The following is a 64,265-nucleotide window of genomic DNA, read 5'->3' as shown; positions in this document are numbered from 1 at the left end:
TATATGATAGTAAGTAGAAGGAATAGTAGTAGCTGTTGTTGTAGAAGTGGCAACAACAACAACAACAACAATCCAGCAGGAGCGGCAGTTGTTTTAGGGGTATCATCATCATCATCATCATCATCGATGGTGGTGGTGGTGGTTATGGTGGTGGTGACGGTGGTGTTGTGACGGTGGTGTTGACAGTGGCAATAGCAGAAGCAGTAGTGGTAGTATCAACAACAATAGCTGCAGCATTACCACCTGTATTACTAAGACTTAAGAGCACACGTATTAAATGACCACAAAGTCGGTTCTGTTCGGTGGGGTTAAATACCTATTTACAGTAACGATCGTTAGGAGTCATGTTATTATTTGGGGTGTGTGTGGGGGGGGGGGGGGCAATATTTTACAGAAAAGGAGTCACTCAAGGACAGCGACCATCGTCGTGATTTTATGTGGGTCAAAATATGTTCTTCACCGGTCACGGTATGAAGACAATGCCAGATGAACACAAAACTAAGCAATTTTCTAGATTGAAACATTGCAAAAACAAATCGCAATCAGATATACGAAAATGCATTTTAAACGCCCAGAATGTTTCATGATGATATGAACAAAATTGAAGTAAATTTAATATTCGGAGATTCAGTTTCGCCAATAAGATGTATTTTTCAAGTTTCGTTTGTATTTTCCTTTGTGTATACGTATACTACGAACTAATATTTTTTTACAGTGAAAAAACAACAACAAAGCTTTAAAAATGAATAATAAGAGTGTGTGTTTTTGTTAAAAAATGCGAACCCAATAAATCTGACATTTTAAAATCAATATCCATACGCTTAGTAAAGCATACCCTTAAATAAAATTCGACCTATGAGACGGCCAGATTCATATAATTATGTAATATAGGTTACATTTTCATTCCAAATACATGTAAAACGGTTGGTTAAGCATACCATTTTCATTAACTTCTGTCATATGTCTAAAAAAATAATGTTACTCATCAAAAAACATATTTTTGTTTAAGAATAAGTAAATAATAAGTTTTAATAAATTAAGTACTCCGTAATTATGTCTAACACTTGATACTTCTTCAAGTCTTTCTGGGCAAAATTAAATACATTCTTCCAAATCTTGAAATTGACTCTCGTGTAGAAATGAAAAGTGGAAAAAATTGCTGGTGTTTCTTGGCATGCCGTGTGACAGTGCTATACACTTGTGCACGTTAAAGAACCAGGGTAGCTCTAACCAAGGTTACATTATGTCTGTGCACTATGCTCCAAAAACCTAAAATGACTAACACGCTTAACGGAGCACTCGTCGAATGGGCAAGGCCCGAGTCGCGGCGAGTATAAATAAGCTTATACACACACACCACATAATAAGCAGCTCAAATGGTAATGCCATAGTTATCTTGGTCATTTATATTGCCTTTATTTATTTTTATAAAATAGGTAAAAATAATATTTTTACTCCACACTCCAAGAATTATTCCAGAATCTAGAACAATATTAAACTGCTGACAAATTAAATATACTATACTGAGTATTCATCACTTATTTATATAAATACAATATTTCAAATATGTATAATTATTCATAATTTTATCGAATACATATCAGCTTGTATTAGTCTTAAGACTAGCTATACACGTTTTAACTTCCACGGCACACAATATGCTTAGCATAGCATCATTACAAGATACATGTAGGTATATGATATGTGCGCAATTTATTTAGTAGTCTCTGGCCTTATTCAGGAAGTAAACCCGATAACGACGATTGTAGTCGAAAGCACCGACAAAAACAACAGACGAAGACGAAGACAACATTTTCCTTCGAAATCTCAATTTGTCAGTAAAATGAATCCTCTCACGTAAGTAATGTTTTCAAACAAATGTTCAATTCATTATCAACCAACTTTTATTTCTTTTGCAAATACTAGGCAGTACTCACAGTTTTTAAATAACATTCAGTGGAGACAAATTCGGATGGGCGTTTTCGGATAAAATGGATTTTGTATACTGTTCCGCTACATTGTTTGATATTGCCATTATGGTAATTTACAGTTAAATCAAAGTTTATATTACAAATGGTATTATTCAGTCCTAATGTTGAACACCTTTCACATCAGTGTCGTACTGCATAATAAATAAACTGCCAATGTAAGCCATCTGGACCAAATTACTTTATCAATGTATTAAAGTTAAATATATATTTCTAGGCACAATGATTATTACACATTTTTTTTTATTTTTGGTCTTATGTAATAATAAATAATTGAAAGGAATTAAAACTACTGCTGAATCAAAGTTGAACAGGGATATTAAAAGATACAAGTTTCATGTGTGCTAGGCAACATATAAAAAAACATTTAAAAATCAGCCTAATTAAGAGCTCTTTATATATGTATGTCATGAAAAAAGCTTTTTTTACCAAAATATACATGTTTAAAATTATTAAATTTCTCTTCCAGAAATATTAAGAATCTAAACAAGTTGAATCAAAGAGAACTTGCCTTGGGTCTGACAGCGAAGAAGTCATGGCATGATCAGTACAAGGACAGTGCGTGGATCTTCGTAGGGGGTCTACCATATGATCTTACAGAGGGAGATGTACTCTGTGTCTTTTCACAGTGGGTGAACATTTTAATTTTTATGATAATAATGTTAAAAATAGATGGTACATATCATACATTTGTACTTGATCTGCTACACACTGACATAATTCTATTTTAACTTTATTGCACATCAAAAATGATTTATGTGGATTCAGAAATTATTGCATATTTTTGCATTTGTTGATATCATTCAGTGATAAAGCTTTAAATTGAAGATTACTTTACGCCATTCCCTAATGATGACAATACCATTTTAACATAAAGCCTAATAATCAAAAATATAATACATAAACTGTCTGTATTTGGACAAAAAGTAACCAAAACCACTCAATAGTTTGCTTGGCCTTAATGTGACTTAATGTACATTGTAGCAGACTGAACAACACTTTCGGATTATATGTTTTTTTCAATTGTTTCCAATAATGCAGTTTCATTAAATTTTAAAATCAAGAGTCAAAATGTTAAGCCTTGTTCAAGTTTTCACAGTTTTAGATTTAAACATAATTTTGCATTCTTGAATGGGCGTATACATGTTGAATTATGTATTTACTCTTGTATGTGTCATGGTTTTAGATATGGGGAGATTGTGAACATTAATCTTGTGAAAGACAAGAAGACTGGCAAATCTAAGGGTTTCTGTTTCCTGTGTTTCGAAGATCAGCGCAGCACCATCCTCACAGTTGACAATCTCAATGGAATCAAGGTAAAATCTATTCTCAGTCGGATATATATGAAATATTGTACTTTTATATTTTTTTTAATAGTCCTGTTTACATGTAAGCAAACATTGTATGGCAGTAAAAAATGCTAAACTGATCAAAATACTGATGCCATACTTCATCAAGATAACATATAGATCGGAACATATCAGGATCAACATATTAATGAAATTTCATTCTGGGTGAAAGGTAGTTTACAAAGCAAAAAAATTATTGCAATTCTGAATTAATTCACTTCAAGCTACATTTCTGTTTATGCAATCTGCAATACTGCTTTGTTTTAAGTTGTTTTGGTTCAAAAACAGGAAGTCGTGCATAACATTTCTCTAGAGGAACAAATTCTGACCAAATTGTCTTGTAATAAGATAATGCAAAAAAACAGAATATCATTCTTTTATTTCTATTGCTTTTTATAAAATGCCTATATGGCTTAAAGCATTTGTAAATATACTTTCATCATCTGGAAGATGAAGATGAAGTAAGAAATAAAATAAAATAAAAAGGAGCTTTAAGAAATCTGTATAAAAAAAGCCAATGTTACTTTTCTTAATTACTTTTAAACCATACTAACCCTTATTACAATGCATATGTTATATCTACATAGTTGCTGGGTCGCACTCTACGTGTAGATCATGTGGAAGAGTATCGTAAACCTAAGGAGACTGGAGATGAGGATGACAACACCGTTAAACTGCGGACAGAGGGCTGCGCCCCCAGGCTACCCTCGTCACCGGAGCCTGAGGAGGAACCCCTACAGATCATTGTCAAGAAAGGTGGATGGAGGATGTTACAAGCTCAGTTAATAATGACTCACTTGCCATGAAATATATTCTCTGTTTGTCCAGTGCCTATTAATTTTTGCCCTATGTTTAAATTTTTTGTTCGCAAAGCTTCACTTTGAAATTTGAAGCTTGTGAGGCCTCATAAATAAGCATCATTAGCCTTTTACTATAATAAAAGTAGTGCCAGTTGATATAAATTAAAATACAATTTAGTCTTAAAGCACAAATACATGGTGGCATATAACTGCCGTAAGATAACCTGCTGACTTTGCAAATTGTGTTAACTACTTTATTTTCGCGATAAATATCTAGCTATCTATTTAATATTTGCAAAACTTTTTCGATAATTTAAATATCATAAAACTAAAAACTGGCTTGAAAGTGCCAAGAACTGCCACCTGTTACCTTTTTAGCTGTACAATATTAACAGGTTCACTAGTTATGGTTTGTGAATTCCACTTAATAAGTAACATACTAACTGGTCAACTACATGTCGATAAGATTTGTGTTACCACTTAGCTATAAATGCATTTATTGCTTTGAGCATTAACTGGTTATCTAGTCACGAACACTGTCAGGCTATCTTCAGCAGTAATATGCCACCATACAAATACTTCATAAACTTGTTCTAAAGTTATATAAATAATCGAGGTACTAATTCAAAAATAAATTCTTTGTTTTGGGGGCAGAATACAAACTCACCTTTTAAAGTCAGGATCATGAGCCCGCCAGCCAAAAGTTCCTAAATGTTAGTTAATGAACATGACCTTATCCCGGTTTAGTTTAAACATACTGCATTTTTTATATGGAAAATGTGGATTGGATAAAAAGGAAAGAACTTGCTTAGACTATGTAGAAGTCTAGACTACAATCAATCTTAATCTTAAATCATGCAATAGTATCTAGACATATATTGCTTTTTGACTGTCTGCCTTAATTATAAAATTTTCTTTTATTTTAAATCACCATTTTTTAGTTTGATGAAGAGTAAGCATCGACTTATTTAAGAAACAATATAGGTAAATGTGTGAGCTGTTTTCAATGTCTGTTTATCTGATTTCAGAGAAGAAAACCAAGAAAGATAAGAAATCAAAGAAAAAGAAGAAAAAGAAAGTGAAGCAGTCAAGCTCAGAGTCTGGCTCAAGCTCAGAGGATGAACACTCAAAACAAATTGTGAAAGTAAAAAAAGAAAAACGTGACCCAGGATATGACCGAGCCTTGCAGGGAAATCTTGGTAGAGGACCTGACTCCTATATGCATAGTCATAGTGATTCATACAGGAGAAGTGATGGTAATGAAAGATCAGACTTTAGGAAGGACAGGTTTAAGAATGGAGCAGACGGCAGTTATAATAGGGAGGATGATTACAGGAAAAGGGAAAAGAAGGATTATGTGGAAAGTGGAAAAGAGAGACAAGGATATGAGGAAGATACCAGGAGGGAATATGATGTGGGAAGAAACGGTAAAACAGGATATCGATACGGAAAAAGAGATAGCAGCAGAGACTTATACAGGGATCAGGAATCACATAGAGATCGAGATATGGACAATAGGAAGGAGAGATACAGGGGTAATTGTGGTGATGGGAAAGATAGGAGTGACAGGGTTAGAAATGGCCAAGGGTCACGAGAGAGGGCCAGGGGTCATGGAAGGTCAAGGTCACATGATAGAGACATATATGAAAGAAGGTCAAGGTCAAGAAGCAGGGAAAGACTTCGTCACTGATTAGTGTATCAGATTTTTCATATGTTAGGAAAAATGTATGTATTGCAGGCTAAACTTAATTAATTCATTCATAGAAATTGATCATGGACAAAAAATACAAATCATTGATAGAAATATTTGTTTCCTTTACTGTTTCCTTACTGTTTTCTTTTGATTTATCCTTACTGATGATTTATAGTTTAATGGAGTTGAACAAATATTGAGGATCTCTTGCTCTTAAAATTGATGATGACTCCCAAGCAAAGCCAATCCAGTACTTCTGCATTAAAATATTATATTTGATATTTGGTATTTATGTGTTGCCTACGAAACATGGCTAAAATATATGGATCACTTTGTGGGTTCCCATACTTGAATCCACAATGGTCATGGTCTGTAGATGACACATTTGTTTTAGCGGATAAAGATTTAATATTTCTGTTCCAAATAATTTCTTTAATGAAAATTGTTATATAATATTAAATAAGATGAGAAATTATCCATAAATCAACTGAGTACCACTCATTGTTTATGAGTAATCACTTACGTACATGTTGATGCGTACATGTTGATGCGTTGTTTTAGCATCCTTTTTATGCCCAAAAGATCAGCATTTTTAAATGTCACCATCTGTCTGTCCTTCAGGTTTTCCATGTCTGGGGGGTAACCTTGTCATGCACAGGGGGATTTGAAAAAAATAAATTGGCCCATGTGCTTTGCACATAATGGTGATATGTCTCTTGCAAGACCCAAGTCCCTACATCAAAGGTTAAGCTCGCATTTATCAGTTTATTAGAATGCTGCATATAAGCAGATTATCCTGGGAGTAAATTTGTCATGCATGGGGGGACTTTCAAACAAATTGGTACAGTACATGTGTTCAGTACAAGACAAAACAACGTATTTCGTACAAGACCAACGTCCCTTCCACAAAGTTCAAGGTCCTGCTTACTGGTTTATCATTTTGGAATGATGCATATATACACTGGACTGTAACTACCATGCACTGAGGAAATATAAATAAGTTTTCACATGTGTTCCATACATTTAGCGAATGTTTCAACAACCGGGTCAATGTGTCACAGGCAAGACACAGGTTCCCAGTCTTCAAATGTCAAGGTTCCTCTATCATTATCATTAATTTTTGGAATGCTACATAGTAAACTATCCGTGTCTAGCTCTTGCATTTATTCTTGAAAAGTTTGAGCATTGATTTTTATCAACCACGATGATCATTGTATGAATGTTCTTCATAAGTTGTATCAAAGGATCATTTTGAAATCAATTGTATTGTAATTTTATGTGATAAAATGAGCTGAGATTGAAGTTTCGTGTTTTATTCTGAAATGTTGGTCAAGTTTGAATAATATGGGTCATGTTGGGTCAAAACTTAGTTGCAAATAATTATGTAGATAGACTATAGATGGTTGTGTCCGGCCCTAATTTTGTCATGCATGGATTGATTTAAATAAATTGGCACATGTGTTCAGTACGACATGTTGCAAGGAAGACCCACTGGGTTACTTCACAGTTTAGGGTCTCACAGTGTATGTTTTATGAAGGTGGTGTCACTGGTGTGTAATGTGTCATGTGCTAGACCTATGACCTTACCGCAAAGGTGAAGAAGTTTTACCATTATAGCTTTATGCAGATGAAGTATAGTTATACCCCCACAAACGAAGTTTTAGGGGGTATATAGGAGTGAGCTTGTCGGTCGGTCTGTCAGTCGGTCAGTCTGTCGGTTTTCATGGTTTCCGGACCATAACTCATGAAAGGCTAGACAGATTTGAACAATTTTTGGTACACAGGTGTAACATCAGAAGATACAGGTCAAGTTCGATATTGGAGCTGGTAGGGCCAAGGTCAAGGTCACTGTAACTAAAAATAGAAAAACGGTTTCCGGACGATAACTCATGAAAGGCTTGACAGATTTGAACAATTTTTGGTACACAGGTGTAACATCAAAAGATACAGGTCAAGTTCGATATTGGGGCCAAGGTCAAGGTCACTGTTACTAAAAATAGAAAAACGGTTTCCAGACGATAACTCATGAAAGGCTTGACAGATTTGAACAATTTTTGGTACACAGGTGTAACATCAGAAGATACAGGTCAAGTTCGATATTGGGGCTGGTGGGGTCAAGGTCACTGTTACTAAAAATAGAAAAACGGTTTCCAGACGATAACTCGTGAAAGGCTCGACAGATTTGAAAAAATTTTGGTACACAGGTGTAACATCAGAAGATACAGGTCAAGCTCGATATTGGGGCTGGTGGGGCCAAGGTCACTGTTACTAAAAATAGAAAAACTGTTTCCGGACGATAACTCATGAAAGGCTAGACAGATTTGAACAATTTTTGGTACACCGGTGTAACATCAGAAGATACAGTTTGGTACACAGGTGTAACATCAGAAGATATAGGTCAAGTTTGATATTGGGGCTGGTGGGGCCAAGGTCACTGTTACTAAAAATAGAAAACGGTTTCCGGACGACAACTCATGAAAGGCTTATCAGATTTGAACAGTTTTTGGTACACAGGTGTAACATCAGAAGATACAGGCCAAGTTCGATATAGGGGCTGGTAGGGTCAAGGTCACTGTTTCTAAAAATAGAAAAACGGTTTCCGGACGATAAATCATGAAAGGCTTGACAGATTTGAACAATTTTTGGTACACAGGTGTAACATCAGAAGATACAGGTCAAGTTCGATATTGGGGCTGGTGGGGCCAAAGTCAAGGTCACTGTTACTAAAAATAGAAAAACGGTTTCCGGACGATAACTCATGAAAGGCTAGACAGATTTGAACAATTTTTGGTACACAGGTGTAACATCAGAAGATACATGTCAAGTTCGATATTGGGGCTGGTGGGGCCAAGGTCAAGGTCACTGTTACTAAAAATAGAAAAATGGTTTGCGGATGATAACTCATGAAAGGCTAGTTTTTCTTGTCAGCAGTGTAACTTCTAAATTACTCAACAGATTTAAATAAAACAATACATGCATGATAAAAAAAGATGCAGTGTGCAGTAACCTTGGAGTTATGGCCTCTTTTCAAAGGAATGGTTTGCCATTCCTGTGTCCAGGCGGCATTTGGGGGTATTTGTCACTCCTGTGACAGCTCTAGTTTCTTGTGTCCCGGCTGAAACTTTGTCATGCACGGAGGATTCCTACTTCAAAGGCTATGATAACACTTGGAGTTAAATCATGATATGCAGCATATATGCACATAGTGCGGGCTTAAACTTTGTCATGCACGGAGGAATTTAAAATTAATTATACCCTATATTGCGATATATTGAAATCACACATTGTCACATCCATCCGTTGGTCGGTCAGGCCTGTTTTAGTCCAGTCAATATTTTTCTCATTCATAGTCAGATTTCAAAATCGTCATCATCAACATCATCATCATCATCATCATCATCATCATCATCATCATCATCACATCATTATTATTATCATCATCATCATCATCATCATCATCATCATCATCATCATCATCATCATCATCAATCATTATCATCATCATCACCATCATCATGACAAATCATCATCATCAATCATTACCAATCATCATCATCATCAATCATCATCATCATCATCATTCATAATCATCATCATCAATCATCATCATCATCATCATCATCATCATCATCATCATCATCATCATCATCATCATCATCATCATCATCACAAATCATCATCATCAATTATTACCAAATACATCTTCATCAATCATCATCATTATCATCATCATCATCAATCATCATCATTATCATCAACATCATCAATCACCGGTCATCACTCGTCATCATCTTTCTCACTTTCTCATTACCGACAACTTTCATCAATATTACACAGTGATGATAACGCCTGAAACATATTTTGACTCAACCAAGTATGGCTTCTACTGTTGACATAGACTTTCCTGTTGATGGAATTTTGCCGAAGAAAGAGACAGGGGCGGCGTCTTTCCTTGTCAAGTACCCTGATTTCGACGGCAGAAATGTACTTATCGCCATCCTCGACACAGGTGTTGATCCTGGTGCACCCGGTCTTCAGGTAAAGATTGTGAAACTAGAGCTAGGATTCCAGGATTGTGACTTGTCAAAATCACAGTGGCTCGAATTTAGGAAATAAAATGTTGTCATTGACGATAGATGTGTTGTTACCATAATAGAAGTCATTATTCATTATTGCATCCACGAATTAATCATTAGTTTTGCAATGAAAAAAATGTTTGCCTGATACTGTGAAATGCAATTATATATTATGTAATCATAAAGTAAGCTAATCAGAATTAATATAATTGTTGTGCTATTGTGAACATGACTAATTTTTAGATTGGTAAATACGGTATCATGTTTGCATACAAGCTTTTGTGTGCATAATACAGTATTCAAACAATAGAATAGAATAGTCTTAGAATAGATAGAGGCCCTCTAAATTGCGCTAATACATGTGTAACGGTCCATAGAATAACATTCTGTTATAGACAGAAGTATGTTCATAGTGTGTATGTTAACTTGGTTGGTAATATGCAAATTAGCAAAGCCCTACGTATGTTAACTTGGTTGGTAATATGCAAATTAGCAAAGCCCGGGTTCTGTGTGGATTGAGAATTAAGAGTTTATAAAGACCAGTGGACCCCTTCAGGGTCGAGCATGTTTTTCTCTGAAGGGATTCGTTTGGCTCGCACATTACACATGAAGTCATTCGAGATGTTTGCAGAATAATATCTAGCCAGTTATTGGGCATGTCCCATCCATATCGTAAATCATTGATTCCATTTGGGTAAATGTCATTGTGATTTAAGACAAATAAAACTTATTTGTCTATAAGTATTTAAAAAAAATAATGTACAGCACTGCAGTCTGCCGCCTGCATTTCTTTGCCAGTGCATAGCTAACATTGTCAACAATTTAAAGCCAATAGAATCATACAGTAATTCATCTGCAGAAAACAACAACAGGAGATGCCAAGATTGTTGACTTGATAGATGCGACTGGTTCTGGTGATGTTGAAACAACAACTGTTGTGGAGGTGAAGGAAGGGCGTGTGACGGGCCTCACTGGGAGAACCCTCATGGTAAGGCTGGTCCATGGTAAACCTTAAAGGATTAAGTAAGCCCTTCTTTAGCCTTTAGAACCACATTTACATAAGATGGACATCTTACATTTAAACAGTATTGAACTTTCAATTTCTCCATGCTAGTGTGATAAATTTTAATTATCGCTATCACCTAAGATTAAAAGAGTGTCAACTATTGCAGTGATCAAGTCCATCAGATCCATGATATCTAGGACCATTAACTATTGTCTATAGTTGGATACAAGACTAGAGACTTAACTATAGTTGGATACAAGACTAGAGACTAAACTATAGTGGGATACAAGACGAGAGACTAAAATATAGGGGGATACAAGACTAGAGACTACTTTAGTGGGATACAAGACAGAGACTATACTGCAGTGGGATTCTATACTTCTAACCAGGTTGTCTATTGTGTTTGTCTCTGCAGTACAAAACTGTTTGAAACCACATATGCTTCTTTGGGCTATTTGATGACATTTTCATTTATTGATATTAGTGTTTGTTTGGCCAAAATACTTGTGCCTTTAAACCGGGTCTTGGTTAATTTCAGCCTTCTGGGCTTGTCTCTGTTATTTTCATTGCTTTACTCATATAACATCATTTAAAAGATTCTACTTTTTACCTCTGTAGATCCCAGAAGAGTGGAATATAGATGGTGGAAAGGTTCACCTTGGTGTGAAAATTGTGTATGAACTCTACCCTCGAATCCTGCGGGACAGGATCTGTAAAGAACGCCGTGAGAAAACATGGGACCCACTCACCCGGGAGGCAATAGCACAAGCCACCAAGGCATTGGAGGAGTTTGATGCAGCTCATACAAATCCTAATCAAGTAAGTATTCATTTATAATGTGGTAAAAGTAGAAAAAATCTTAGAATTATGTATGCATAGGCTGTGAAAATTTGGAAAATTGTCGACACTTTTGCGATTTTGTTGCAAATGGCGACAATGGCAATCGCCAGCGGGGAGCTCGACAGCAAACGTCATTACTGATACAAGTAACATGTATAAAAAGAACATTCTTATTCTTATTAAATTGTATGTGTGTTGCTCTTAAAACATTTTAACTGCAGGTTTTGCGCCTATAAATAGTAAAACACAGGACAAGACAGTTTGAAGTTGTTGTCTATCTTTACAGGAAGAGAAGCAAGAAAGAGAGAACTTGCAAGCAGAGGTCGACATTCTCACAGATATGGACAAGAAATACTCCGACTGTGGACCTGTGTATGACTGTGTGGTCTTCAATGACGGAGAAACTTGGAGGTTAGTTTGGTGCCATGTAGTTCTACATAACCAATTGTGACAAGAACTACCATACTCCGTGTATGACTGTGCAGTCTTCAACAACACATATGTTCTTTATGGCGATTTTAGCTATATGTCATCTAAGGAATTCTTGTTCATGTCTGATTTTTGCTGGTGTATGATTGTGTGGAACTTGGATGTTTGTGCACAATTCCGAATACAGGGGTCTGTTTCATCCAGAACTATTGAAAATCTCACGTAAGAGCAAAAACTACACCTCTGTAGTCTGGATAAAACATTCAATGAAGTACATCCCAACCTACTGACACTTTTATTTTTGGCAGTGAAATTGGGAACCTCTTTTCTCCGCGTGGATGTTATGATGTGGAATTATGTATACATATATAATGTATGTCAAAGTTTTGCTGCTATTGAACATTTTATAATTAATCCTATTTTTTCAGGGCATGTATAGATACAAGTGAGCAAGGTGACCTTGCATCCTGTACAGTGTTAGCCAGCTATAGGGAGGAGAGGCAGTATGCCACACTCTCCAATGAAGGTATACTTAGGCTGCAACTTAGCATTTCGAAGTCCAAAGCAATGAATAGTGGCGGTGTTAACTCTGCCACAATCAGCAACTGCCTTTAAGTGTCTTGGAAAATTGAAAGACTGTAAGTAAGGATGTTAAAGTATCACGTGACAAAAAAGCTGGATTTGAACAGCCAGTCTGCGCTTTAACTTTTATCAGGCATTTGGGTGTGCCACTGATATGATTGACAGTCTGCAATATGCAGAACTGCAAATGTCAACACAACACTGTGACTTCAGATGCAACTTAAAACCTGTTTGAAATGTTGAGTGTGACTGCTCTTAATAATGCTGTACAACTTTACTTTATCATGCAAGATTGCATTGTGTACATTAACTGACTTATGAGCACTTTCAGCTAAGTTAGTTACAAAAAGTAGTATATGAATATATACTGGTAAGTTTGAGTCGTATGAATCAGTGTTATGTACGAATAAGCATGCCATCTTGATCAGAGATTTTTACAGATTACATAAAACCATGACTTATATAATATCATAATTGTGAATATAGCTTTTTTGCCTTTAAACATGATTTTATGATTGTTTATCAAATAGAAACGTTAAAACTTTATGCTTGGTTAATTTCAGATAAGCTGAACTACAGTTTCAATATATACAATGATGGAAATGTGCTGGAAATAGTCACAAATGCTGGTATGCACAACTTTTCACCATGAAATTCATAAGATTCTATAATTTACATACATATAAAACAACTTGACAAATAGTGCATTGTTTCCAAGTTGCCAAGATATTCAGTAGTCGGCTGTACTGGGTAATATAATGAGTCATAGGCTTGTATGTACATGTTTTTTCTCACCTGAAATAAATCATTATATTTAAACTCAAATGATCATTTTTTTTTGTTAAGGTTCCCATAGTACTCTCATCCCATCAACTGGTGTACATGTAAGTTCATTATCTAGAGCATCATTTAATACATGAAAAGATGTTTGCATGATTCTTCACAGTGTAATTTTGAGGTATTACAAAACTACATACATGATTGTACATGATTATGTTACATTACCAGGTTCCCATGGAACCCACGTGGCGTGTATCACTGCGGGACATTTCCCAGACAACCCAGAGAGAAATGGAGTTGCTCCAGGGGCACAGATTATCGGGGTCAAAATAGGGGACTCCCGACTGGGATCTATGGAAACGGGTACTGCTCTTGTCAGAGCTGTAAGTATAATTTAAGAAATAACTAAAACTCCCTGAAAGAAGCTGTGCAATTTGTCTGTGCAGTTTTATTGACAAGATAAACTGTCCAACTCGAGAAAGTTGACTTGTATGTACGGTACTGTGTTTGTGCCTTTACCAAACTAACTCTTTCTTTACCCGGCATGGGCACTTGTCAGTTAGCTGTACTGATATGTTTCCTCATTAGTATTTCAGTTCTCTACTACAAAATGTGTTTGTAAAAGATCAGATACTCACAAAAATACTCACAAAATAATTGCCATGCCAGTGAGTGTGACAAGGCTTATATGGGGCAACTTATTACATTTTCTGAGAACTGATCATGAATTAACATAAATATGTATATTGACCTCAAAGTACATGTATGTTCTTCACCGCTTATCTTGATGTTTCATGTTCACAGATGATCAAAGTACAGGAGTATGGCTGTGACCTCATCAACTACAGCTATGGAGAGGCATCACATTGGTCTAATTCTGGGTATGATACAATGATTTTGTTTTGTTCAACTATATATGCTTTAAAAGGTCATTTAATTCATGCTAACCCTTTTAAGCATTTTTTTCATATGGTTCAAGTAGGATTTTTATCAAAATCTTTGTAAAGAATTGTACAGACCTCTGAAAACATTGATACAAGTGACCTTTTTTCTACACTAGAGATAAAAAGTGAATTAGAAAAATACATATTGTTTTGTTGAAAAGCCAGGTTTTTCACAGAAAAATTTCAGGTAATAGATTGGTGAAAACCTGGCCATCAGTCCCGAGCTCAGTGTTGTTAACAATTTTGCATTAAAGTATTTCTCTGTGTCATAAATACAACAGATTTTTAATCGATCTTCATGAATCTTCAGAATATTTGTAAGCATGATATTGAAGATCAGTGTGAATAAGGGTCATTGCTGGTGATAAACTAGGACATTGGGTCAATTATTAAGACTAGATTATTTCTCAGCTTAACTTAATATTAGGAAACAGTGTGAATCTTGGGTCAAAAATTAGTTCAATGGGTCAAAATAGTTCAATAGGTCAAATCAAGAAAAAAATGCTTTTATAAAATCAACAGTATTTATCCAATCTTAATAAAACTCTGTCAGAACATTCGTTAACATGATATTTAAGACCACTGTGAATATGGGTCAAGTAGTAAGTCACTTGGTCAAATATTAAGACAATTTTTTTGTTTTTCTCTTTAAACATATGAACTACATACTGCTTCAAAAGTGCACAAACAAAACAAAAATCTGGCTTAAATAAGGGTTCTGTATTTATCCTTGTTATGTATTTCCATTCTCCAGGCGTGTGATAGACATCCTTAGCGAGATTGTCAACAAACACCGGGTGATATTTGTGTCATCGGCGGGAAACAATGGCCCCGCCCTGTCCACCATGGGGACTCCTGGGGGCACTGTCCCTGCACTGATCGGGGTGGGGGCTCACGTGACCCCACCCATGATGGCTGCAGAGTATTCACTGAGGGAGAAACTGCCAGCCATGCATTACACATGGTCTTCAAGAGGACCCTGGTTAGTGTTTGCATTTTGGTTAAGTTGCAATTTATATCAAACTGTCTTTTAGTGTTATATGGTTGGTTTGTGTGTAGTTTGTTATAATATGTAGAGAAAAGTACAAAAGTTGATACCATACATGGTAAGTACATACTGATACTACTGTATTTATGTATTTTCTGTTAAGTTTGAAAAAAAACACACACATGAATGCAATATCAATTTTTTTAAATAAACATGTAGATAAGTGTTATGTTTAAGCTAAGTTACAACAAAAGAGTTTGGGTTTAAATGTTAAAGCAGCAATCTCAGAGTACTCGTATTTATCGCAGTCATGATGGCGCTCTAGGTGTTGACATCAGTGCTCCGGGTGGCGCCATAGCCTCCGTTCCTAACTGGACCCTCAAGAACTGCCAGCTCATGAATGGAACCAGTATGAGCTCTCCTAATGCCTGTGGATGTATAGGTGGGTGAATTGTTATGTTGGTTCTTACAAACAGAACCTAATGTCTGTGTGTGAATAGATGAGTGAATTGTTGTGGTTATTTAGTGATTTTTAAGTGCAATTTACTGCCTTCTAAAGGCTATTTCCCCTTGCTAAAAATGTCAATTTTTCCCAAAAATTATATTTTTTCCCCATTTGATAAATGCAGACTACATCAATGAATAAAAAAGGAATGATTTTCTTAAAAAATAAACAAAATCTTGATAAGACTATCTCTTTCAGAGCATAATGTATGCATAAAGAAGTTAAAACATGTATATTTGCCATTATATAAGCTATTTTGGCCTGATTTGTATTTTTCCCAAAGTCAACTTTTTTTCCCAATTTGAAAGGCACAGGCAGTAAAAATAATTTAAAAAATCACTGTTATTATGTTCTATCCATAATGGTCTTCATGGATAACTTCAATTTGGCAGGATTATTCAAGACTATTGGATTATCCCTAACATGAATTTTAATCTTTAATTAATTGTTAATTGGAGTAAGGGATATTCCTCTCAGTACTCAGTGTCCTAATCTACTGAGATGATGTTTTTTATGCATGAGTGTTTACATTCCAGCCCTTGTACTGTCCGGCTTGAAGGCAAGGGATGTATCCTACAACCCTTATAGTGTAAAGAGAGCCCTACAGAACACAGCTAAACCTGTGGAAGGGGTTGAGGTGTTTGCCATGGGTTATGGACTGGTCCAGGTGAGATTGCTTCCTGTGACAGGAAATAACCCTTTTACCAGTGATTCAGACATTTGATTTGGATTGAGAAAAGCTAATTCCAATACATATTGTACGCTACACAATTTTAGCAGAAACAATAATGCTCTTCTTCAGTTCTTGGCTGAAATCAGTATTGGTGACTTTCATGGCTTGAGATAGTGTCTTAGTCTGAGTTAAATCCGAGCATCTTTTATAAGAGGCATACTTATACCATTTTACCAGCATTTATCTACACTGTAGCTTAACTTATTTGTTTGATTTCAATTCCAGGTAGAGAAAGCCTATGACTACCTTTGTGAGTATGAGGGAGTGGCAGAATGTAAGACCCAGTTCACTGTGAGCTGTTCCGGGTTTGGATCGGGTATCTACATAAGAGAGCCTATTGATCTGGAGAAACCATCCATCGTGGCTGTCACCATAGACCCTGTACATTATGAGGGCATAACAGGTAGGAACTTGGTAAACACTGGCTATACATACAGGCATTGTGTACCACACATCAACTGTTTTCAATGATTAAACTGCCATGGTACACCTTTTTCAATGACTTGACTCACTACCAATGTTTTTAAAACATATTTCCTTATCATAATTGTCAAATGAACCTTACACCAGAGACAATACTTTAACGTAATTACAAAAAAGACAACATCTATAAGGGAATAGGCTTGTCAATGGCAGCAAATATTGAACAGTTTTATTGCAATCACATTATGCCCCTAGTAGTACTGTCCCAGATAGAAGTAATCACAGTTACCATAAGATGCAGCAATATGCCAATTGAAACTTTATTGTAAACTGCCTCAAGAATCATGTCACAGAAGGCATGTTGAAGTTTATACTTTATGTAAAAAGAGTTCTGAAACTGAGCACTAATGTGAGGCAGGTGGTAAAATACTTCATCTCAAATTTGCTTACTAATTATGATAATGGCTCAACTTCTTGCAAGACAAAAAACACTATCTTAATTGAAACTTCTGAAATAAAGATAACTCATCAACATTTATAATGACCATCATCAACACCTGAATGGCAGACAGGAATCCAGTTTTCCATGAAACTCTAGAGTGAGGTGATCACACAACCCACTACCTTAAACGGCACAGCACAACAAAAACCCTGGAGTGAGATGAACAGGCTGCTCACAACCTTCAATATCACAGCACAAAAACCCTGGAGTGAGATGAACACACCATCCGTTACCTTAAATATCACAGCACAATAACCCTCGAGTGAGGTGAATACGCCACCCACTTCCTTTAATATCACAGCACAAAAACTCTGGAGTGAGGTGAATACGCCATCTACTGCCTTAAATATCACAACACAAAACCCTTTGCATTTGCACCAATATTCCTACCTCAAAAACCAAATGATGTGAGGACAATTCGTCAATTTTAAAAAAGAAATAATATATATGTATACATTCTATTAGCTGCGCTTTAACTTTAACACACTGTCTATTTATAATTGAAAGAGACTTGTTAGAAAACTTCTTTTTCATTTAAAATAAAATGTCAGATGACTGCAAAAGATTTGGTTACATAAAAAGCCAAATAGAGATACTTGGCATACACAGCGATTTAGTGGTATCGTTTTGAAGCAAAGGCACAGGTAACCCTCATATTTGACCACTTGAGATGGAACTGTCCAATAACTTTATGTCATGTATTGTTATTTGTTTAGATAATGAAGAGAAGATCAACTTCTGCCTGCAGTTGAGTCTGACGTGTGATGCCTCGTTTGTGCAGTGCCCCTCCCATCTGGAGCTGATGAACTGTACACGGTCTGTCTCTATTAAAGTTGATCCCAGAGGTCTGCCAGAAGGGGTACACTTTACTGAGGTGAGACCTAAACACTGAATTAACACTCCTTGTTGTGCCTTTAATTCAGCAAAAACCAAATTATGCCATTGTTAAGTCATTGTAAACACACTGCACATTTTGCAGGCTATTCTTAACCACATAATATATAACAAAAATATGATATTTCTGTCATGTCAGCTTAACATCACCTTATTATCCCCCACTGAATCAAAGGTTTTTGGAGGAGGATATTTGCTGGCACTGTCCGTCATTCTATCATAACATCCATCTGTCCATCCCTCACATTTGTGCGTCCAGAACCATATTTTGGTACAGATTGGTCAGAATGTCCCCCTTGATACAATCTCAACCACTTGTAAATGTGGGTCACATAGGATAAAAAACTAGGTCACTAGGTCATATCTTTGGGACACACTAGAGATATTATATTGGGTGCAATATTCATTAAACTTGATCAGAATGTTCTCCTTGATGAACTCTAGGATGAATTGAAATTAGGTGATGTGGTATCAAAAACTTGGTCACTAGGTCAAATCTTAGAATCATACTTAAGGAAATATGTCTGGTCCTATATTTATGAAACTTATTCAGAATGACTTTCTTTATAAAATCAATGACTAGCATTGAAAGAAGGTCACATGAGGTCAGAAACTAGGTCACTACATCAAATCTTTCCAAAATCAGATATTGGTATTGATAGGTTTAACTTGTTGAATGTGTGGTCAGAATATTGGTAGACTTTAAAAGTGGGTTACAATGGGGTCAAAAAGTAGCTCATTCGGTCAAATCATAAAAAAAGCAGACAGAGGCAAAATATATGCTCCAATCTTCATGACACTTAATCAGAACTTCCTGGGTGAAATATTTGCTCAGGTAGAAACTTATATATATATACCTAATGTATCTTGGGGTCTAAAACTTGGTCAAATCTTGGGAACACTCCAGAGGCTATATTTTTGCAAAATTTCTGGTGTTATCTGGTGTTGATGAAATATTTCATTAGTTTGAAACTGAATAACATGGGTCAAAATCTAGTTTACTTGGTCACATCTAAATGCTATACTTTACATGATAACCTTTCATATCAAACAGTTGCAAACAAACTCATATTGAAAATTTTATAAGAGTCCATCACTCTGCAGCGGTATTGCATGTTTTGATTGGAATATTTCACCAACACATGATTTCCATGTCATATACTTTACCTAATCTGGGGGGATATTAATTCAAATAATTCACTTGTTTATTATCAATATTATGATATCTAAGTAAGTTTTGTAATGCTCCTCATGACAGGTGTGTGAATTCCTGTAACCAAAGTGGGTCAGGTGTGCATGTGGCTCCTTTATATAGACATTATCAAAACTGAATGAGTTCCATACATTTGGCCATTACAGGTGTGTGGGTATGACATCCGATGTGTAGAGAGGGGACCTGTGTTCAGAATCCCTGTAACTGTGATAGTCCCTGTCAGGTGCGTTGAAAGGTTGTGCATTGCAGGAGCTCATTTTATTCACGTGTTAATATTAGGGTGGTGAATAATGTCATGCATTTATCGTGTTTCAAACTATATTGTATGTAGTTTACAACTGATAATGCTTTTGGCCATAATTGCATGAAAAGTGTTGATAACGGCCATTTTTTAAAAATTTACAAAGTGCACTGACATGTCCATGTTCATTTAAGTAAGATGCAAACTCATCTTACATACTTAATTTCCTCTCAGAATGGACATCAACACTCTTTTCTACCAGGACTCTTCTGAATCAATCTAGATTACCATAAGCTCATAGGTACCTTCAACATCAAGTATAAATGAATATTAGTTTTATCTTGTCCTTCTTAACTTAATAACATAGTTTATAACTGAATAAAGTAATATTTACCTCTGTTACAGAGTGACAGACACTTCCGACTATGTAATGAAGTATGACAATATGAGTTTCAAACCAGGCCAGATACGGAGACACTTTATCCATGTACCAGAGGGTGCTAATGTGGCAGGTAGGTATATCACATGAACATGCATGATACGGAGACACTTTATCCATGTACCAGAGGGCACTAATGTGGCAGATAGGTATATCACATGAACATGCATGATATGGAGACACTCTATCCATGTACCAGAGGGCACTAATGTGGCAGATAGGTATATCACATGAACATGCATGATATGGAGACACTCTATCCATGTACCAGAGGGCACTAATGTGGCAGGTAGGTATATCACATGAACATGCATGATATGGAGACACTCTATCCATGTACCAGAGGGCGCTAATGTGGCAGGTAGGTATATCACATGAACATACATGATACGGAGACACTCTATCCATGTACCAGAGGGCGCTAATGTGGCAGGTAGGTATATCACATGAACATGCATGATACGGAGACACTCTATCCATGTACCAGAGGGGGCTAATGTGGCAGGTAGGTATATCACATGAACATACATGATATGGAGACAATTTATCCATGTACCAGAGGGCGCTTATGTGACAGGTAGATATATCACATGAACATACATGATACGGAGACACTTTATCCATGTACCAGAGGGCACTAATGTGGCAGGTAGGTATATCACATGAACATACATGATACGGAGACACTTTATCCATGTACCAGTGGGCGCTAATGTGGCAGGTGGGTATATCACATGAACAAACATGATACGGAGACGCTTTATCCATGTACCAGAGGGTGCTTATGTTGCAGGTAGCTTTATCACATCAACATACACTTAAGGGCAAATGTCTTATTGCAGTATTGAGGGTGCAGTCTACAGACCTGGAGAAGAGTTGTCGAATGTTGCTACATGCAGTTCAGGTTTTACCACAGTTCCAGTACAAGAAATTGGAGTTCGAGAAGTTTGTGAATCTGGCAGACAAGGGGGAAACTAATCAGGCTTTCCCAGTTGTGGTCAGTGATTTCTTATTCTATAGCTTTGAATTTCGGGTTGTTTTTTAGCTCAACTACTTTTTGAAGTAAAACAGTATAGGTATAATGCTGACTTTGGTATCATCAGTGTCGTCTCTGTAGTGTAGAAACCTTTAACCTCGACCATAACTCAAACATATTTCAAGATACCGTATTCAGTTGAAACTTGGTACACTTGTTTTGATTTAACAATTGTCGCATCATGCCGCTTACTCTATTGAAAAAGTAGCAGAGTGTTAAAGTTCACTCTGAGGAACTCTTGTTAATGTTTTTAATTGACCATGTTCATGGGGACGTTAGATGTTAAATAATTGCTTTGAAAAGGCCATTTGTATCATTTTCATTCTACTTGATTTTATTTTTATTTTTTTGTTTTATTAAAAGAAAAAGGTAGATGTAGTGTTTTATTTGTGTTGTCAGTTGGCAACCTCCGCAATACCCGGATAACCATTATTAACATTGTGCCTGTTTTCACAACTTCAATATGCGAGTGTTAAGCAAGTCACATAACTTTGTCTATAATCTTCATATAGTTATGCCCCTTGATTAACTGAGGGAAATAGACAAACTCGGCATCTGCATCAGTTGTTCTTGTGATATGTATTTGTTATTATTTTTACCAAAATATGTTACAGGAGAATCGTACCCTGGAGGTGTGTGTGGCAAAGTGGTGGGCCAATCTAGGGGAGGTTACTCTCAACTACTCTGTTACCTTTCATGGGGCCCGCACATCTTCAAACCCTGTCATTGTGGTGAGTGACATTCAGTTAATATATTTTTAATGTGATTTGAACTGAACTTCTGGCCCATAATTCTCAAAATATCCTAACATTACAGGTTAGGCAACTCACTTGATATTATAAGTTATGGGGATAGAAGGTGACCTGATATGCGATAAACGGGGCAAAGGAAACCATATTCATAGTTATCTGTGCCCCATATATCCCATACCTAGTAACCTACTAAACCTGTAACGTATACATCACGTTGACATCCAGTTATTCATCAGAATATTCATAGGAATTGGAAAATAGACGCCATTTATGATATAAATTTCGTGACCCAATATGGAAAAATATGAGGTCACCCCTTGACTAGTTCTGGACCAATGGTGTTGCATCATTTTTGTTGGAGGCGTGATATAGCAAAATGACTCGCTTAAACTGGATTTCATAAAAAGTTGTTTCTGATTATCTTTTTAATAATTTAGTTTAAATAGAAAACATATCACAATTAACCAAAATAAATAATGATGTACTTGCTTGATTTTGTTATAGAAGACCGGAGATTGCTTTGAGACATTGGGCTAGAGTATTTGTGATAAGTTGCTTAATATTATTTTATTCCAACACCTTGTAGATATTTGTCGTTATAAGATGAAAAAAGAGAGTTGATTTTCATAGTCACAGTCACAGCATATCATAACCTCATGCATTTATTAATCATTTTCTGTTTCAAGTTCAATAATGTTTTAGTATTTAATGTAAGAGGGCTGTTCTCAAAGTTTGTGGACAGGAGCAAATTTATTCCACAAATTATTAATGTGAATAATTCAATATATTGTGAAGAAGTATTGAACATTTTATTCAAAAATATTGATTTAAAGCTTTTCTATGTGCAGTTTGTAACAAGCAACCCTTTCGGCATGAAACACTTCAACACATCATAGATTCGTGAAGTAAAAAAATGAATGCTATTTATTTTATAACCTGTATTCTGCCCATATTTTTGTTATGGTTATGTAATTGTTTTCTTCATAATTTTATATCATTGAACGATAAAGATCAGTTAGTTGTAGTTCAAACCTCCTATTTGGATTTTTTCCTCTATTGCTCATGTCTTATTATTTGATTTATATTGTGTTTTGCGCAACGCTCATGAAAGCCCTCTAAGGCGCTTTTAAAACAGTTTCAAGTGCAAAGACTTTTTGATTTAAGCTAGAAGTTGATTCAATTTATAACTTATTTGGAAAAAATCAAAACATTTATGCACATTCATATCAAATAAAAAAAATGATAACGTGTCAGGGATGAATGTTAGGAATAAACAGCATTTTATGGCAAAGATGTTGTATGACATTTTAAGGGATTTTAATGTTGCTATTGTTTTACCATGGCTCTCAAGCCCATAAAGTATTTTAACATTTATGGTAACATTCAAATATTGATTTGTGTTTCATGTGAAATTTGTTTCATGCAAACTTTGTTTAAAATATTTTACAAGTGCATTAGCACTCCTTGTTTCATACCCTTATGTTCCTTGGCAACATTTACTAGAATAGTATAGTGTCATATCTACACATTTTTTAATTATCCCAAATAGGTGACTCTGCATGAAAAATAAGATCAAGTCATCTCAAGATAACGTTACTATATTGATGATTAAAAGTACACAAGCCTGGCCACAAACTTTACCAAAAACCCACATATTTATCATTGAAATTGAATTTCATGTCCTCATAAAGAGCATTGGCATGCGTAAATGTAAATATCTCCATCCTCAATTTCTTTGATGTTATTGTACAGAAGAAATTTTGGTCCAGTCATGCATTGTTTGTCGAAGTAATGTGCACTACCTGGTATTGAAGATAAAGGCTGTCTTATGTTGTGTCTGTTATTAAAACCCTCTTTAATTGCAGCATGCAGGTGACAGTGTGTGTAGGTTTGATCTCCGCTCCTACCTGAAGACGGAGGATGTGAGCCCCTCCGTATCCCTGAAAACCCTCTCTGTGCCCCTCCGCCCCATTGATAACAAGATCAGGTGTCTGGCTGGGACCAGGGATACTCTACCCGAGGGTCGACAGATATACTCTCTCGAACTTACGTACAAATTCTCTGTGGTAAGTTTATGTTTTTTTATCCCTTTGTGAAATTTTAAGAATTTAAGGTTTTGTTAAAAAGCATGTTTGCATGGTTAGGATATTACAAATTTTCTATTGAAATGCAGAAATTAAACCTGAGGCTAAATTAAGCACCAAACAATCTTTAGTACTGTTGGTTTCCTGCCTCTTAATAACTACTGTCTTCATTAGAAGGATATTTTTATAATAAAATGTACCAACTTAAAAAAAAAGTTATAAAAATTAAAACTATACACTTTTCTCCTCTTTCCATTTCAGTCTAAGACCGTGGAGGTTACCCCAGACCTGTCAGTGCTCAGCGACCTACTGTACGAGTGTGAGTACGAGTCCCAGATCTGGATGCTCTTTGACTCCAACAAACAGCTGCTTGGCTCTGGAGATGCCTACCCTCACCAGGTTAAAAAACATGTAAACTTCAGCGCTTTGTTTCTGCCTCGTTTTAAGTCTGTCTGTTTTTCACAAGAAATGTCGGTGTATATAATGCATGTAGCCAGGGTGTTTTCAATCTTGTGATGAAAGAAATTTAATTGTTAAGCATCACTCAAAATAATACGGATTTCGATAAATCATGCAAGATCTTATTTCCGGCTAAAAATTGACATGCATAAATGATGAATTGTACTTGCTATTTCCTAGTGACAGCTTTGTTGGTAAAAAGTATTTTGTTCTCATTAACGGAGAAAAACAGACAAATTGTATTTGCATGCTACGCTTTTGTTTGTTGTTTCGCTTGTTATATATATAACACTCGTCTCATACTATAAGGCTAGAAATTGTTCAAAGATATTTAAAAAGAAATTTGAGTTAGCGTTTATACAGCCAATCTTGCAACATTCATTCTGTTTTGCTGTAAACTAATCTGCTGAGGACCTCATATTGTAAAATAAAATATTACTGGTAATGTTGGTGAAGTTTTTTTTGTATCCATTTAGCAACAAAAATGATAAAAAAAGGAAAAGTAAATTTATTTTATTTAGGGGAAACGTTTTATGTCAATTATATTGAAAGGTAGTGCCTTATGTAAGTATTTTCTTTTCCCATATACAGTACAATGTGAAGCTGGACAAGGGAGACTATACGGTACTGTTCCAAATCCGACATGACAAGAAAAGCACCCTGGAGCGTGTCAAGTCTGCTGTGCTCCTTATGAACTACAAGTTATCCAGCCCACTGACCTTTGACCTGTATGGCACCTGGCAGGGCGCGCTCAGTGGAGGGAAGAAGATCAACTCTCTCTCATTGAAGCGCATGGATCTTATTTCTGTCTTTACCGCAGTAATACCAGATGACAAGTGAGAGCTTACATGTTGTTATCTTAAAGTGACATTCTTATTCAAAATCAATGCATACAAATGTATAACAAACATCAATTTTGAGTGATAAACCTTTTAACTACTTACTAAATAATGCATTTATGGAAAATAGTAAGAACTGATGACAAGATTGTGACTGTGTATTTAATAGCACAAAGTGCTGAAATATTAAGTGATTGGTAAATCTTTTTTGGGAGTAAGAGTGCATCTTTAATATTTGCTAGAATTATGAGCCTATATTTTTCTTTCGTAAAATATGATTAAAGTACTTATGCATTCATAGTTTTGTTTATCATTGGTGTTGTTTTGTATGCTCTGTTTGAGAAAGAATTATTATTCATGAAAAGTTCAAAGAATAATGGATTCTTGTTTGCAGGGTACCCTTGGCGAAGACTGCGACACCGGGCTCTTATCTCTCAGGCACACTCACTCTACTGAAGGAGGAACCGGCTAAAAAGGCTGTATGTAGGATTTGTAATTTGTAAAGAAATACTTAGCCCTGCTTGCCATCTTGAACTTTGATGATGTTTAACAAGTAGAAGAACATAACATATTGGCAAAACATGAAGTATCACTCATCAAGCTTTGTGAAGCATTTGATCAGACTAGGTCAAAATCCTCAGATTAGTGTTGTTCACTTAGGTTCTTTGAGCCCTTGCTAAATCATGGTGATTCCTCTGTTGATACATTCGTTCAATTAATTTTAATTTAAAAAAGACTGCATGTTTGACTTTGTATGTTTCAGAGTGCAATACCGTTCAAATATGTGATAACTGAAGCTGGCAAGAAGGCGAGCAAGTCTGCAAATGGCAAGGACAAAGACAAGGGGGAGAACTCTGAGGAGAAATCTAAATCCATGGAGGAGAAGTTCATGGAAGCTCAACGTGATCTCAAAATTTCCTGGCTATCTAAGTAGGTTCATGTTGTTAGCCATCAGAGAACTATTGAAGCAGGCCTTACTGCTGTTTAATACACTCCTGCTTTTAGGAAGAAAATCATATGTTATTTTCATACTCCTGTTGTTGTAGTTATCATCAGTATTTAAAGGCAGTTATGCAGAACATTCAGTTGTAGTTATCTGGACAGCATGCTGTTGTAGTTATCCTCAGTAAGGGAGTTGTGGGCAGGATGTTGTTGTTATTATCATCAGCACTGGAGTTGTGTGCAACATGCTGTTGTAGTAATCATCAGTAAGGGAATTGTGGACAGGATGTTGTTGTAGTTATCATCTGCACCAGAGTTGTGGGCAGGATGCTGTTGTTATTATCATCAGCACCGTAGTTGTGGAGGAGATACTGTTGTAGTTATCACCAGCAAGGGAGTTGTGGACAGGATGCTGTTGCTTGATTTATTCAATACCAAAATAAACATTTGAAATAAACAAATTGGATTTTAAAAAAATTACCTATATAACTAAACTAATTTCCGTTTCCCCTCCAGACTGGATATAGGCCACACATTGTATCGAGAATTGAAGGCAGAATTTGAGGACCATATACCACTGTACATAGCCAGGCTTAATGCTATAGATAGTGAAAAGGTATCCTGATGAAATATACTAAATTATACATGTGATTTTATTACAATCAATGCAGTCTTAACATTGATATGTCAGTAAAAAGTTGGCCTCATGGTACAATTTCAATACCAAAAAAACTCCTTTTATAAACCAAATATGAAGCATATTCTTTAAGACAGCTGTGAATATTAAAAGGAATTTGTATTAAGCTTTTATTAAACAAAAAAAGTTTTATATTTCTTAACAAAGCAACTAACTAGAAGAAAAAAGTCTGCTTAAAGTCTCTAAAAATGTGTACTTGTTATCTTTGGTGAACAGGACAGGGAGAAGTGTATACCAGAGATCATAGAAACAGCAAGACTTGTGTTGTCCAAGATAGACCAGCAGTCGGTTCTCGCTTACTTCGGCATGAAGTCTGACAACAGTGCTGAGGCTGCAAGTATCAAAACGTTAGTTTTGCATCAGCTTTCTAGATATGTTGTTTATGGCTTTTCTTAGTCCAAAGTTTACCATTTTATTTATTGCAAATTAAGTTTTTGGGATGGTCAAATTGAAGGCAGTTTTTACACTGTGGTTTTACCTGAAATGAACTTGTTTTAATTTAGATGTGTTGGCATCTTCAGGTTTTAAATTTTTTTGTTTGCAATTACCCTTCATATAATGTCTTATTTATCACAACGCAGTAAGAAAGAGGAGAAGAAGGTTGAGATAATGACATCGCTGTTGAAGCTCGGGCTGGCCCAGGCAGACGTTCTTCTCAATGGCTGGAGTGTAGAGGGTGTCACCGCGGGGGAACTCGACACCACTGTCACGGAGCTGGCCAAGTGGGTAGAACCTACAGACAGCAAGGTTGGTTGACATCTCGTATATTGTGATCTCCAGTCAATGTCTATTGGAGATGAGTATGAGCCATAGTGACGTGCTACTAGGCTGTTGACTGTTAACTAGCAACTGAACTAGCACCAGCATATAACAAGAAAACAGTCTGTATACTCAGAATAAAAAACAGTTACTGTATAAAAGTTATGTTTTGATGGTTTTTGTAGATATTGCAAAAAAAGCTCAAGTTTGTTAGATTTTTTATATTTGTGTTAACTGAGATGGTACATCCTTTTGCTCAACATCAACAGACAGATGGATGGGCTATACTGATAACTGATCTGTGTAAATAACCACAGATGACATGCTGATTTAGAATGTACTTGACCTGCCATAACTATAGAATATTGTGGCTTATTGAGAAATCAAATAGTAAAACAAGAAATGGCACATGCTTTCTTGTAAAATTAATATTTGGTGCTCATTTACAATGGTCAATAATGTGAACCATTACAGGTTTTGCTGTTGTCCATCAAGCATGCCATGGTTCACCAGCAATACGGACGGGCCCTCAAACTCACCCTTAAAGAATGGGACGACAAACCTAGCAAGGATGCTGGGATCAAAGTACTCGAGGTACATCTTGGGTCTATGTTGTTTCAAGTATTAGAATTAGAGTACATTCAAGTCGGAGGAATGTAAAGAATTTCTATATGGCAGCCTGTTAATCACATGCACAAAAAATCTTCTTACATAATTGTAAATCTTCTTACATCTTTAAGGTTGGTGCAGTTTTTTAGTAATTCCAATAACAGACTAATTACATTTTATCTTTGTAATCTTCTAACATCTTTAAGGTTGGTGCAGTTTTTCAGTAATTCGAATAAAAGACTAGTTACATTTTATCTTTGTAATCTTCTAACATCTTTAAGGTTGGTGCAGTTTTTTAGTAATTCGAATAAAAGACTAGTTACATTTTATCTTTGTAATCTTCTAACATCTTTAAGGTTGTTGCAGTTTTTCAGTAATTCCAATAAAAGACTAGTTACATTTTATCTTTGTAATCTTCTAACATCTTTAGGTTGGTGCAGTTTTTTAGTAATTCGAATAAAAGACTAGTTACATTTTATCTTTGTAATCTTCTAACATCTTTAAGGTTGGTGCAGTTTTTTAGTAATTCCAATAACAGACTAATTACATTTTATCTTTGTAATCTTCTAACATCTTTAAGGTTGGTGCAGTTTTTTAGTAATTCCAATAACAGACTAATTACATTTTATCTTTGTAATCTTCTAACATCTTTAAGGTTGGTGCAGTTTTTTAGTAATTCCAATAAAAGACTAGTTACATTTTATCTTTGTAATCTTCTAACATCTTTAAGGTTGGTGCAGTTTTTCAGTAATTCCAATAAAAGACTAGTTACATTTTATCTTTGTAATCTTCTAACATCTTTAAGGTTGGTGCAGTTTTTTAGTAATTCCAATAAAAGACTAGTTACATTTTATCTTTGTAATCTTCTAACATCTTTAAGGTTGGTGCAGTTTTATAGTAATTCCAATAAAAGACTAGTTACATTTTATCTTTGTAATCTTCTAACATCTTTAAGGTTGGTGCAGTTTTTCAGTAATTCCAATAAAAGACTAGTTACAGTTTATCTTTGTAATCTTCTAACATCTTTAAGGTTGGTGCAGTTTTTTAGTAATTCCAATAACAGACTAATTACATTTTATCTTTTCTTTATTTTAGTTGTATGAGAAGCTAGGCTGGGATCACTGTCATCATTACTTCTCCAACTGGCTGCTGGTGAAATTCCCGCCTGCATATCGACCATTCTAGACTCCTAACTGCAGGTGCTCAAATGTGGACCATCAATCTTTGCTATAATTTGTTTTATTTTCATGTAATGTTCATGTAATAAAGACAGGCAGTTTGAGGAAACATCTAGCAAACTTAGATAGAAATAGCAGAAACAATTCACTTCCAAATTCTATGCAGTATTGGGAAAATAATTTGATATTTCTTTTGAAAGAAAGTATGTAATTTTAAAAATAACAGTATAACAACATGTTGGAAATAATAAATGCACATGTTGGTGTAAATTTTTTCAATAAAAGAGAATCGGGAGTTTTCATCGGATTAAAGGAGTGTATTTGAACTGTGTGGTCTGGTTATGTTGTACCAGTCATAGACATGTGCACACACCCTCAATGGAATCACCTTATAGGTTGTTATACATTCTTTATTATTCTGAGCCCATGCTAATAAATGGCCTTATCAGTCTTGCCTAACAGCAGGTCGGTGTTACCTGTGATGACGTCTGTATGTCTTATATGAACAATGTTGTTTTTTTATGTTGGAAATCTTGGCAGTCTTCTCTTTATTCACTGACTCTTCCATTTCTTGATAGGTGTTTTATGAGTGTGTCTGTTATTATTCTATTTACATATTGGTCTATTTAGGATGTTGGATTGGTATAGTAAACATTATTCCATTGTCATAAAACATGACAAGTTCTTCCTTGAAGTGTTCAGGGGCATTTAATATTTCCTAGTTTTACTTACAGGGATTTTATGTGCACAATGTTTCGTCTATATGACACTCTTGTTTAATTGAGTTATGTAAAGCACCATATTACATGTAATGAACTTATGATTGTATGGAACATTAATGTAATTTTATGATTAAGGACTTCAAAGCTATTGGCTGTAATTATTTGATATTCAGAACTAATATTTGGAGTCCATCATTTCTTACTGTAACACACATTGGCAGTGTCAACAAATATGGATTCTTTTAATGCAGTTGCATAATATTTCCCTCAGCTTTCTAATTTGATATTGTTATTCAAACTAATGAATTTTAGCTGCTGTTTGATGTGGCTATAGTCTTAATTCCAGTTTTGATCGGAAATATTTTATTTGGGAGAACAAAGTCATGATCAATGTATAGATAGTTTTCAAATCAGGGTGTCTTTTAAATCAATTATATAATTGAAATACATGTAACATGTAATGAATTCAAGTGTGTACATTTTACAGAAAAGAAATGTTTACTATTATAAATATAGAGACAAAAGGAGCTGTTACCTTAAATGTATGTTCAAGTGTTCAGTGTATCTCATGCTCTTCTGTTTTCTGATTGATTGTGGAATCTACTTATGTATTCAAGGAAATCTATTTATTTGATTTCAAATTTTGATATTTTATAAAACTAATAAAAGTGTCAACACCATTTCTTGCTTCTTCATAAATAGTTCTATATATATATATATAATAGTAAAGTGCCGGTTCAAGAATCTTTATAATCAAATAAAAAAGTAACATCACATGGGTATTCTTTTCTTTAATAAGCCAACCAGTTTCGCTTGTAGTTCATCAGAGCTTATTTATGTTAAATGTGTATCTGCTACGCAGGTGTACACATATTTGCATTATATATATGTGTTGGCTTTATTTCTGCAATACTGAATATTGTTTAGTTTTATTGATGGAGAAAATGATACCATGGTCATAGTATTCATGTGGTCATTATCGATGATTTTTTATTGCTTATGATTGTTAACTGATTCGGAATATACTATTGAAACTTGGTCATCATTTAATAACAATACAGACCGCGTAGTATATCAACTGTTGTCATGTTGACATATTTTCGCATTAATTTAAATTGGCTCGTCTGTTTTTCGACGACAAAGTTGAGATATTGTGATAGCCTTTTTGCCGTTGTCATCGCCGCCGGGACACGTGGCAAGCAAACTGTACGCAAACCCCGTGTAAGTTATTCAAAGGAACTTGGTATAACAGTCAACATTGACAATATGCACGTGCATAGCAAGGCCCATAACTCTGACTTCGGTCAAGGGCAACAGATGAGCGTTGGTGTTCGCTCCGTAGCGCTCTTGTTTTCGTTCCACAAATACTGAGTAATTATTTTTCTAGAGATTTGCCGGACTCTGATCACGGACGTGCTCTGGTTAATATCGACATGGTGATATTTTCATACAATTATTTACCGTAGAATATAGTGTTACTTAAATACTCTGGTGAATATCGAGATGAAGATATTTCCATACAATTATTTACCGTAGAATATAGTGTTTCTTATATACCCTGGTGAATATCGTGATGAAGATATTTCCATACAGTTATTTACCGTAGAATATAGTGTTACTTATATACCCTGGTGAATATTGTGATGAAGATATTTCCATACAGTTATTTTACCGTAGAATATAGTGTTACTTATATACCCTGGTGAATATCGTGATGAAGATATTTCCATACAGTTATTTTACCATAGAATATAGTGTTGCTTATATACCCTGGTGAATATCATGATGAAGATATTTCCATACAGTTATTTTACCGTAGAATATAGTGTTGCTTATATACCCTGGTGAATATCGAGTTGAAGATATTTCCATACAATTATTTACCGTAGAATATAGTGTTACTTATATACCCTGGTGAATATCGTGATGAAGATATTTCCATACAGTTATTTTAACGTAGAATATAGTGTTACTTATATACCCTGGTGAATATCGTGATGAAGATATTTCCATACAGTTATTTTAACGTAGAATATAGTGCTACTTATATACCCTGGTGAATATCGTGATGAAGATATTTCCATACAGTTATTTACCGTAGAATATAGTGCTACTTATATACCCTGGTGAATATCGAGATGAAGATATTTCCATACAGTTATTTACCGTAGAATATAGTGCTACTTATATACCCTGGTGAATATCGAGATGAAGATATTTCCATACAGTTATTTACCGTAGAATATAGTGCTACTTATATACCCTGGTGAATATCGAGATGAAGATATTTCCATACAGTTATTTACCGTAGAATATAGTGTTACTTATATACCCTGGCGAATATCGAGATGAAGATATTTCCATACAGTTATTTTTACTGTAGAATATAGTGCTACTTATATACCCTGGCGAATATCGTGATGAAGATATTTCCATACAGTTATTTACCGTAGAATATAGTGCTACTTATATACCCTGGCGAATATCGAGATGAAGATATTTCCATACAGTTATTTACCGTAGAATATAGTGCTACTTATATACCCTGGCGAATATCGTGATGAAGATATTTCCATACAGTTATTTACCGTAGAATATAGTGTTACTTATATACCCTGGTGAATATCGTGATGAAGATATTTCAGTACAGTTATTTTACCGTAGAATATAGTGTTACTTATATACCCTGGTGAATATCGAGATGAAGATATTTCCATACAATTATTTATCATAGAATATAGTGTTACTTATATACCCTGGTGAATATCGTGATGAATATATTTCCATACAATTATTTACCGTAGAATATAGTGTTACTTATATACCCTGGTGAATATCGTGATGAAGATATTTCCATACAGTTATTTTACCGTAGAATATAGTGTTACATATATACCCTGGTGAATATCGTGATGAAGATATTTCCATACAGTTTTTTTACCGTAGAATATAGTGTTACTTATATACCCTGGTGAATATCGTGATGAAGATATTTCCATACAGTTATTTACCGTAGAATATAGTGTTACTTATATACCCTGGTGAATATCGAGATGAAGATATTTCCATACAGTTATTTACCGTAGAATATAGTGCTACTTATATACCCTGGTGAATATCGAGATGAAGATATTTCCATACAGTTATTTTACCGTAGAATATAGTGCTACTTATATACCCTGGTGAATATCGAGATGAAGATATTTCCATACAGTTATTTTACCGTAGAATATAGTGCTACTTATATACCCTGGTGAATATCGAGATGAAGATATTTCCATACAGTTATTTTACCGTAGAATATAGTGTTACTTATATACCCTGGTGAATATCGAGATGAAGATATTTCCATACAGTTATTTACCGTAGAATATAGTGCTACTTATATACCCTGGTGAATATCGTGATGAAGATATTTCCATACAGTTATTTACCGTAGAATATAGTGCTACTTATATACCCTGGTGAATATCGTGATGAAGATATTTCCATACAGTTATTTTACCGTAGAATATAGTGCTACTTATATACCCTGGTGAATATCGTGATGAAGATATTTCCATACAGTTATTTACCGTAGAATATAGTGCTACTTTTATACCCTGGTGAATATCGTGATGAAGATATTTCCATACAGTTATTTTACCGTAGAATATAGTGCTACTTATATACCCTGGTGAATATCGAGATGAAGATATTTCCATACAGTTATTTTACCGTAGAATATAGTGTTACTTATATACCCTGGTGAATATCGTGATGAAGATATTTCCATACAGTTATTTTACCGTAGAATATAGTGTTACTTATATACCCTGGTGAATATCGAGATGAAGATATTTCCATACAGTTATTTTACCGTAGAATATAGTGCTACTTATATACCCTGGTGAATATCGAGATGAAGATATTTCCATACAGTTATTTACCGCAGAATATAGTGCTACTTATATACCCTGGTGAATATCGTGATGAAGATATTTCCATACAGTTATTTTAACGTAGAATATAGTGCTACTTATATACCCTGGTGAATATCGTGATGAAGATATTTCCATACAGTTATTTTAACGTAGAATATAGTGCTACTTATATACCCTGGTGAATATCGTGATGAAGATATTTCCATACAGTTATTTACCGTAGAATATAGTGCTACTTATATACCCTGGTGAATATCGTGATGAAGATATTTCCATACAGTTATTTACCGTAGAATATAGTGCTACTTATATACCCTGGTGAATATCGTGATGAAGATATTTCCATACAGTTATTTTACCGTAGAATATAGTGCTACTTATATACCCTACTTATATACCCTGGTGAATATCGTGATGAAGATATTTCAGTACAGTTATTTTACCGTAGAATATAGTGTTACTTATATACCCTGGTGAATATCGAGATGAAGATATTTCCATACAATTATTTACCATAGAATATAGTGTTACTTATATACCCTGGTGAATATCGTGATGAAGATATTTCCATACAGTTATTTACCGTATAATATAGTGCTACTTATATACCCTGGTGAATATCGTGATGAAGATATTTCCATACAGTTATTTTAACGTATAATATAGTGTTACTTATATACCCTGGTGAATATCGTGATGAAGATATTTCCATACAGTTATTTTAACGTATAATATAGTGTTACTTATATACCCTGGTGAATATCGAGATGAAGATATTTCCATACAGTTATTTTAACGTAGAATATAGTGTTACTTATATACCCTGGTGAATATCGAGATGAAGATATTTCCATACAGTTATTTTAACGTAGAATATAGTGTTACTTATATACCCTGGCGAATATCGTGATGAAGATATTTCCATACAGTTATTTTAACGTAGAATATAGTGTTACTTATATACCCTGGTGAATATCGTGATGAAGATATTTCCATACAGTTATTTTAACGTAGAATATAGTGTTACTTATATACCCTGGTGAATATCGAGATGAAGATATTTCCATACAGTTATTTTAACGTAGAATATAGTGTTACTTATATACCCTGGTGAATATCGTGATGAAGATATTTCCATACAGTTATTTTAACGTAGAATATAGTGTTACTTATATACCCTGGTGAATATCGAGATGAAGATATTTCCATACAGTTATTTTAACGTAGAATATAGTGTTACTTATATACCCTGGTGAATATCGTGATGAAGATATATATTTCCATACAGTTATTTTAACGTAGAATATAGTGTTACTTATATACCCTGGTGAATATCGTGATGAAGATATTTCCATACAGTTATTTTAACGTAGAATATAGTGTTACTTATATACCCTGGTGAATATAGTGTTACTTATATACCCTGGTGAATATCGTGATGAAGATATTTCCATACAGTTATTTACCGTAGAATATAGTGTTACTTATATACCCTGGTGAATATCGTGATGAAGATATTTCCATACAGTTATTTACCGTAGAATATAGTGTTACTTATATACCCTGGTGAATATCGTGATGAAGATATTTCCATACAGTTATTTTAACGTAGAATATAGTGTTACTTATATACCCTGGTGAATATCGTGATGAAGATATTTCCATACAGTTATTTTAACGTAGAATATAGTGTTACTTATATACCCTGGTGAATATCGTGATGAAGATATATATCGTGATGAAGATATTTCCATACAGTTATTTAACGTAGAATATAGTGTTACTTATATACCCTGGTGAATATCGTGATGAAGTTATTTCCATACAGTTATTTTAACGTAGAATATAGTGTTACTTATATACCCTGGCGAATATCGTGATGAAGATATTTCCATACAGTTATTTTACCGTAGAATATAGTGTTACATATATACCCTGGTGAATATCGTGATGAAGATATTTCCATACAGTTTTTTTACCGTAGAATATAGTGTTACTTATATACCCTGGTGAATATCGTGATGAAGATATTTCCATACAGTTATTTACCGTAGAATATAGTGTTACTTATATACCCTGGTGAATATCGAGATGAAGATATTTCCATACAGTTATTTACCGTAGAATATAGTGCTACTTATATACCCTGGTGAATATCGAGATGAAGATATTTCCATACAGTTATTTTACCGTAGAATATAGTGCTACTTATATACCCTGGTGAATATCGAGATGAAGATATTTCCATACAGTTATTTTACCATAGAATATAGTGCTACTTATATACCCTGGTGAATATCGAGATGAAGATATTTCCATACAGTTATTTTACCGTAGAATATAGTGTTACTTATATACCCTGGTGAATATCGAGATGAAGATATTTCCATACAGTTATTTACCGTAGAATATAGTGCTACTTATATACCCTGGTGAATATCGTGATGAAGATATTTCCATACAGTTATTTACCGTAGAATATAGTGCTACTTATATACCCTGGTGAATATCGTGATGAAGATATTTCCATACAGTTATTTTACCGTAGAATATAGTGCTACTTATATACCCTGGTGAATATCGTGATGAAGATATTTCCATACAGTTATTTACCGTAGAATATAGTGCTACTTTTATACCCTGGTGAATATCGTGATGAAGATATTTCCATACAGTTATTTTACCGTAGAATATAGTGCTACTTATATACCCTGGTGAATATCGAGATGAAGATATTTCCATACAGTTATTTTACCGTAGAATATAGTGTTACTTATATACCCTGGTGAATATCGTGATGAAGATATTTCCATACAGTTATTTTACCGTAGAATATAGTGTTACTTATATACCCTGGTGAATATCGAGATGAAGATATTTCCATACAGTTATTTTACCGTAGAATATAGTGCTACTTATATACCCTGGTGAATATCGAGATGAAGATATTTCCATACAGTTATTTACCGCAGAATATAGTGCTACTTATATACCCTGGTGAATATCGTGATGAAGATATTTCCATACAGTTATTTTAACGTAGAATATAGTGCTACTTATATACCCTGGTGAATATCGTGATGAAGATATTTCCATACAGTTATTTTAACGTAGAATATAGTGCTACTTATATACCCTGGTGAATATCGTGATGAAGATATTTCCATACAGTTATTTACCGTAGAATATAGTGCTACTTATATACCCTGGTGAATATCGTGATGAAGATATTTCCATACAGTTATTTACCGTAGAATATAGTGCTACTTATATACCCTGGTGAATATCGTGATGAAGATATTTCCATACAGTTATTTTACCGTAGAATATAGTGCTACTTATATACCCTGGTGAATATCGTGATGAAGATATTTCCATACAGTTATTTTACCGTAGAATATAGTGCTACTTATATACCCTGGTGAATATCGTGATGAAGATATTTCCATACAGTTATTTTACCGTAGAATATAGTGCTACTTATATACCCTGGTGAATATCGAGATGAAGATATTTCCATACAGTTATTTACCGTAGAATATAGTGCTACTTATATACCCTGGTGAATATCGTGATGAAGATATTTCCATACAATTATTTACCGTAGAATATAGTGCTACTTATATACCCTGGTGAATATCGTGATGAAGATATTTCCATACAGTTATTTTAACGTAGAATATAGTGCTACTTATATACCCTGGTGAATATCGTGATGAAGATATTTCCATACAGTTATTTACCGTAGAATATAGTGCTACTTATATACCCTGGTGAATATCGAGATGAAGATATTTCCATACAGTTATTTTAACGTAGAATATAGTGTTACTTATATACCCTGGTGAATATCGTGATGAAGATATTTCCATACAGTTATTTACCGTAGAATATAGTGTTACTTATATACCCTGGTGAATATCGTGATGAAGATATTTCCATACAGTTATTTAACGTAGAATATAGTGCTACTTATATACCCTGGTGAATATCGAGATGAAGATATTTCCATACAGTTATTTACCGTAGAATATAGTGCTACTTATATACCCTGGTGAATATCGTGATGAAGATATTTCCATACAGTTATTTTAACGTAGAATATAGTGTTACTTATATACCCTGGTGAATATCGTGATGAAGATATTTCCATACAGTTATTTTAACGTAGAATATAGTGCTACTTATATACCCTGGTGAATATCGTGATGAAGATATTTCCATACAGTTATTTAACGTAGAATATAGTGCTACTTATATACCCTGGTGAATATCGTGATGAAGATATTTCCATACAGTTATTTACCGTAGAATATAGTGCTACTTATATACCCTGGTGAATATCGAGATGAAGATATTTCCATACAGTTATTTACCGTAGAATATAGTGCTACTTATATACCCTGGTGAATATCGAGATGAAGATATTTCCATACAGTTATTTACCGTAGAATATAGTGCTACTTATATACCCTGGTGAATATCGAGATGAAGATATTTCCGTACAGTTATTTACCGTAGAATATAGTGCTACTTATATACCCTGGTGAATATCGAGATGAAGATATTTCCATACAGTTATTTACCGTAGAATATAGTGCTACTTATATACCCTGGTGAATATCGAGATGAAGATATTTCCATACAGTTATTTACCGTAGAATATAGTGCTACTTATATACCCTGGTGAATATCGTGATGAAGATATTTCCATACAGTTATTTACCGTAGAATATAGTGCTACTTATATACCCTGGTGAATATCGAGATGAAGATATTTCCATACAGTTATTTACCGTAGAATATAGTGCTACTTACATACCCTGGTGAATATCGAGATGAAGATATTTCTATACAGTTATTTACCGTAGAATATAGTGCTACTTACATACCCTGGTGAATATCGTGATGAAGATATTTCCATACAGTTATTTACCGTAGAATATAGTGTTACTTATATACCCTGGTGAATATCGAGATGAAGATATTTCCATACAGTTATTTACCGTAGAATATAGTGCTACTTATATACCCTGGTGAATATCGAGATGAAGATATTTCCATACAGTTATTTACCGTAGAATATAGTGCTACTTATATACCCTGGTGAATATCGTGATGAAGATATTTCCATACAGTTATTTACCGTAAAATATAGTGCTACTTATATACCCTGGTGAATATCGAGATGAAGATATTTCCATACAGTTATTTACCGTAGAATATAGTGCTACTTATATACCCTGGTGAATATCGAGATGAAGATATTTCCATACAGTTATTTTAACGTAGAATATAGTGCTACTTATATACCCTGGTGAATATCGTGATGAAGATATTTCAGTACAGTTATTTTACCGTAGAATATAGTGTTACTTATATACCCTGGTGAATATCGAGATGAAGATATTTCCATACAATTATTTACCATAGAATATAGTGTTACTTATATACCCTGGTGAATATCGTGATGAAGATATTTCCATACAGTTATTTACCGTATAATATAGTGCTACTTATATACCCTGGTGAATATCGTGATGAAGATATTTCCATACAGTTATTTTAACGTATAATATAGTGTTACTTATATACCCTGGTGAATATCGTGATGAAGATATTTCCATACAGTTATTTTAACGTAGAATATAGTGTTACTTATATACCCTGGTGAATATCGAGATGAAGATATTTCCATACAGTTATTTTAACGTAGAATATAGTGTTACTTATATACCCTGGTGAATATCGAGATGAAGATATTTCCATACAGTTATTTTAACGTAGAATATAGTGTTACTTATATACCCTGGCGAATATCGTGATGAAGATATTTCCATACAGTTATTTTAACGTAGAATATAGTGTTACTTATATACCCTGGTGAATATCGTGATGAAGATATTTCCATACAGTTATTTTAACGTAGAATATAGTGTTACTTATATACCCTGGTGAATATCGAGATGAAGATATTTCCATACAGTTATTTTAACGTAGAATATAGTGTTACTTATATACCCTGGTGAATATCGTGATGAAGATATTTCCATACAGTTATTTTAACGTAGAATATAGTGTTACTCATATACCCTGGTGAATATCGAGATGAAGATATTTCCATACAGTTATTTTAACGTAGAATATAGTGTTACTTATATACCCTGGTGAATATCGTGATGAAGATATATATTTCCATACAGTTATTTTAACGTAGAATATAGTGTTACTTATATACCCTGGTGAATATCGTGATGAAGATATTTCCATACAGTTATTTTAACGTAGAATATAGTGTTACTTATATACCCTGGTGAATATAGTGTTACTTATATACCCTGGTGAATATCGTGATGAAGATATTTCCATACAGTTATTTACCGTAGAATATAGTGTTACTTATATACCCTGGTGAATATCGTGATGAAGATATTTCCATACAGTTATTTACCGTAGAATATAGTGTTACTTATATACCCTGGTGAATATCGTGATGAAGATATTTCCATACAGTTATTTTAACGTAGAATATAGTGTTACTTATATACCCTGGTGAATATCGTGATGAAGATATTTCCATACAGTTATTTTAACGTAGAATATAGTGTTACTTATATACCCTGGTGAATATCGTGATGAAGATATATATCGTGATGAAGATATTTCCATACAGTTATTTAACGTAGAATATAGTGTTACTTATATACCCTGGTGAATATCGTGATGAAGTTATTTCCATACAATTATTTACCGTAGAATATAGTGTTACTTATATACCCTGGTGAATATCGTGATGAAGATATTTCCATTCAGTTATTTTAACGTAGAATATATATAGTGCTACTCAAAAAACAGTACAAGAGTTTTATTTATTCACATTCAGTAACGGGTTGTGATATTAACAACTTATCATTAATTTATGTCCAGGATTTCGTCTGAGGACTTCTACGACATCTCCATATACATCACGTTCTGAAGAAGAAAAAGAGCATTGCTGTTTATCAAATGTTTGGTTTCTTTTACCCTAGTTAATTTTACATAAGCGGAACGTATGATTCAAAAACATTGACATGAGGTCTTTTCTTATACACGGTGTTTTATATACAATGTACATGTAGTTTAAATGTTTACCACAAGGAACGCCGCGCCAAGTATGAGCGCCTTGTCCACGCTGTCAAGTTTGGGCGGAACTGAAATAGTGTCAAATAGAAACGTGTCAAAAATAAAATAAAAACAAATTCCATGATACGTTTTCCACGAGTCAAATGATACTTCTTGATCGAAATACTGCTTCACAAACTCTGAACGTCCGAATGACACCGAGTGTGCGTCACATAGCTTGATCCATAAAATATGGCCATTCAGTCCTTTCATATTGTTTGAAATTAAAACATAATTTTTAAACATCAAAGGACTGAAGGTCCATATTATTATTTTATTTTTTTAAACAATATCGAAGGACTGAATGGCCATATTTTAATGACCAAGCTATATGACGGACAACTGTGAGTACTCAATAAAATATATGATTGTTTGTATTGAGAAAAACCCCTAGAAAGTTTGTAGGTATCATTGGTCTGTATTATGTCTTGTAAGATTATGATATACAAATAGCATCACGACCTGGCGACATTGTTCGACTACAGCATAGCGTACACTTACATTCCTGTCTGGTGCCAGTCATCTCCGTAGAGATACAAACTTGACCTTGCTTTGTATTCATCATCTCATAATACCAAGTTTGATAATTAAATCGATCACTTGAACTGTTATTACCGTTCAGAACTAAACAAACACAATCTATTTTGAGGTCTTGTTTTAGTGTTTACGATCAAACTGAACTTTAAAATGCTGTAAAGACTAGGCGTATGGTAGGAGTCAATACACTGTCAGAACGCACCTTTGTTAAAGATGCACTCTTACTTCCAAATAAGATTTACCACATTACATAATATTGTTTTAATATTCCAAAAAGGATGAATACATGTCGAAAGAAATGGTTCTCATGAAGGATACCGAGTTTAATTTAAAAGAATTGAGCATAAAACATGGTATTTCTACATTACGGGACTATGGTAGACCACAGTAAATCCGTTAGCAATTCACCAATGATCATTTAATATTTTTGCGCTTGTTATCAGTAATTAATGTTTTCCATAAACGACTTATTTAGTAAGTAGCTTAAGGTTTATCAGTCAAAATTTATGTTAGTTATACATGTGTATGTATTGATTTTAAATAAGAGTGGTCATGGAGGCCATTCAATTCAGAGGCAAGAAGAATATTTCTTTAGCGCAAATATTTCAATTTATGAATTATGCATATTGTTTTAATGCACATGCATTAAGTGATGATGGAGCTCTGATAAACGTTGTTATTAAATATTTATTTTCCATCGTGGTTGTAATCCGACGTTGTTCAGTTTTGTTTGCTAATATTTCTGAAAAAACACGTCCATTATGTGAAGGGAAAGCGAAACTCTAGTTTACGTAACGAAACGTACAGGTGACGTCAAAGTACTCGTGATCTACGTTGACGTTATCGCCGCGGTCCCCGCCCCATTTCTTTTGAATCCTTCCAATCTGACGTTCCCCGGTCTTGTTGAATACCTGTAGATAATGGAGCAAGGGGTAGATGTGTGAACATTCGGAGAAACATGAACTTAAACTGACGTGATTCCCTCATGAATTCAATGACGAAAGCGCCAGGCGGGGCACTGCATTTAAATGTTTGGTTAAAATTACACTGCAAAATTGGCGTTTAAAACAGTATTTATTGAACACGTTTTTAACTAGTTTTTTTTATTCTTGGGAAAAGAACTTGAGTCTCTTAAAGTAGGCGTATGAAATATTTTTTCGTTGTCCTACGTATGGTATGATAGATAAATATGTATTGAACTAGGTTACTGACTTGGAAGTATATCTCCGTGGCACACCGGCACGGACAGAAGGATCCCAACACTTTAAACAGCACGTTGTTATCGTGGTCTACGATGTCAAACTTCGCATTGAAGATGCTGAACCTGGGAACGAAGTGCATGTTCTTACATTTTGTTTAACCTCGTAAACTTGTATGACTGCTGCAAGACACGTTAAGAAGAAACGATAGATTTTGCTCTGTTTTTGAACTACAGTCGAAACCCGTCGAAAATCGCTTGGCTCAAAATTCTCGTTGTCTCGAACTAGATGTACAGGACCGATTTCTTTAATCTGAAGGTAAACGTTCCCGCTTGGCTCGATTTTTTCGAGGCTCGATGTATTTTTGCCGGTTCCTGGGAGCACGAGCAAACGGGGTTCGATTGTACGTCTTTGAGGATGATTACTATTATTATATAAAATGAAATATCGAAAGAGGTCCTTGCAACCTGATTGTGATGCCAGTTAAGGTATATGCTAGTATACGAGTATATGAGTGTTTAAGAGCAAGTACTTCTGTTTGACTGCTCCAAGGGTGCGACCCAGGCAGTCGACCACGTACAGCTTCTGTAGGCAGATGAAACAGTCGAGGCAGCAGCAGCAGTCGCACCGACAACCAGTCCTGCATGGGAGTATTCATACAAACATGTTTGCACGTATCAATATGTGGTGCCTATATAACATCCAACAGAAGGCGTTAATCGCACCCCCACCAATATACATATATACAAGGGGCGGCTATGTGTCATTTCCTCAGTATCCTTAATCCTAACCCGAGTAACGTATATAATAAACCATGCATTCGCCTCACCTCCATCCGTTACTGGATGTTGTTGTTTTTTTACTTTACCGTTTCTTGCCTTTAAAGTTTTAAACACAAGGTTGCTGTTGTTTATATCAAGTACGCTATTAAGGAATACATTCGGAACACCTCGGCCATTTTATCGAAAACAACCTCGGACGTATTTGGACGGTTTACATACTGAAAAAGTGGTACGTTTAAGTCCGCTGCAAGTAGATCGCGTAGTAATTTTATTTAGGAGTTAAACTTTGTGACTTAACTCTTGGGATTCTTAATTATGTTTGCAATAATACAATTCAATGGCAATCAATTTAAACTTAGATCAATAAATACAACTATAAAACATTACATTTAATTAATGATATAATTAAAAAATTTACGAACTACTTCAACTGATGTACCTGCCTGCATACATCCGAGGTTGTTTTTGAAAAATATGGCCGAGGAGTTCCGAATGTAAGGAATAATCTTCAAACGCCAAACTGAACCGTTATTAACACGTTCACTTGTCACTGAAGCTACGCATGTGACGTTTTGCTGAATATAATGGAATAACCCTAACAGGTATGGCTGTGAAATATATACGGTGTTTGGTATTCAAATGACCATATAACTCCGTAAAGTCTATAGACCGAAATGTGGATATGATCTTGCTTGTAAGGCTTCCCATAAGAAGTTTCACTGAATTCAACTCAGTGGCAAAGTAGTTTTGGTCGGACCGACGAAGAGAAGGGAGGACGAAGCGGTGACTATAATTTATTCACGGTGACAGTTGGTCACACGGGAAACCAAATACTACCTGTGAAAGTTGAGAACCTGGTCGTCCTGTGTAGAGTACACGTCCAGGGAGAAGCGACGAGCGGGACCGCACGTCCATCGGCACAAGCACCCAGACTCTGGCGGAGGGTAAAAATAACGACAAAATAACATTTTTCGAATTTCATCATCATCATCATCATCATCATCATCATCATCATCATCATCATCATCATCATCATTACTTTAGTATCAGTAGCAGCAGCAGCATCAGCACCATCACCAGCAGCATTATCACTATCATATTCACCATCCTGCTTGAAAATGTTTAGGGGTTTTACACTGTTTCTTATAAAGAAGTTATTCTTAAATGAAAACCTCATATAAACTCCATTATTACATATTTAATTTTCAAATGGTTGACCCACCTTCTGTAGCGAAGAAGACCTGTTCGTCGTTGATATCCCAGATCTTGTACGTGTTGGGCGCGCCACAGCCTCCTGCATTAAGGAGCACTAGGGTTTATTACCATGTGTATCAATCTAACTGATCCTATGTTTAACTTTCTAAGATTTTACAGTTTTGTCATAGACACTAAACTACTGAACGTACTCTTGATAACAAAATGATGCAGAGCAGTTACCGGAATTGCGTATTGTTTAAAAAATGTATCACAACCCATTGCTGTACTGATTTTAAGGACCCTTTTTATACCAGTAAGAACCTTGCGCTGAAGTACATATTTCAAACAATATTCATTTATTCTAAAACAAATCTACTTACCAGTATCAAATAATGTACATAAAAATGAAAGAGATTGTATGTTAATAAAATCGAATGGTAAAAAACATACCGTGTATGTCCATTTCTATCTGCTGACGGACTGCGAGCATACCCGAGTTGTTGAGAACCTCCAGTCCCGGCGGTGTCATCACTCGAGGGTTCAGCGACTTCCGGCGCTCCAGTTTCGGCTTCGGTTTCACAGTCGTGGTGATCGCGGCGGAGGTTGCTGAAGGTGTCGCTTTGACGGAGGCACTTCCATTGGCATTTCCGGCACTAGTGGCGATTGGCGGTATGGATTTCACTGCACCATTTCCGGTTGAGCGTCCGATGGAGAGTTTTGTCGCGGTGGGCTGCGTAACAACTATAATATCGGCCTGTTGTTGTGGTTCCATCGTTGATACTCTAATTCTGCTGTTTAAATTATGTCTGATTATATCTCCGTATGACTTTGATCTCTGAACTAGAACTTTTGCCAACGCCCCTTTAGACGGTGACCTGAGTGATCCCCGCGGGCGTGCTAGAATCTCACTGGCGTATCCGGTGCGGGACTGCTTTCGAAGAAGAGAACCCCAAAGTAGGGAGGGGTTGTGCCGACCTCTGGGTTTCTCGATGAAAGACCCACCCCTCAGGCAACTGGCGTCGTGTCTTTTCTCCTGCTTATAACGCTCAACAACTTTGAAAACGCTAACAATCCTTTGTAAATTGGATTTGGCGGGATCCTTTTCTTGTACTCGAGCAATAGAATTTTGCTGCAGTATCTCGCTATTTTCCCTTTCTTTTCCTGTAGTTTTGTTAGAGGTTGATGCGTGTGTTGCTTGATTGGAATTATCCCTATAAGTATCTGAACTTCCCTTCATATCCCTCACAGGATTTGCCGGCTCGTTTTCTAGCTTGATTTATTTGGCAACGGCGCTAGAATTTGATTAACTTTTTATTGTATTTTCTCGTTTCAGGTTGGCTGTATTTACTAATTCAGACTAGACATCCTTCGAAATTAATCTCTTTAAATGATGTTTAGGTTTAAAGAATGTATTCCATGACTGAAAGATGCATTTTATGTTGTCATAAAAGTGTATTCCACAACCGACTGTAAAATGGTAAGATATAATTTGCTCAGTTTGAATACACAAGTATAAAACATCAACATTCCTTCGAGACAGCAACGATATTTGACGGTGAACGGGAGCATACGGACATTGACGAGAACTCCCGAGTCGTTTCGAAGTTATTTGAGTCCCTTCTTAACTTTAACTTATGTTCATTTTATTTATTAATAAAGTAAGTAAATCTATAAGACGCTGAAATGCGAGTGGAAGTAAACGATATAACTTGAACTCCGTTAACAACTCGTATATATATTTCCATTCGTCTCATTGTGTTTGCTTTCTCAATGTACCAGTATACACTAATATTATACGAACCTTACAATTTTACAGAAAGAAACAAAAGATGTCATAACTTAAACCATACAAATACGAAAATGGATGTTTTCGCGTAAAAATGTGTTTTGCATGTAGACTGCATTTTCATATTATGAAAAACACAAGTACATGTATACTTTATCACAGAGTTTTGAAAAATAAATCATGATGCTAAATACATCCACGAACAAAAACATCAGTATTGAATATTGTTTATGGAAACAATACGACGAAACTTGTTTTGTGTCAATGGATAACGAATACAAGGTCAATACAAATAATATTCATTGAAATTCAGAAGTCACTTACTGCAACATTAGATGCACGGGCAACTGGCTTGGGTTTATAAGTGTCTACGACAGCTTTTGAGTTGATTTTTGGCAATATAAAATAGAGTGACCAATAAGTGACACATTGCAGAATTATAACAACTGAACACACACTTGTTATGACAGTGAACGCAGTCGCTAAGTTGTCCGAGATCGAAGAGTAACAGGAAGTAGTGTGCAGCGACCTGCCGCCCAGAGACTGACAGTCCGTGGTACACGAGCAATACTCCAGCCCCTGTGAGCCGGATTGTAAACATCCAGTGGAATTGTTGGTCCCCGGACACCAGTCGCTATAACTGTCTACTCCACAACATGATCGGCGCGTTTGTACCGCTCTCCAACACCGAAAAGATTCACTGTCTGCTAGAAGTGTGTCATTTTTGCTTAAAATACTGATTACACTCGACTTCATGTCCTTTTTCAAATTCTCCTCATTCTCATTTCGAAGAGTACTCGATGTTATAATGCAAGCTAATTCTAAACTGACAACAAAGGCTAGACAAAACATGAAAATCCTGACAAAAGATCTCTTGAAGAAATATGAGCCAAACATGCTGGCACCAACAACAGCAATGTTGCTTACTCCGGCAACGAGGTACACTGCCAGGGCCGCGTAATACTTGGTGAGGAACGAGCACGGCAGCACCACGTTGGCCACAAACAGCCAAATGGAAGTGGACAAGATGAGCACACCGTGCAGGAATATGGACACTATAAAGATCAAGGTCAATAACCTGCTGAGTTTTGACTTGTTGGAAAAGTCCATGCGTGAGAAACCACACATTATTTAAGGTTGCGTAAACAAGTTATGATGTCACTTTGCAAACGACTTCACAACAGTTACAGCTTGATGGCCAGTTCTCACTTAGTCGGAAACTTTTATTGTCCGTTCCCACGTCAGTAAACATTGAAATCCCATTTCTTTTACGGAACTGTTTGTTTCATTTTGATGTTTAGCGTTATACAACACTTCTTATCATTTAATGAACAAATATGTTGGTCTTCTTGTAGCCCTGAGAGTCTTCACGCTTGCACGGGGACAGTGTAACTGCAAATAAAAACATAAAACAATCTTTCAAATCATTTTTTTCACGAACAAAAACAAAAAGTAACGCTGATAAAGCTTAGCTTAATATTACCCCTTGTTACTGCCAGTGTTTATACTATTGTTAAATAGAATTTAAGTAAACTTTCAAGAATGCTGCTGAACATTCATTGTATATGTAGGAAAAATTGAAAATACAGATGCATAAGATAAACACAAAACTCTCTGAATTAAGAGGGAATGGACATTTGCCATTGCCAATTATGTTAAAAACAAGTAATAAAAACGACCGCGTGTATAATATAAAATATACCGCGAGTTAAATCGTGTATAATGTAGAATATACCGCGAGTGAACATGTATATAATATAGATAATACCGCTAGTGAACTCGTGTATGTGTATAATATAGATTATACTGTGAGTATACTCGTGTATGATAAAGAATATACCGCGAGTGAACTTGTGTATAGTATAGATAGCCGCGAGTGAACTCGTGTATAGTATAGAAAAATAGTGAACATGTGTATAATATAGAATATACCGCGAGTGAACTCGTGTATGGTATAGATTACCGCGAGTGAACATATGCATGATATAGAATATACCGTGAATAAACTCGTGTACAATATAGAAAATACCACAAGTGAACTCGTGTATGTGTATTATATAGAATATACGGCGTGTGAACTCGTGTAAAATATAGAATATACCGCGTGTGAACTCGTGTATATGTATAATATAATAAAATATACCACGAGTGAACTCGTGTATAATATAGATTACCACGAGTGAACTCGTGTATACTAAAGAATATACCGTGAGTGAACTCGTGTATAAAATAGAATATACCACGTGAGAATATACCGCAAGGAAACTCGTGTATAATATAGAATATACCGCGAGTGAATTTGTGTATAATATAGAATATACCGCGTGTGAACTCATGTATAATATAGAATCGCAAGTGAACTCGAGTATAATATAGAATATACCGCGAGTGAACTCGTGTATAATATAGAATATACCGCAATTCAACTCGTGTATAATATAGAATATACCGCGTGTGAACTCGTGTATAATATAGAATATACCGCGTGTGAACTCGTGTATATGTATACTATAATAAAATATACCGCGAGTGAACTCGTGTATAGTATAGATTACCGCGAGTGAACTCTTGTATACTAAAGAATATACCGCAAGTGAACTCGTGTATAATATAGAATATACCGCGTGTGAACTCGTGTATAATATAGAATATACCACGTGAGAATATACCGCAAGGGAACTCGTGTATAATATAGAATATACCACGAGTGAATTTGTGTATAATATAGAATATACCGCGTGTGAACTCATGTATAATATAGAATATACCGCAAGTGAACTCGAGTATAATATAGAATATACCGCGAGTGAACTCGTGTATAATATAGAATATACCGCAATTCAACTCGTGTATAATATAGAATATACCGCGTGTGAACTCGTGTATAATATAGAATATACCGCGTGTGAACTCGTGTATAATATAGAATATGCCGCGTGTGAACTCGTGTATATGTATACTATAATAAAATATACCGCGAGTGAACTCGTGTATAGTATAGATTACCGTGAGTGAACTCTTGTATACTAAAGAATATACCGCAAGTGAACTCGTGTATAATATAGAATATACCGCGAGTGAACTCTTGTATAATATAGAATATACCGCGTGTGAACTCGTCTATATGTATACTATAATAAAATATACCGCGAGTGAACTCGTGTATAAAATAGAATATACCACGTGAGAATATACCGCAAGGAAACTCGTGTATAATATAGAATAGACCGCGAGTGAATTTGTGTATAATATAGAATATACCGCGTGTGAACTCATGTATAATATAGAATATACCGCAAGTGAACTCGAGTATAATATAGAATATACCGCGTGTGAACTCGTGTATATGTATACTATAATAAAATATACCGCGAGTGAACTCGTGTATAGTATAGATTACCGCGAGTGAACTCTTGTATACTAAAAAATACACCGTGAGTGAACTCGTGTATAAAATAAATATACCGCGTGAGAATATACCGCGAGTGAACTCGTGTATAGTAAAGAATATACCGCGAGTGAACTGTGTATAGTAAAGAATATACCGCGTGTGAACTCGTGTATATGTATACTATCAAATATACCGCGAGTTAACTCGTGTATAGTATAGAATGTACCGCGAGTGAACTCGTGTATGGTATAGATTTCCGCGAGTTAACATGTGTATGGTATAGAATATACCGCGAGTAAATTCGTGTATGTGTATACTAGAGAATATACCGCGAGTGAACTCGTGTATATAATATAGAATATAACGAGAGTAAACTCGTTTATAATAAAGATTACCGCGAGTGAACTCGTGTATGTTTATAGTACAGATTACCGCGATTTACATGAGAATTATATAGAATATACCGCGAGTAAATTCTTGAATAGTATAGATTACCGCGAGTGAACTCGTGTATGTGTATAGTATATATTAATGCGAGCGAACTCGTGCATAGTATAGATTACCGCGAGGAAACTTGTGTTTGTGTATGATATAGAATATACCACGAGTGAACTCGTCTATAGTATAGAATACCGCGACTGAACTCGTTTATGTGTATAATAAAGAATATACCACAAGTAGACTCATGTATGGTATAGATTACCGCAAATGAACATGTGTTTAATATAGATTATACTGTGAGTATGCTCGTGTATACTATAGAATATACCAAAAGTGAACTCGTGTATAGTATAGATTACCGCGAATGGACATGTGTATAATATAGATAATACCCTGAGTAAACTCGTGTATAATATAGAATATACCGCGAGTGAACTAGTGTATGTGTATAATATATAGAATATACCGCGAGTGAACTCGTGTATGTGTATACTATATAGAATATACCGCGAGTGAACTGCAATTGAACTCGTGCATTATATAGAATATACATTTGATGTGCGTGCGTTATACACGTGACACAATGTTTATATGAGAACGTGATAACACTTTATATCACGGTTCTAGAGTAAAACACTAATAGCCTTATCAAGTTAACAAACATATGTTTGACTGTTGACATAAAACCTCCGAATAATTAAACAAGCAATATAACATACATACCTTCTTTCAATTGCTTCAACATACCATGGGAAACAATATCACTAGTAAAACAGTTTCATTGACACAGATATCATGAATATGACGACTCCACGCAGCAGGATGGATCGATTGTTCACTATTACAGGTACATGTGTATGTTGAAATACGAGCGGCTTGTGATACATTGGGAAATAGCACATACGGGCAATTATGAGCAATCATAAATTTATCATCTGGGTGATCGATATAATAAATGAGAAATTGATCGTGTTTGTTCTATTTAATGATACGCTCAATATTTATTATAAGGTGCATGCTGGTATACCGACTTTCTTGTTTGTTTTCGAGGTTAAGACTTTGAGCCAAATATTGTAGAACAAATTAAGACGATTGTTCATTCGAGTGTTTTTGTTTTCAGCTCTACTTAATGTATGTTTCCGTCCCAGAACAGACTCCAGTGTTGCAGTATAAAATTTATACATAGGAAAGTTTGTAATATCACATAGATTTAATTAAGACTTGAACAAATCTTATAAAACGTAAATAATTTGTAGCAAAATTTGATTAAAAGCATCGTATTTAGTCTGTGAAAAAAGCAATTAGTATAGTACGTATGTTGGCATATAACTGCCGTAAACAAACCTGTTAACGTTCGCGAATTGTTTCGTGTCAACCACTTGATTTTCGCGATCATTATCTAGCTATTAAGTAAATATTCGCGAAACCTTTTGGTCCGACGTGCCCTGAAGTAGAGGTAAGTCCGAAGTGCCCTGGAGTAGAGGCAAGTTCGACGTGCCGTAGAGTAGAGGTAAAAACCGACGTGCCCTGGAGTAGAGGTAAGTCCGACATGCCGTGGTGTAGAGGTAAGTCCGACGTGTCGTAGAGTTGAGGCAAGACCGACTTGATGTAGAGTAGAGGCAAGACCGACTTGCCGTAGAGTAGAGGCAAGACCGAAGTGCCGTAGAGTAGAGGCAAGACCGACGTGCCCCGGAGTAGAGGCAAGACCGAAGTGCCGTAGAGTAGAGGCAAGACCGACGTGCCCTGGAGGAGAGGCAAGACCGACGTGTCCTAAAGTTAAGGCAAGACCGACGTGTCCTAGAGTAGATACAAGGCCGACGTGCCGTAGAGTAGAGGCAAGACCGACGTGTCCTAGAATTAAGGCAAGACCGACGTGCCCTGGAGTAGAGGCAAGACCGACGTGTCCTAGAATTAAGGCAAGACCGACGTGCCCTGGAGTAGAGGCAAGGCCGACGTGCCGTAGAGTAAAGGCAAGACCGACGTGTCCTAGAGTAGAGACAAGGCCGACGGGCCGTTGAGTAAAGGCAAGACCGACGTGCCGTGGAGTAGAGGCAAGAGCGACGTGCCCTGGAGTAAAGGCAAGACCGACGTGCCATGGAGTAGAGGCAAGGCCGACGTGCCGTATAGTAGAGGCAAGACCGACGTGTCCTAGAGTTAAGGCAAGACCAACGTGTCCTAGAGTAGAGACAAGACCGACGTGCCGTGGAGTAGAGGCAAGAGCGACGTGCCCTGGAGTAGAGGCAAGATCGACGTGCCGCGTAGTAGAGACAAGACTAACATGCCCTGGAGTAGAGACAAGATCGACGTGCCCAGGAGTAGAGGCAAGAGCGACGTGCTGTAGAGTAGAGGCAAGACCGACGTGCTCTGGAGTAAAGGCAAGACCAACGTACCCTGGAGTAGAGACAAGACCGACGTGCCGTGGAGTAAAGGCAAGACCGACGTGCCGTGGAGTAGAGACAAGACCGACGTGCCGTGGAGTAGAGGCAAAACCGACGTGCCGTGGAGTAGAGACAAGACCGACGTGCCCTGGAGAAGAGACAAGACCGACGTGCCCTGGAGTAGAGGCAAGAGCGACGTGCCGCGGAGTAGAGGCAAGACCGACGAGTCCTAAAGTTAAGGCAAGACCGACGTGTCCTAGAGTAGAGACAAGGCCGACGTGCCGTATAGTAGAGGCAAGACCGACGTGTCCTAGAGTTAAGGCAAGACCAACGTGTCCTAGAGTAGAGACAAGGCCGACGTGACATAGAGTAAAGGCAAGACCGACGTGCCCTGGAGTAGAGGCAAGACCGACGTGCCGTGGAGTAGAAGCAAGACCGACGTGCCCTGGAGTAGCGACAAGACCGACGTGCCGTGGAGTAGAGGCAAGAGCGACGTGTCCTGGAGTAAAGGCAAGACCGACGTGCCCTGGAGTAGAAACAAGACCGACGTGCCGTGGAGTAGAGACAAAACCGACGTGCCGAGGAGTAGAGGCAAGACCGACGTGTCGTGGAGTAGAGACAAGACCGACGTACCGTGGAGTAGAGGCAAGAGCGACGTGCCCTGGAGTAAAGGCAAGGCCGACGTGCCCTGGAGTAGAGACAAGATCGATGTGTCCTAGAGTTAAAGCAAGACCGACGTGCCGTGGAGTAGAGACAAGATCGACGGGCCCTGGAGTAGAGGCAAGACCGACGTGTCCTAGTGTAGAGACAAGACAGTCGTGCCGTGGAGTAAAGGCACGAGTGACGTGCCCTGGAGTAGAGACAAGACCGACGTGCCGTAGAGTAGAGGCAAGACCGACGTGCCCTGGTGTAGAGACAAGACCGACGTGACCTGGAGTAGAGGCAAGACCGACGTGTCGTGGAGTAGAGACAAGACTGACGTGCCGTGGAGTAAAGGCACGAGTGACGTGCCCTGGAGTAGAGACAAGACCGATGTGCCGTAGAGTAAAGGCAAGACCGACGTGCCCTGGAGTAGAGACAAGACCGACGTGACCTGGAGTAGAGGCAAGACCGACGTGCCGTAGAGTAAAGGCAAGACCGACGTGCCCTGGAGTAGAGACAAGACCGACGTGCCCTGGAGTAGAGGCAAGACCGACGTGTGGTGGAGTAGAGACAAGACCGACGTGCCGTGGAGTAGAGGCAAGAGCGACGTGCCCTGGAGTAAAGGCAAGGTCGACGTGCCCTGGATTAGAGACAAGATCGACGTGTCCTAGTGTAGAGACAAGACAGTCGTGCCCTGGAGTAAAGGATTTTGTCCGGGAGGGGGTTTATCCAGAAAGGGTTTTGTCCGGGAGGCGTTTTATCCGGGAGGTGTTGTGTCCGGGAGGGGGTTTATCCGGGAGGGGTTTTGTCCGGGAAGGATTTTGTCCGGGAGGGGGTTTATCCAGGAAGGGTTTTGTCCGGGAGGGGTTTTATCCTGGAGGGGTTGTGTCCGAGAAGGGTTTTATCCGGGAAGGATTTTGTCCGGGAGGGGGTTTATCCAGAAAGGGTTTTGTCCGGGAGGGGTTTTGTCCGGGAGGCGTTTTATCAGGGAGGTGTTGTGTCCGGGAAGGGTTTTATCCGGGAAGGATTTTGTCCGGGAGGGGGTTTATCCAGAAAGGGTTTTGTCCGGGAGGGGGTTTATCCGGTAGGGGTTTTGTCCGGGAGGGCGTTTATCCGGGAGGGGTTTTGTCCGGGAGGTATTGTGTCCGGGAGGGGTTTTGTCTTACACTCGTTTGATTCCTCTCCGATGCGGCGCATCGGTGTAGAGTCCGACTTAGACTCAGTGGATCTCACGGCACGACACTATTTCTGTCCACGAATGCTACTCAAAGTAAATGTAGTACCTATTGTGAACGCGCGCGTTGCACGACGTCGCCGGACTTCACTTTGAGTTCGTTGACTATCCCCGTATGCCACTTGCCAACAGTATGTTCATGTATGTAGAATTTATATTATTGTGCTAATGCTTAGAAAATACGACATATCATGAAGTAAAGATATGACATAGAGCGGTCTGTTTTTTCGTTTCTTTCAAACGCAAAACATGGCAGTGACAGGCTCAGTAAGGCCGGTTATTTCTGGATCACCCCTCGTATATATCCAGGGTTGATTCTGGATCACCCCTCGTATATATCCAAGGTTTATTCTGGATAACCCCTCGTATATATCTAACGCTTTCAAGGACGAACTTACATTGCAGCTGAGCCAAACTTTATTTGGCATCTTGCCGGATATCACAAACTGAACCATAATGGATTGTGTTTGTGGGTTTTCAATGAAACTCATATGGCTCAATGTATACTCAGGGGGGAGAATCGAGCTTAACCTTAGCATTCAAACAAGATGGCGGCGCCCATGTAAAAGGTGAGTTTTTCGGCGATTTAAAATTTTGGAAGCCAGTTTAGACACTGGCATATTGTGAAAAACCTGCTAGAGAAAATTCCACATCCATTGGTACTTGGATCTCCATGAAACATGCTGTAGTTTTGTCAAACATTCGGACATCGGCATCGACTCGAGAGGAAAACGAACTAAAAGGCACGGCTAAGGTTAGGATCCCTCGATAATATTGGCCTGTTTTGACGATTAGCAACACTATTCATGATTGTTGTGTCAAGTTGGTGCAATATAAATGTGTATTGATCACAAGTTATCCGTCTAGAAACCGGTAATGACGTATTTGCTTCAAAATTAGTATTTATGCACAATGCTAAGGAGCAGTGCACGCAAATAAGTGGCTAAGGTTAGGTGCCATTTATTGAGAGAGGCGTTCATTACCTACGGTAATTTTGTTTCGTGTTTGTATCTGTTCTTTCTGAGAGATTAAAGGTTTCCGTAACACTGTGCGACATCATCATTATCCAGATGAGGTATTTTGAAACTGTCAAATCTGATTTCACTGTGTTTTCATCTAGATACAGTTGAGAAAAAAACTACAGTGACGCGATGTTGTGGATGAAAATCGTCTATTTTGTAGTTTTTGGTGTACCTGTTTAAATTTGAGGATGCATTAAAACAAGTAATAAAGAAATATTCACAATCATATTTAATCAATCGTTACCAGAAGCGAAACTGATCGCACTTAATTAGTACTTAAATTGTCAACGGTAGATCGGTCTTGTCAAAAAATGTTGACAAAAGATTGTAATGATGATAAAGGTTTAAAGTAGTTCTGGCTTCTTTTTTTTTTGATGTTTACAACACATTAAAGTTATGGCGTAACCCCCATAGTATCAATTGAGTGTGATGATGCAATGCAGTCACATGACCATGATGACGTCGATGGATTCTATGTATAGAATTCTTTATTACTTGTTTTAATGCATCCTCAAATTTAAACAGGTACACCAAAAACTACAAAATAGACGATTTTCATCCACAACATCGCGTCACTGTAGTTTTTTTTTCAACTGTATCTAGATGAAAACACAGTGAAATCAGATTTGACAGTTTCAAAATACCTCATCTGGATAATGATGATGTCGCACAGTGTTACGGAAACCTTTAATCTCTCAGAAAGAACAGATACAAACACGAAACAAAATTACCGTAGGTAATGAACGCCTCTCTCAATAAATGGCACCTAACCTTAGCCACTTATTTGCGTGCACTGCTCCTTAGCATTGTGCATAAATACTAATTTTGAAGCAAATACGTCATTACCGGTTTCTAGACGGATAACTTGTGATCAATACACATTTATATTGCACCAACTTGACACAACAATCATGAATAGTGTTGCTAATCGTCAAAACAGGCCAATATTATCGAGGGATCCTAACCTTGGCCGTGCCTTTTAGTTCGTTTTCCTCTCGAGTCGATGCCGATGTCCGAATGTTTGACAAAACTACAGCATGTTTCATGGAGATCCAAGTACCAATGGATGTGGAATTTTCTCTAGCAGGTTTTTCACAATATGCCAGTGTCTAAACTGGCTTCCAAAATTTTAAATCGCCGAAAAACTCACCTTTTACATGGGCGCCGCCATCTTGTTTGAATGCTAAGGTTAAGCTCGATTCTCCCCCCTGTTTAGTATCCCTTTAAATGTTCTTTTAAAAAAAAATGTTTCTCCCCATTCAGGTAGCATTTGATGATGTGTACATTGCATTCTTGTATGTATTTTCAAGTTTACACTTGATTTATATCATATTTGAAGATAATTATGTAGTTTTGAATGATATTTTGCAGGACCTCTTTTTGGGGTAGATAGATTCAGAGATGACCCTGGAGATGTGGCAATGACTGTGGCACATGGGCGTCGTAGATAGTGACTGTAAAGAAATAATGATAGCAGAAAAACAAAACTATCTTTATATGGTTTCCTGGTGTTAAATCAACAGACAAAGTAGTCATAATTTGTGAAAAAATAATGTCATAGCTGAAATCTATTCTGCAAGCCCATAATAAAGTGGTGAATTTGAGTGATTTTACAGAGAACAAGAAGGGCAATTTCATTGTAGGCCGAGTCCTCCATGGATATATCTGATTAATGCTAGCTCATAGCTCTGATTAGAATAGTTAGGTGTCTGCAATAAATGGATACCTTTATCCTGTTATATAATTGTAAGTCAGTGTTTTCACAACTTTGGATGATCTGATACATGTTGATCAGTCAATTTCAAAATCAAACCAAGCACTCATTTTATCATGGATTAGTTATATTTCTGGTGATTTTAACTAACAATTTAATAACCAAGTTCACCAGTTTCTTATTATTATACTCTGTAGTAATGGAAGCGTTTGTGGTCTGGTGAACTAACTGGATGTCATGGATCTCGAGTAAAAGCCTGATACCTGTAGAATCCTGACATCACAGGGGTGTTACGGATTTTACTGCTTTACTGATTAGTTTCATTTTCAGTCATTAGCGTAGCTGCCGTAACGCACAATATGCCAGTGCGTACAATTCATCGCACAAGCCAGAACATATCTGGGGCCAATAATGTAATAAAAGCTAAAGTGTATGGGAGGTGAAGCGTGTGGGCTGCTTTTTTGAATATGTGAGACAATAAAATCTGAAATAAAATCCTATTATTCAGTAAGAGCCTCGTTTATTGTTTAGTTGAAGGAACGCCTTTTTATGAATCGTCGATAAATACTGAACATAATCGAACGATGTTTACAAAGCGGCCAGTTTCAAAATGTCAAGCGCCAACCTTGAACCGCTTCATCTTGACATGTTCAAAGATGATCTTCAAACAGTTGACAATGGTGATAAACTAAACACATCAGCTGCAAAATGAAAACATTTCTACGAGTTTTCCATCCCAAGGAAGTACATTTTATTTAGGTTATTTGTGAAGCATAATTAAACATGTAGTGCCCCGTAGCATTTGATATTAGAGGAAGATAAAGCACACGTTTAAGATAGAGGTGTCTGTTTTAACTGTTGTTATACATGATAAATTTTGATTTTAAAGATGTGGTGATAGCTATTTATTTCATATATCAGATAAACGAATATTCTCTACAGATATTGTCAAGAGTCCCATTTCTCAAAATTGTCGAATAAACTGCGGGTAAAAAATATTCTTCATGAATGTTCGCGACTCGGTAAATGGCTCACAGCAGCTTGTGTTTATACTTATGAATACCACAGGGATTGGCCTTGACTCTTTCTCGAGTATACTTTCTGTAACATTGCATTACGATGTGAAGGATCTTTTTTTTAATATGCCCCCCCCCCAATTAAATTTGTCGTCACCTGACCGGTCTTGGACTGCTTAACGTTACTGTGAACAGGTAATCGAAACGCAACGGGTAATAGAGATCTTCGCCCAGAAGCAGGATCGATGTATTGCAGTAATCGCTGACAATTTCCTTCAGTGCATACTTTGAACGACCTTTTGGTATGAAAACCTTTTAACAAACGTTCATTTGCATTTTTGTTATTTAAGACAATTACCATTTTTAGCTCGACTATTCGAAGAATAAGGAGAGCTATTCTATTCACCCAAGCGTCGGCGTTGGGTCACACCTTAGTAAAGGTTTTGCGTGTAAGGTTAATATCTCAGCAACTACTTGAGGTATTGCATTGAGACTTGATACAATGGTACTCAACATTCCAACCTACTTAATTAACCAAGTTAGATCACTCTACTTTGCATTTAATGCAAAATAATTGTCCTTTATTATTCGACTTAGGTATTCTGGTTAAGGTTTTGCAACCACATTTAAGTCAATATCTCAGCAAATATATCATATATTGCATTGAAACTTTAGATATATATTCCCAGCTATATAACCTACTAAATTAATGAAGTAATATAACACTTTTTTAATGTAATGCAAATTATGGACCTTAACTATTTGACTTTGAAATTTTGGTTAAGGTCTTGCATGTTAGCACACATAGGATAATATCTCAGCAACTACTTTATGTATTGCATTGAGACTTTATACAATGGTATTCAACCACCCAACCTAATTGAATAACCAAGTTATATAACTGTATTTTGCAAATAATGGCCCTATATTATTAGACTTAAAAATTCTGGTTAAGATTTTGCATGTAACCACATTTATGTTAATATCTCCGCACATTATGTATTGCATTGAAATTTAATCTAACAGAGATCCCCGGGCATGTTTCCCCAAAACTTTTCAATCCGTACACTGAAAAGCAGCGGAATAGTCGAGCGCGCTGTCTCTGTGACAGCTCTTTTTGAATTTCCTATGAAGCTGTTTTAGACATAGCATTTTTTAATTGAATATTCGTTGATTAAATCCTGATGATCCTGTACTAAAACAATATTTTGCTGTACAGTATCATACTGACCTATGACAAAACCGAGAGGTCCAGTGGGGGCTGCCCCCCCCCCCCCCCCCCCTGACCTCCCATAAGGACATTCCGCCCATTGTAACAGCAATTGTGCGTATACTTCGAATTGGCCTAGCTACGCCCCTGTCAGTTATGACTGCGTTTGATCATTTTTTTTACGGTTTCAGACAGGTATATAATTCCGGATGTCATTTTAGTTTATATAATTAAATATGACGTGGTCATTTGTGTTAATGCATTAACCTCAAAAGCTATTTTGTATTGCATAAATTAAATACCTTTTTAACATTTTAAAGGAAAAAAAAACTGTATAAAAACTTGTTTAACTTAAAGAGCACTTGTCAATGTCTCCATCCAGTCTGCTTGGATAATGCAATGTTGTAAGAGCCATATTTTTGTTGAAAATAGAGCAGAAAGTCTCCCAAAAATGGTGTAAAAATGGCATTCTATTTGCCTAAAATCAATTTCATAGACCCCCCCATAAGGGCTTTGCCCCTTAACCCTGCCCGGGACCTGCGGCCCAAACCCCCAGGTCATTTTCAGGATTGAGGATTTTGCTCTGTTGACACCCCCTGACATCAGCCACTGTTATATGTACCAGACGTTTTCCGTTAAATTGACTTTCTGAGTATTCAGCACGCTTCTCAATAAGTTTTGGTTGAAATGTCTCAAAAAGTAAAATAAACAAATAGCTACTTCTTATTTTACTTAAACTTAATTTATTTTTCCAAATTTTAACCGGCCCAATTGCCATTTGAACCGTCCATTTTGGCCGGCAGCCGGTTTTATTGAGGACACTGGTTCAGATTTTGCAAAAAGCAATGATAGCGATGATGCCAATATGCCAGCATGTTGTTACATTTCCCTTTAGAATTACAATTCACCTAATGTATATTACTAAAATTTATGATCTTGTTTGAAAGAATGCGATTTAAATTAGTTCATGAGAATTCTACACCCCTGTCAACTTCCATGTGACTGATCTTATGGTCACCCTCCTTTCTTGGCATAAGACTGCTATACCTCTGTAGAGAGTTCATAAACAATGTAATGTAGTTGAATGCTATTGGTTCTGGTTTCTAGGTCCCCACACTTAGCTGATAGTTTCTGGTCCCCCGGGTACTAGTATTTAGGTCCTAGCAGTGATAGCCTTTAGACCCCAGGATGTGGGAGCTTCAACTATTATTTAACCATGTGGTCACCAGATTTCTCTTATGGCTCAGAACTGCTTTACCTCAGGTTAGGATTTGGTGAAAAACACTATCCAAGTGTTGGATGCTTGTTTGTAATTATCGAAGACATTAAAAACAAAATTGAAAATTACATGTACATGTTCATCTGTAGGATATCAATCTTCTTGGTGAAAATAAAGCATCCTTAATGCTTGATGAAGTAAATTAGAGCTACACAACACCTTTATCTCGGGCAAAAATGTCTGCAACAAAAACATAAAGTCTCATAAAATTCCACCCAGACTGCCATTATATACATGTACTCTGTGCTTCCGAATTATAAATGACTGATTTATTTAAAGAGTACTTCAATTCTAGATTTTAGTAAGAAAATCATGTTGTTATGCCAAGACATGGCTAATTAAAAGCCCTGAACATGGCCTAATGGGTGTAACTATGGTTACAGGACATGGCTGATTAAAAGGCCTGAACATGGCATAATCGGTGTAACTATGGTTACAGGACATTGCTGATTAAAAGGCCTGAATTTTGCCTAATGGGTGATACTATGGTTACAGGACATTGCCTAATGGATGTTTATATGGTTACAGGACATTGCTGATTAAAAGGCCTGAACATTGCCAAATGGGTGTTACTATGCTTACAGAACATGGCTGATTAAAAGGCCTGAACATTGCCTAATGTATGTAACTATGGTTACAGGACATTGCTGATTTAAAGGCCTGAACATTGCCTAATGGGTGTAACTATGGTTACAGGACATAGCTGATTTAAAGGCCTGAACATGGCCTAATGGGTACTATATCAGTCATCATATAAACATGATTAAAAACTGTACCTTCTATTCCCACACTTTGAATGGTCAGTATCTTAAAACCACCTCAATGGCATATTTCATTCAGTTGTCCGAATATTCCTATGATGTTTGACAAACATCTCTTGTTAACATTGCCATATAACATCCATTGTTTCTTGAAAACAAACAGACTAGTAATGTGGTATAGTCTAAATCACTATCTTTCTAGCACATATCTTCATTTACACTACCAGTTGTTGAATTACTGCTGCCAGCTTTAAGCAGTACAGTCCCTCTGCACTTTCAGTGCTTTGATTAGAAAAAGGAGTCAGGTTTTGTGATAGACTTAGTGTTGACATTCATTGGTGTCGTCCTTCAAAATCTTTAATTTTGGCCATTATTTAAAAAGATATAGATCATTAAAACATTTTGAATACTAACAGCTTTTCTGTTCATATATATGCTCCAGTACATAAAAACTTGATACAATATTGATTTACAAAATTAAAACTTTCCTTACTTCCTTTCAAGGATTTCTCTGTGAAGTCTTACTGGCACCATCGGCAGGCTTCAATGACCCCGATGTTTGCACCCCAGGTGAGTCAGGTCATGGAAAGAGGTGATCAGAGTGTCGGATTCAAGCCACTCAGGATGTTGCAGTTCTCTCAAAATCAGGGCCTGGGTAAGAATGCCTGTTCTCAGTTGACGTACAGTATGTTGTCAGATACCATTTGGTCAGAATGTGTATGGGCAAGTTTGATAGCCAGCCACATTGCTTCAGTCACTCAACAGTTATCACCCTTCAATGATAGAACTCACCTTATTTTTGTCCGCCAATACTGTTAACCCAAAATTTGGTAAGCATGTGTTATAAACTTATAATGTACATTATATCTCTTAATAGATTGATAACCAGTCATAATGCTTGAGTCACTTGAGAGTTATTGCCCTTTAATTATAGAAATTACCTAAATTTGGTCTTGTCGGATCAATAACTTCAGAAGCCTTTGTGCAATGATTACCAAACATGTTTAGAATGTGTATAGGAATAATTATCTTGGACAAGATTATTTACCAGCCTTATTGCTCGAGTCACTCAAGAGTAATCAATTGATAAATTTATCGGTCATGTCCTAGGGATGACTTCAGGAGCCTTTGTACAATCATCAACAAATTTGGTCAAATTGTGTAAGGGCGGAATACCTTGGTTCGTTTTGATGACCAGCCATGTCACTTCACTCCAGCGTAATTACCCTTAAATTGGCAAAAACTATTTTTAAAATGTGATCTAAATTTGTCGTAATGTTTAACCACAAACAAACTTTATGTACTAAAATTAGGATTGGCGTATATTGTGACAGTTGGTGCTCTTGTGTAAAAATTAAACGTTCCTCATATGTCACTATATGCTTTCATTCAAAGGAGCACCGAAGGGTCCTTACAACTGGCTAACACAGAGCAGCCTAGACACATTCAGCAACTCAGTGGGGGCATTATGTTTGACAAACATCTCTTGTAACTTTTACTTCTCTGTTGTTATTTTGGGGAAAAAAGAGTTAATGCCATTGATAATGTTGTCATTTTGCAAAAACTTGGCCATAAACTTAAAACCTGTTCCAAAATATTCAGTTGAAACTTGATACATCTGTTGCCATGGACAATATGCACATGCATAGCAAGGCCCATAACTCTAGTTTGATATTTAGGGCAATATGCACATGCATAGCAAGGCCCATAACTCTAGTTTGATATTTAGGGCAATATGCACATGCATAGCAAGGCCCATAACTCTAGTTTGATATTTAGGACAATATGCACATGCATAGCAAGACACATAACTCTAGTTTGATATTTAGGGCAATATGCACATGCATAGCAAGGCCCATAACTCTAGCTTTGATATTTATTTAGTTATGCAACTTATTCAAATGGAAAAACCCAAAACGGATAGACTTTGGCATATTATTTGCTGCACTCCAGTTTTAAATTTCATTCCATTTAAAAGATTGAAACATGGGTCTTTCAAGTTTAACAATCATTTCAAGCGCGTAGGAGCTGGGACCGCAGGGGCTGCGACCGCGGCCCCAATATTATGGCTAGTAACGGCAATTGGGCCG

General features: G+C 36.3%; 4 protein-coding genes across 4 annotated transcripts; 2 read left to right on the top strand and 2 right to left on the bottom strand.

The window, feature by feature from the left end:
• Positions 1 to 1,763: 1,763 nt before the first annotated feature.
• Positions 1,764 to 7,132, top strand: LOC128218853 (RNA-binding motif protein, X-linked 2-like). Its single transcript, XM_052926589.1, has 5 exons — positions 1,764 to 1,857; positions 2,458 to 2,616; positions 3,175 to 3,304; positions 3,925 to 4,093; positions 5,166 to 7,132. Exons 1-5 carry the CDS (start codon positions 1,844 to 1,846, stop codon positions 5,825 to 5,827), a joined length of 1,134 nt encoding a protein of 377 aa, XP_052782549.1. The 5' UTR covers positions 1,764 to 1,843; the 3' UTR covers positions 5,828 to 7,132.
• A 2,559-nt stretch (positions 7,133 to 9,691) lies between these two features.
• Positions 9,692 to 31,182, top strand: LOC128220393 (tripeptidyl-peptidase 2-like). The gene is made up of 27 exons (XM_052928763.1): positions 9,692 to 9,868; positions 10,766 to 10,894; positions 11,531 to 11,731; positions 12,039 to 12,163; positions 12,610 to 12,707; positions 13,327 to 13,392; positions 13,772 to 13,926; positions 14,348 to 14,424; positions 15,242 to 15,469; positions 15,784 to 15,917; positions 16,517 to 16,647; positions 16,939 to 17,116; positions 18,355 to 18,512; positions 19,892 to 19,968; positions 20,392 to 20,498; positions 21,268 to 21,422; positions 22,076 to 22,192; positions 24,079 to 24,279; positions 24,559 to 24,696; positions 25,348 to 25,592; positions 25,990 to 26,074; positions 26,359 to 26,525; positions 27,054 to 27,153; positions 27,451 to 27,581; positions 27,816 to 27,981; positions 28,468 to 28,587; positions 29,698 to 31,182. The coding sequence occupies exons 1-27, from the start codon at positions 9,707 to 9,709 to the stop codon at positions 29,785 to 29,787; spliced, it is 3,741 nt and encodes a 1,246-aa protein (XP_052784723.1). The 5' UTR covers positions 9,692 to 9,706; the 3' UTR covers positions 29,788 to 31,182.
• Positions 31,183 to 41,287: 10,105 nt separating this feature from the next.
• On the bottom strand, positions 41,288 to 46,538 carry LOC128219282 (phospholipid scramblase 3-like). The gene is made up of 8 exons (XM_052927094.1): positions 45,752 to 46,538; positions 45,327 to 45,398; positions 44,942 to 45,038; positions 43,855 to 43,962; positions 43,336 to 43,447; positions 42,929 to 43,034; positions 41,557 to 41,615; positions 41,288 to 41,397 (listed from the first exon to the last, which is right to left on the bottom strand). The coding sequence occupies exons 1-8, from the start codon at positions 46,536 to 46,538 to the stop codon at positions 41,371 to 41,373; spliced, it is 1,368 nt and encodes a 455-aa protein (XP_052783054.1). The 3' UTR covers positions 41,288 to 41,370.
• A 744-nt stretch (positions 46,539 to 47,282) lies between these two features.
• LOC128218759 (tetraspanin-9-like) lies at positions 47,283 to 51,760 on the bottom strand. Its single transcript, XM_052926450.1, has 2 exons — positions 51,643 to 51,760; positions 47,283 to 48,479 (listed from the first exon to the last, which is right to left on the bottom strand). The coding sequence occupies exon 2, from the start codon at positions 48,213 to 48,215 to the stop codon at positions 47,397 to 47,399; it is 819 nt and encodes a 272-aa protein (XP_052782410.1). The 5' UTR covers positions 48,216 to 48,479; positions 51,643 to 51,760; the 3' UTR covers positions 47,283 to 47,396.
• Between the last annotated feature and the right edge of the window lie 12,505 nt (positions 51,761 to 64,265).

This window comes from Mya arenaria, chromosome 15, assembly GCF_026914265.1.
Source record: "Mya arenaria isolate MELC-2E11 chromosome 15, ASM2691426v1".
Taxonomy (NCBI): Eukaryota; Metazoa; Mollusca; class Bivalvia; order Myida; family Myidae; genus Mya; species Mya arenaria.
This window is presented reverse-complemented; position numbering and strand designations above follow the sequence as displayed.

Excerpts from the sequence above, each read along its gene's own strand:
- LOC128220393 (XM_052928763.1), top strand. The coding sequence starts at position 9,707 with ATGGCTTCTACTGTTGACATAGACTTTCCTGTTGATGGAATTTTGCCG. Across the intron at positions 10,895-11,530 it reads TCACTGGGAGAACCCTCATG|ATCCCAGAAGAGTGGAATAT; the intron begins GTAAGGCTGGTC and ends TTACCTCTGTAG. Across the intron at positions 13,393-13,771 it reads GGAAATAGTCACAAATGCTG|GTTCCCATGGAACCCACGTG; the intron begins GTATGCACAACT and ends TTACATTACCAG.
- LOC128218759 (XM_052926450.1), bottom strand. The coding sequence starts at position 48,215 with ATGTGTGGTTTCTCACGCATGGACTTTTCCAACAAGTCAAAACTCAGC.
- LOC128218853 (XM_052926589.1), top strand. Across the intron at positions 3,305-3,924 it reads ACAATCTCAATGGAATCAAG|TTGCTGGGTCGCACTCTACG; the intron begins GTAAAATCTATT and ends ATATCTACATAG. Across the intron at positions 4,094-5,165 it reads ACAGATCATTGTCAAGAAAG|AGAAGAAAACCAAGAAAGAT; the intron begins GTGGATGGAGGA and ends ATCTGATTTCAG.
- LOC128219282 (XM_052927094.1), bottom strand. The coding sequence starts at position 46,538 with ATGAAGGGAAGTTCAGATACTTATAGGGATAATTCCAATCAAGCAACA. Across the intron at positions 45,039-45,326 it reads GGTCTTCTTCGCTACAGAAG|AGTCTGGGTGCTTGTGCCGA; the intron begins GTGGGTCAACCA and ends ACCCTCCGCCAG. Across the intron at positions 41,616-42,928 it reads CGAGTACTTTGACGTCACCT|TTCCGCCCAAACTTGACAGC; the intron begins GTACGTTTCGTT and ends ACACTATTTCAG.